The 72,089-nt window shown below is 40.6% G+C and overlaps 1 protein-coding gene and 1 long non-coding RNA gene across 10 annotated transcripts in view; one reads left to right on the top strand and one right to left on the bottom strand.

The window, feature by feature from the left end:
* The first annotated feature begins 31,631 nt into the window (after positions 1-31,631).
* On the top strand, positions 31,632-67,958 carry LOC18440126 (embryonic stem cell-specific 5-hydroxymethylcytosine-binding protein). Of its 9 annotated transcripts, none has more exons than XM_088870355.1 (8): positions 31,735-31,845; positions 33,236-33,389; positions 34,206-34,291; positions 43,041-43,153; positions 61,541-61,606; positions 66,870-66,979; positions 67,169-67,196; positions 67,313-67,958. In XM_088870355.1, exons 1-8 carry the CDS (start codon positions 31,751-31,753, stop codon positions 67,327-67,329), a joined length of 669 nt encoding a protein of 222 aa, XP_088726481.1. In that variant the 5' UTR covers positions 31,735-31,750; the 3' UTR covers positions 67,330-67,958. The 9 variants fall into 9 exon arrangements, 8 of the variants coding, with proteins under 8 accessions (XP_020526575.2, XP_088726481.1, XP_006850341.2 ...); XM_006850278.4 differs by having other exon boundaries at positions 67,169-67,234; XM_020670915.2 differs by having other exon boundaries at positions 31,735-32,061; positions 67,169-67,234.
* A 3,202-nt stretch (positions 67,959-71,160) lies between these two features.
* LOC110007770 (uncharacterized) overlaps positions 71,161-72,089 on the bottom strand; it is a 1,592-nt gene continuing 663 nt past the window's right edge. The window contains exon 2 of the long non-coding RNA XR_002281930.2: positions 71,161-72,089. This exon is cut by the window's right edge and continues 376 nt beyond it. This is a non-coding gene — a long non-coding RNA (uncharacterized LOC110007770).

The raw sequence follows: 72,089 nt of genomic DNA, 5'->3' as shown, positions 1-72,089 counted from the left end.
TCCAGGAGGAATAACCATAAATTCACCCCCACATAGGCGCACACGCCATTATGTGCACTTTCATGCACGCCTTTCCTACCTTCCTATTAGTGTGCGCACAGCATCTTCATTACCTCCCCATGTGTTCATCACCCTACATCATTCCTCAATGAGTCTCATCCATGCTCACAAAATGATGAACCATCCCGTCATCCATACTTGTTCTAAGTTAGTGAGTCACCATCGTCCACTCACCTTTCATACATCACCCATCTCTCATGGGTAGCCTCGAGTCATCTCCCCAAGTGAGCCAAACCATCACCATACTTACTCCATGGATTTCATAGACTCCCATCCATCACCATTACGGTCCAGCTATGTGACCTTAAACCATAGTGCACGTCCAGGCTACATGACATTAAACTATTTCGCACGGGTCCCTGAGGCATGACCTTAAACACGCCCTCACAAAAAAAAAGTAAAGAAATAATGGGCATGGTGTATACCTGAACAAGGGAACACAGTGAGTAAAAATGACGGACAGGCATGGTCACAAAACTATGAGTAAAAGAATTATCGTGAATAAAAACCGAGCACGGTGAAAACCCGAAAGGGCATCGTGAGTCAAAATGGATAAAAAGGGTGGACATGGCCAAATGGTCATGGGTAAAAGAGCCCCAAAATAAATAAAAAAATGAAGTTGGTGAAAACTGTCTCTACGACGCCACTTCCCAAGTTCAAGCGAAAATCTATAAAGGATGCTTGAACCAATAAACAGGTTGATGCAACATTCGCTTCCACATGTGACTTCATCCAGCACTCCCTTCATCATCAACGTCAAAATCATCCCTGGACATTCCTTCTTCAGTCCTGGGTGAGAGAGTAGTCCAGTCATCGTCCTTCTTCAGTTCTAGGTGAATAAGTAGCCTAGTCAAAGTCCCTCTTCAGTCCTGGGTGAACAACTAGCCCAGTCGACATCTTTCTTCAGTCCTATGTGAATAGGTAGCCCAGTCAACATCCTTCTTCAGTCCTAGGTGAATAGGTGGCCCAGTCGACGTCCCTCTTCAGTCCTGGGTGAATAGGTAGGCCAGTCGACATCTTTCTTCAGTCTTGGGTAAACGGGTAGCCCAGTCGACGTCTTTCTTCAGTCCTGGGTGAATAAGTAGCCCAGTCGACGTCCCTCTTCAGTCCTGGGTGAACAGGTAGCCTAACCAACATCCTCTTCAGTCTCGAGAAAACAGGTAGCCCAGTCCACGTCCTTCTTCAGCCTTGGGTGAGTAAGTATCCCAGTCGACATCCTTCTTCAGTATTGGGTGAATAGGTAGCCTAGTCGACATCCCTCTTCAGTCTTGGGTGTAGCCCAGCCGACATCCTTCTTCAGTCCTAGGTGAACAGGTAGCCCAGTCGACATCCTTCTTCAAGACTAGGTGACAACGTAGCCCAATCATTATCCCTTCTTCAAGGACCTTCTCCCCATGCATGGAGTGTGCATGCCTTCTCCATCTCTTATAGGCCTTCTCCCCATGCATGCAATGTGCATGCCTTCTCTTTCTCTTACGGACCTTCTCCCCATGCATGGAGTGTGCATGCCTTCTCCTTCTCTTATGGACCTTCTCCCCATGCATGAAATCTGCATGCCTTCTCCTTCTCTTATGGACCTTCTCCCTATGCACGGAGTGTGCATGCCTTCTTCTTCTCTTATGGACCTTCTCCCCAAACATGAAATGTGCATGCCCTCTCCTTCTTCTATAGACCCCTCTCTCCATGAGGCTAGGTGACAAAGTAGACCAGTCATCATCCTTCTAAGACAAAAACTAACAAAGCTAGGGTGGAACCTACTAGAGACTTCAGCTCACCTAGCCGGCATGACCAGACCTTTGGGATCGGCTATTAAAACCTGCCCCCAACTGGACTCGGTAGACGAGACCAATAGTGGTACTCTGATCTTCAAAAGCAAACCTGGTGTAGCAACAAAAAAAAAAAAACCACCAAAAAATCCTCTTCTCCCCCTAAAGTCTCCATGGACGGACTTGCGAACAATGCATCCCTACGTTTGAGCAGCCTAGTCACACCATTACGTGAATCTCCTCGACGTTCACGCAGTCCTGTGGCTAGGAAGGAAAAAGGTAAAATCCGAAGGAAACTTTCCAAATGATTGTCCTTGCTTCTCTTGAAGCACAACATTCAGTGGGGCAAGCTGTTTGAACGTATTTTTCATGCCTTGGTCCCTGGTATAAAGCAGGTCAATAGAGCCTATGAAATAGTGGAAAATCCTCGACAATCTCATAATGGCCCCAATTTTGCTCAAGATCATCATCAGCACTTCAAAAGACCACCTGCCAAGTTTCATCATGATCAGACATGTCCAAGGCAGCAAACACAAAGAAATAGTTTTCGAAAAATTTGCCTCTAGCACCCTGAAACGGACCCAACAACTGGAACTACATTTTCGGTGTTACAAATCACTGTGGAACCACGACCATTGGATCCGGCATAGTCAAAACATATGGGCCAAGTTTCGGCTTGATCAGACACTCAAGAACAAAGATATGAGCAAACCATTGAAACAAGAGAGGCCGCACACTATTCCCATATGGCCTCACTGTACCAAAACACCATTAAAGGTGGCTATTTTTACAATCACTGACAGTCACTTTCGGGACCCGTAACTCACTCGTTCCTAGTCGGATCGCTTCCAAATTTGGTGAGCGTATTCGTCTCATTAAGACGAACAATTCGATATGTGGTACGCCCTGAGACAATATCCGAGCAAGAAGAAATGCTAGAGAGAATTTTTCGATCTGTGAAGAAGTTAAAGAAAATTCAGCAGCGACACACCTCGCTCAATGAACCAAATCACGACGTTCGCACAACGGATCGACGCAAAACTAATTCCATTGTGTACGTAAGGTTCAGAGATATCATTGGACCGAACCATGTACATGATGGACGGTCAGATTTCATGCACGAAGCCGACGAAGTTACTAAAATTCCAGCCACCGAATTCTAAAATCTAGTCACCGGATTCTAGATTCCGATCAAAAACTCAAAAGTTGCGAAATCTTTGTTCGTGCTCCAAGTCGCGTTTCGATTGTTTCCACGCGATCATGATGACATGCTTAGTGTGCTATGATGAATAAATCATAGAAAAATATTAAGGAAAGTTCGCACTACCTATCCGAAGTTTCTAAGATTTAAATGAATTTCAATTCTCGTGATCATGACTCAAAAACATGATTCATGGCTCAAAGTTGGTATCAAAACAATCATCATGTCGAGCCCTACAAGAAAACAATAATCGTTTGATCAAACGGGCATCAGAACAACCCTGGGTCAGCCACGCTTGTTTCAATGTTTTGCTCATATCTTTGTTCTAGAATGTCTGATCAAGCCGAAACTTGGCCCATATGTTTTAACTGTGCTGAATCCAATGGTGGTGGTTCCACAAAGATTTGTGACAACGAAAATGTAGTTCCATAATTGCTCAAGATCGTCATCAGCACTTCAAAAGACCACCTGTCAAGTTTTATCATGATCAGACATGTCCAAGGCAGCAAACACAAAGAAATAGTTTTCAAAAAATTTGCCTCTAGCACCCTGAAACGGACCCAACAACCGGAACTACATTTTTGGTGTCACAAATCACTGTGGAACCATCACCATTGGATCAGGCACAGTCAAAACATATGGGCCAATTTTCGGCTTGATTAGACACTCCAGAACAAAGATATGAGCAAAATATTGAAACAAGAGAGGCCGCACACTATTCCCGTATGGCCTCATTGTACCAAAACACCATTAAAGGTGGCTATTTTTATAGTCACTTTCAGAACTTGTTCCAAGTCGAATCGCTTCCAAATTTGGTGAGCGTATTCGTCTCATCAAGAGAACAATTCGATATGTGGCACGCCCTAAGACAATATCCAAGCAAGGAGAAATGCTAGAGAGAATTTTTTGATCTGTGAAGAAGTAGCAGAAAATTCAGCAGCGACACGCCTCGCTCAGTGAACCAAATCACGACGCTCGCACAACGGATCGATGCAAAACTATTCCATTGTGTGCGTAAGGTTCAGAGCTATCATTGGACCGAACCACGTACATGATGGACGGTCAGATTTCATGCACAAAGCCGACGAAGTTACTGAAATTCCATCCTCCGGAATCTAGATTCTAGTCACCGAATTCTAGATTTCGGCCAAAAACTCAAAAGTTTGAAATCTTCGTACGAGCTACAAATCACGTTTTGATTTTTTCCACGCCATCGTGATGACATGCTTAGTGTGCTATGATGAATAAATCATAAAAAAACATTAAGGAAAGTTCGCACTACCGATCCGAAGTTTCCAAGATTTAAATGAATTTCAATTCTAGTGATCATGACTCAAAAACATGATTCATGGCTCAAAGTTGGTATCAAAACAATCACCATGTCGAGCCCTATAAGAAAACAATAATCGTTTGATCAAACAAGCATCAAAACAACCCCGGATCAGCCACGGAAGATCACGCAAGTTCTCGAGCAGCCATAGGGACTGATCTGGAATTCCACATATTGTTAGGCAGGGGAAAACAGTCCTTTTGCACCCAGTTTTAGAATTTATTTTAATTCAATTAAATCTTAATTTTTAGAAATTAGGTCGAATTTTGATCAATCCGCCTATGTTTGGGCACAACTATATATAAATAGGCACTGCCTCATTGTAAAATAGACTCCCCCCCCCCCCCCCCCCCCCACCACCTCTTGATCTTGAGTGGATTCTTGGAAGATTCAATAAAATTTTGATTCCTTGTTTAAGCTTGGGAGTACGTCTCGGGGAGAGAGAGAGGAGAGAGGAAAAGAGCTTGAGGTAACTTTCTCTCCTCCCCTCTCTCTCTTTTCTTTTCTCTCTCTTTCTCTCTCTTCTCTCTTCTTGTTTTCTCTCTCTTCTCTCTTCTCTCTCTTCTCTCTTCTCTCTCTTCTCTCTCTCTTCTCTCTCTTCTCTATCTTCTCTCTTTCTCTCTCTTTTCTCTCTTTCTCTCTCTTATCTTTCTCTTCTCACTCTTCTCTCTTTCTCTTCTCTCTCTCTTCTCTCTCTTTACCCTCTTCTCTCTTTCTCTCTCTTCTCTCTCTTTCTCTCTCTCTTCTCTTTATTTCTCTCTCTTCTCTCTCTTTCTCTCTCTGTCTTTATCTTTCTCTCTTCTTCTTCCCATCTCTATCTTTTTTCTCTCTCAACTTCTCTTCTCGCCTTTATCTTCTCTAACTTCTTCTGTCAACTGGTGAGAACTAACACCGATTGATCTTCTCTTCATTCTTCTATCAGTCGGCCAAACCTAGCGCCGATTGGTCTTTCCTTCTTCTATCAGTCGATGAGACCTAGTGTCGATTGGTCTTCTCTTCTTTTATCAGTCGGCGAGACCTAGCACCGGTTGGCTTTCTCTCTCTTCTTCTATCAACTGGCGAGACCTAGCACCTGCTAGCTTTCTCTCTCTTCTTTTATCAGTCGGTGAGATCTAGAATCGGTTGGTCTTCTCCCTTCTCTTCTTCTGTCAACTGGCAAGACTTAGCATCGTTGGCCTTCTCTATCTTCTTCTGGCAATTGGTGAGACCTAGCATCGGTTGGTCTTCTCCCTTCTCTTCGTCTTTCAACTAGCGAGACCTAGCGTTGGTTGGCCTTCTCTCTCTTATTTTGAACACTGACGAGACCTAATGCCGGTTGGCCTTCATTCTCTTCTTCTGTCAACTGAAGAGACCTACCGTTGGTTGGCTTTCTCTCTCTTCTTCTATTAGTTGGTAAGACCTAACGCCAGTTGGTTTTTTCCTCTCCCTCCCATCTTCTGATACAGTTGGTAATGTCTAGCACCGATTGCATCTTCTCTCCCTTCTTTTCCCTCCTTTCTTCCTTCTTCTCTCTCCTTTGGTCTGTTCCCTTCTTCTTTTTAAACCCCTACTCTGTTACTTTTTTGTTCGACTAAAACGGATTGAGGTTAGCCTCTCATGGTAGTCTTGTCATCTAACTGTAATGTTGTTGTATCAGGAACACTGGGCCCGCTTTACTACCATGATAGACCGACCATCGTGCCTAGCTAGTCGATATTGGTAATACCATATAGTAGTGATCCCGTGAGCAGATCTTTGTTATCGAGCTTGTTTCGCTACCACGTTAGGCCAAATATCCATTAGCTTAGTCATTGCTCTGATCCTCTCACTTGGTCAAATTCTTTTCTCCCCCCGTCTTTCTTTCTTCTTCTTGAATGTGCATGCTTGTGTACACTCATCAAAGAGGAAAAGGGTGAAGTCTGACCCACCTATCCTGTAACCTTTGCCATATATGTTTTTTATTGCAAAAAAGCATAAAATAAGAAGAATACGAGCCAAGGGAGGCGATTCTGAACCAGTTTACGAGCCAAGGGAGGCGATTTTGAACCAGTTTTATTACTAGGGGGCTTTCGTCGTGATCTAAGAGGGCTCTCACGCGAGCCAGCCTGAGTAAGTCTCGACCTTTTAAATTCCTCTCTCACCGATTGGTAATACCTGCCCCCGTTTTCGAATGAGTTCCCAAGAGAGCGATCTCATAAATGTCTCGGGTCTTCCCCGAAACCTGAGACGTGTGCCGCTTGATCCCCCCAGGGATCTGGAGGGTGAGATCGAAGCACCTAACCAGTGAGACAAGGACTATGGCGATGCAGGTGAAGGTCATGCAACGCGAACCATAAAGATGGAGGGAATAGAGCCATTACAAGAAACTGAGCTCGCTGAGGGTCAAGTTTGTGGTGTAGGGAATGAACTTCCTGAGGATATGCGATGATGGTCTGGAGGGGAGTGTTAGGGCCTGCGTATGATGCTAAGTGCAACATTAGACCCAAATGATGGCGTCAAGTCCCTTAGTGAAGCACTTGGCAGTAGCCCTTGGCCAGATGCAAGGTGGTAACTCCTTGATGAGGTGCACGGCAATACCCTCCTGACGAAGTGTTCGGTGATAGTCCCTAGACCAGACTCATGGCGACAACCTTCTGAACAAAGAGCACGACGCTAGTCCCCTAGATGAAGTCTTGACGAGGCACGCAGCGATGCTGCTTCGGGACTCGGGCTTAGCTGTCCCGACGCGGCCTTATTGCCACCAAGAGCTGGGGACTGAAGCATCATTCTGAGTTTGTGGGGGCAGTCCTTGGTACTGCAGGGTACAAAAGGGGGGAGAGACCCCACATTACTGAAGGGTAAAATAGTAAAAGGGAATTTTTTTTTTAAAGAGAGAGAGAGAGCCAAAGCTCCTAGTGAGGGTTTTCCAGCAAGCACTTCCTGGCCAGAACTTGAAGAGAAAGGTCCTTTGGGATTTTTCTAGCGAACTTCTGGAGGTGTGAAGCTTCGCAACGTACTTGCAAATAGTTTTCGGCCACCATCGAACCTCTCTGAGAAAGGAAGAGGATCTCTCGGGGCCTTGGCAGAATTTGCAGAGGTGCCTTGCTGGAGTTCGAGTGCTTCTCCGGTCATTCTGCTGCTGAGGGGGAGGCCGCAGAGAGCTCAGAGGGCTTTGCCAGCTCTGGTTGTCGGAGGAGAAGGAGAAGGGGTTGTATTGAGTTCAACGAAATTTTAGAGGAATTTCGGTGAGCTTTGGTGGACTATTGAAGTGGAAAACCAGGGAAAAGGGCAATCTGTAAGGTCGCAGGGAAGCTTTCAGGGATTTCAGATGGTTTTTGCCAACTCCAATAACAAGTAGAAGGCGGAGAGGGTTTTCCCGACGGACAGAAAAAAATGCTGGTGGGAAACTGAAGGGTTGGGAGACCGTAACGATCGAGGAGGTGAGGAGTCATGGGATAGTGATCGGTCACCCTCCGCACACACAGTGACAGGTCATGCCACAAGTGTTAGGCGGCGTGTCCGCATTTCAAGGGTTGCACGTGAGGCACTTGTTGATGGCTCGAGCGAGACATTAATGTGCCTTGGTTCGCGGGATGTCGATGATCCTTGATTGATCGCGAGACGATGATTCCCTCCTGGTCGCAGACATTGACAGTCTTGCCTTTGACTGCGAGACGGTGATAGCGTCTTAGTGGGCAAACGGCGATAGTCCTGCCCTGGTGAGTGCAGTTTCTTCGTGGCCGTCTAGCGCCCTTTGCTTTTGTTCTAATGGCCGAGTCATCGGAGGCCATTCCAAATGTGATGAACCTCCTGCAAGAAGGGGAGCTTGGTATTGATACCTTCACCAGCAAAAGCTTGGTGAGAGGTGAGCCGATCTGGCTTACCTAAGCCTTGTGTGGACCTAGGTGGCCTTTAAGCGTCACCTTTGTGAGCGCCCCCGTCCAGTTGGTGGCGAGGGAAGATAATGATGAAAATGTGAGCATAGAGGAAGGGGTAGGCCTTCTGCATTGCCTGCATTGAAATGTAGCCTCTAACGCGAACCTGCCAACTTTAGGCAAGCGAATGGTGGAAACCACGTGCATCAGATGGTCCTCCTCCGGTTTGCAGGCGCAAGGAGAGCACCAATACCTAAAGGGTTATTCCTCCTGAACCTTAAAAGTGTTGCGGGACTTTTGAGATATTTTGAGGCTGCTTCTTTGCCCGCCCTCCAGTGCTCGGTGGGCTATTACGACCACTGTTCAAACATGATCAAAGTGTTATTGGAGGCTTGGAGCCATGCTAGCAACACATGGTTACTTGGTCACGGAGAGGCAGGGATTTCGCTGATGGACCTACACTTCATCAGTGGGCTGCCACTCCTCGGCGCCATGTATGATGAGTTTATTCCCTTAAACTCAGTCATTTTTTTAGGGGAGAAAGTTGGTAACGAAGCCCTGTCGATTGGGTTTCAGGAATTGTTCAAAGTCTATTAGTGGCTCTATGACGAGCCCAAAAAGGGGCGAGTTACCTTCACGGTGGGTAAAATTCTTCTTCGGCACCTGTGTACCATCGCCGAAGAAGGGGGAGAAGGAAACCTTGCCAATTTGCGAGCTACGGAGGAAGAATGAGCACGTCTTCCTGGCAGCTTACTTGTCACTCTTTCTTTGTAAATTTGCCCTCCCTGGGGGGTCAGACGACATTTGTCCCTGCACCTTTTATGTGGCCTACGACATGGCGTGAGGGAGAGAACATGTGCTCACACAGCTAGTACTGTGCAGCATTTATCATGGCCTGGGGGCCATCTCCAGGGGAAGACCATATAAAGGGGAAGAAGGAGGAAACAACATAGAAGATGGTGAGGCCTTCCCCGGAGATTTCAAGATCGCTTTTCAGGTTCACTATGTGCATGGATTAGAGCTACTTTCGAGATACATACCGCAGAACCATAGACCTGGAGGACAACATGTGTTCATTTTTGCTGAAGATTGTCGGTCAGAAGGCAATTTTTCATCCCCCGAGCCATGCGCGCAGCTTGTTTTTCAACGATCACCTTCATATGACCCAGATGGCATTTCTAGTTGGAGGTCTCACCAACCACGCATAGGTCGATGAGCTGCGCCACCACCTAGATGTTGACTTCACCAGCCCGAAAGAATTGATGTATATGCTGAGTGTTAGAGGCAGCATTCCTGTCTATCGCACTATCCATGTTGCGAAGCTTGAGGGTTATTTTCCTCACCTGTTCAATCGGAAGCATGGGTGGGATCAGGGTTGTCCGTTCTCGGTCTTCTTTGAGAAACAACATAGCAAGGCTGCACGTTGGAAGACAGACGAGTTGGGAACCCGGAAGGAGATTTGGAATCCGCGGCACGTCCGTACGGCTTGGGCCACATGCTTGAAGGCCACCACGGTCAACAAGTATGTGCTACCCCATTTCAAAAAAATGGCACGAGCAACCAAGGCCCACGATAATTGGTGGAGAGTTACGAATAAAGGTACTGGGACTCGGACTACCCCTGGAAAGGGGAGGATAGCCGTTGGAGCCAAGATAGTAGGCAGCGGAAACTGGCTAGGACCCCTCCCTTATGACTGACGCATACTCTAGCAACCTCGCCAAATTACTGTGGACAAGTCTTTGCCGCAGTTTCTCAATATGGAGAAGGGGTTAGAGAGTATTTTTTTCCAACTCTCTACTATCGTCGAATGGAAAGAAGGTCGTAAAGTCCTAGGGTATGAAAATCCTCTGGTCCAAGTTTTAAATGAACAGATAGGGAACGGCTCTCATATTAAGCTAGCCGTTAGTTCCTCCAAGTCTGGGACCTCGAAGGGTGGTGCGCCTAAGCAGGAGAAAGGGAAGAAGAGAATGCTGGCTGTTGTACCCGAGCTGGCAAAGAAGAAGAGGCAAGTTGCTGCATCTAAGCCAGCAGAAGGAAGGAAGAAAGAGCAGGTCGCCGAGCCTGAACTGACGAAAAAAAAAGGCAGGCTACGGAGCCTTAGCCGGCACAAGGGAAGAAGAGAAAGCCGGTTGTGCCGTGCCTAGGCCGGCGAAGGGGAAGAGGGAAGGGCAGGCGACCGAGTCCAAGCCGACGAAGGGGGAGAAGGAAAAGCAGGCTGCCCGAGTGACTCCTCATGCCCCAACCAAGAAGGGAATCAAGTCTTTTTGGCACAAAGTGCGCAAGGTCCCGGTGACTCGTGAGTCAGAAGATCGCTCTTCACTCTCGGCTTCTTTAGAGGGTTGTGTGTCTCCTAACATCTCCCTGTCGCCTTTGGAGTCTTATCTTCTGTGCTATCGTGAGTTGGTAAACACTCAATCGCGGCAGCTGGATGCCGTAGACTCCTGGAGATCAGAACTTGCAATGGGGGCCATCGCTCGCCACCATAAGGTGGTGGCTCTGACTGTGAAGATATCCGAGCTGACGCAAAAGCTTGACAAGCTGGAGAAGGAGGTTGCAGATTGGGAAGCGATGGACAAGGCGCTTCTTGATGATGCTTTGGCCCTCCAATGTTCCTTGAAAGAAGTGACCCCCTTGATGGAGCATGAGGTGGGGCTGTTGGAAGGGCTAAAGAACGAGATTGAGAGGGTAAAGACATCGGTTGCATCTTACAGGGGAAAGATTGATGAAGCAATCGATCGATTTTGATGACGACCTCTTTTAGTTCTTCTTTTCGTTGTGAATAAAAGAGGCTTGTAACACTCTCTTGATTTGTCAATGAAACAATTCTTTTGACTTTTCTTTCTATTTCATTGCTTCTGCTCTTTCCTGGTTTGAGATGAAAACGAATAGCCCACTGCTTACTTCATCTTGTGGCAGCCTGTTGTGGCTTCAATGACCTCGAACGGGGGAGCAGTTGCTTCCTCACCCTTGAGTGTTTGATTGGAGAGGGGCTCATAATTCATGGTTCTCATGATTTGATGAGTCTGTTTCCTGTAAATGCACCAATCAAGGAGCTATGGCTTCGATTCAAAGTACATTGCTTTTGAGCTCATCGTAAGTCTTGGTCTTGGGGACAAACTCCCTTAAGTATTTTGAAGTGACACACATAGCCTTTAATTAATTCTAGAGGCTACACACATCGCTTCTCAATACTGTCATGGGGTCCTGTTCCTGAAAGCCAGAGGGCTGACTCTTGTCCACCTGTACTTCTTCGACAACCCCAGAGAAGTGTAAGTCCTTCTTTTGGCTGCCGGCTATCCCCTTGTTCAGGGAGGACAGAACCTGGAGCCCCTTCTGTGGTGGTTGGTGCGTCAGCTCTGTCTCTAGAAGGGCGATGGGGACATGCAGAACCTTTTGCTGGTCTGATATGTGGGTGACCCTAAGTATTGGCAGGTTCACCTCTGGGGCTTCCTCAAGCTCATGGGCTACTTCTGACTCATTATTTTGTTTAGCGAATTAGAAGTAGAGGGAGAAGCTTTGCCTTTCGGAGAGGATACCATGATCTCAGATAGGTGGCAAGGTATACTTGGGTGGATAGGGGTCAAAGGGAGGATCTTGCCTTGTCTTTCCTCTTCTTTGAACATGTTTGTAATCATTCACCCCAGATCCTCAACACCATCATGAGACGAAGGTCCCGTCTCTCTCACAGACTTCTGATTGTCATCCTTTGACTTTTCTAGTGCGAGAAGGTCTGTGAAATAATACTTGACGTCGATGTAATGAGTCTTAGCTATGGGGAACGGTCTTTTGTCAGCATAGACCTTGTGTTGTCTTCCATCTCAGTGGGGCAGTAATAGGAATTTGTACTAGGGATGTAAAGGTTTGAGGTTTAGGTTTAGGGGAAAGTGAAGGATCAGGAAATTTGAGGACCTTGAATTTTTGAGGTATGGGTTGTAGCTTCTGTTCTAATCTTAGACCCATTTGCCCCGTGCTGGCTGGTACTTCCAAGATTTGCACCATGTGGGAGGCTTCATGAGAGCAAGAGCTTAAAGATGGATCGATTTTAGCTTGGGTAGCCAGGGCGTCGGCGACTGTCAAGAATCCTGCTGCTTGAGCCATCATTTCTCTGAGGCGTTCTTGATGGGGCATGATGAGGCTGATGTCTCCGAACTCCCTGTTTAAAGAGTCGAAGTAGGGGCATCATCAAGCGGTACCTGTAGAACAAGTAGAGGAGAGGGAAGGAGAAGAAGGGTTAGAACGTTTCGGACAGCTTTGTATGTCGTCGCCGTTGTGGGGTGCTTTTAACATCATCACCCATTTTGGCCGACTCCTGAGATATTGATGGCTCAGGGCCGTCAGCCTGATTGGAAGATAAGATGAGGCGAGTTGTGCCTGGGATGAAGTCTCGCAAGGTCCGTAGCGGAGGAAGGGGTCTGAGGAATTCTTCCTCGGCTGGCGGCTTTGGAAGATGATTCCTTCGGCAGGCTAACCTAGGTGTTCGTCGTCTCCATCGGGATCCTCGAGGGGGTGTTTGGACTGCCCTATCAGGCTGACGAGAGATGGTAGCTTGGCAGGCTGCCTCGCGTCTCAAGGACTTGAGCCTGCATCGCCCATGGTAGACTTCCCAAGGCTGAGAGGTCGAAGGCCCTGAGGAGTCTAGTGCATACTAATGAGGGGCTTGCAGCGTGTCTTCTCCTTAAACGGGAGCGAGGGCTTGGACATGTTCTGGAAGAATGGCCCAGTCGATGCAGCCTTGCTGGACTTCCTCCACGACTATGGCCCCGAACATGGAGCAGTCATTGAGTTCATGACCCCACACTAAGTGATAAGGACACCCGAGTTTTTCCGTGCCCCTGGCGAGGTGTCTCGGCTGCCTGGCAGACTTGGGTGTGACGAGACCCTGGTGCAGCATTGCTTCAAAAAATGTCTGGAGGGGGTCTTGCTTAGCACTTCCCTCGGCTTGCGTCGGGAAGTCTTCTTGTGCAAGTGAGAGAGAGACTCGAGGGTGTCTTGCCGGGTCACCTTAAACTTCCTGGCACTGCTGCATCCTCTCAGCCAAGAGCTTATGAAAGCCAGTGCACTCGCTAATGTCAGGGCCTTATATCCGGTGATATGCACACTAGAGGTTCTCGGCCCCTGGAGGTAGGAACTTAGGCTGCCTTGTCGGCTTTGGGGTGGCGATTCCTTCTTCGAGCATTATGGAGAAGAATGCATGAAGGATGGCCAGTGCCCCATCATCTTCTTGGATTGTGATTATGTGAGATGCCTCAGCTGCCCCGAACACCTTTTTCAGTTCTTCGAGCTTTATCCGACCCTTGTTGATAAGGGGGCTTTGATAGTGTCGTTGAGCTTATAGTAGTCGTGAGTGGGGTGGCAGACCCTCCTGTGATAGGCAGAGTACTTCTCATTTGCCTCCTACCCAGCCAACTCTGCAGCATATTGTATCATGTTTTGTTCTAGTAACAGTCGAAGCAGTGTGGGTGTCCACTCCGTGTTGAAGGGGTAAACCTTATTCTGATGCTGGGCCACGTAGTGGCTTCGCCCAAAGTTTTTAGGCAACGGGACGATGTTGTAGGCCTGCTACTTGCCCCTGGCCGAGATGTCTGTGCCTTGGAGAGATCCAGGGTTTGAGAAGTCGGGCCTTTAGTGTCATCCACGGTGACAGCCGCGCTGATTACTACCTTTTGATTGCCCCAACCTCTAGGGCGTGAGTTTGAGCTAGCAGGTTGCTGACGGGTGTTGTTGTGCTTGAACAATCCCTCAATACAGACTGCCTTAGCGATGAGCTCTGACATGGAGGGTGGATTGGATGCCTCAACATGTAGGGTGATCTCAAGAAGCATGTTCTGTTTGCAGGTCTGGACTACTTCCTTCTCGGTCATGGGAGTGGCGTGAAAGGTCGCCAAGTCTCTCCATCTGGTGATGAATTTATCAACCGGCTCATCAGGTTCTTACATCAAGGTGAGGAGATGGTTTTTACGTTCCTTTGGACTTTGTAGAAGCATTGGTAGAACAACTGCTCCATTTCTTGCCAAGTGTTTACCGAGTTTGGTGGCAACCGAGCATACCACTGGAAGGCTGGTCCTTCGAGAGTTTTGACGAACTGGCAAAGGAGGAAGACGTCCTTCAGTTTCCACCTCTCGGCAGGCTTCTTAGAAGTGCGTTGTATACTAGTGAGGAGACGTGGTACCATTGAATAGGAGGAGTTTCCCTTTTGGTAGTTCGGGGGAAACGGCACCTGGTTAATGTACGAAGGATACGACTTTTGGTAGAGTGGCATCTCCTGCATGTCCGAGACCTTGTTCTTGAGGCTATGAGCCACCATAGCCTCTATGTCAGTTTGGGAGACCTCAGGAGAAGAGGAGCTGTCTTGAGACACCAGTGGGGGAGCCTGCCGGGGAGCTATGTCCTCACCTGTCAGGGAGTCAGCCGTAGAAGGGGCCCTGGAGGCCTCTAGGCACTCCATCTTTTCCATCTTTTTGAGAATGGCTTGAGGTCATTCAGGTCATTGATCACCATGACATTGACCGTTTCCTCCATGATGTCAGAGTCAGGTGATACAGCAGACTGCCAAGGCTGGCGAGTCATGCGCGGCAAGTCAGTCTAGAGGGGTTCAGCTTGCCCCGATTGGACTTGGGCTTTGTATGCCGATCTTGTGAGGACTGGTTCTTGACGGTCTTGGGACCGTGGCTTCTTGGTGGTGATCACCGAACAGTACTCCTGAACTTGCTCAGGCTCCGGAGTTTGAAGAGGGAAGAAGGATTACAAGGCAGGAGGTTGTCAGGGGTGGTGACTTCAACTGCCTTGGAGGCTTCTCTGATCAGGATCTGTAGGCCTCTCTTCTGCTTGATCCTAAGGCGGCTATGGACCTCATTCCATAACCAAGCCTGAGACCTGAACTGCCCTGTTTTATTTGAATAGGTGAGGCCATGTCTATGAGCTGGAGCAAGGATTGGGCCCCAAGGATGGAGCACAGCTTGGGTTCTTGTTTTGGAGGCTGGAGCCCTCTGTCCAATATCAAGCTGTTGCCTTGAGTTCCTTTGTGAGGCCAGGGTGTTCGGATGACCCGGGGCTGGCTCAAGATGGTACTCTTAGGAAAGACCTTTGAGTACAAAGGCTTGAGGTGTTTGCCTAACATCAAGAGAGCGGCAGAAGAAAGAGGGGCCGGCTCGTGACTCCGCCTGAGTCGGGACCTGCGAAGATGGTGCATGTGCACCTTTAGTGTTAGCCGTCCAGGTGACTTAGGGTCAGCTCAGGCCCGGTCAATGGGTTCGACCTGTGGAACTCGAGACCCACGAGCTTGTGTTTGTGAGGGACGAGGGGGGACCTTGTCTCTCACAAGGTGAAGCTGTGTGTGCCAGGAGGGAAGACGGAGCGGTCGACCCTGGTGGCATAAAGTTAGCACTGCCCTGAGCTGTGGAACGCAAATACATGACGTATGCAGGGTTTGGCCTGAGAAGTCCTAGTTCTGGATGCAAGCTCAAGGCAACATGAGGGTTGCCCTGAGGTGTGGCTCGAATGAATAGACCACAAGTCTTTAAGTGTGTGCGAGGGGTGAAGACCTCAAGGGCTCTGCCTCTGTGTACCGACCCTCCAGGTGTGGGGGCTCGAAGACGTGAAGCACAGGGGTTTACCTTGAGGCAAACCTCAAGAGCGACGGTAGTTTGTTTGCCTTTCGTAGGGACGGACGAGGCAGCCTTCCAGCGTACTGTAATAGTATGACTGGCAAGAGATTTACCAGTAGCAGGGTGCGCGACAGCAGAAGTGCTGCCCATGCAAGGGGCTTGGTGGAGAGTCCACCATGGCGAGAAAGCAGGGAGGCAAGGACCTTTAAATCCCCTCTCGCACCGACCCAAGTGAGAACCTGGGAGCCGGACCTTGAGTCCTGACTCAGAAGAAGAGCAGGGAAGGAGGCTTGAGTAGCTCGCTTCCTTGGGACGGCCACGAGTGTAGGGATAAGGAAATCCCCAGCCCGGATGAACGGATTGAACAACCCAAGTGCCATAGAAATGAGTATAGAAAGTAAAGAAGGAAACTGGTCAAATAAGAGCGAACCGACTGCGGGGTAGTAAGTCCCCAGTGGAGTCGCTAAGCTAGTTAGGTGCCTCGATCTCGCCCTCCGAATCTAGGTGATCGGGTGGCACGTGTCTCGAGTCTCTGGTAGATCCAGGACTTGAGATCGCTCTCTCAGAACCTTGCTTGAGGGCAAGGGCCGATATACTAACCACTGAGATTGGAATTTTAGGTGGGTTCGGGAATTAACTCAGGCTGGTTCACATGGGTGCCCTCTTAGATCATGAAGAAGGTCCCCCAGCTGCTTGAGCTAGTTTGGAATCACCTCCCTCGACTTGTAATCCTCCTGTTTTTTCTGCACAACACTTCTACAGTTAATTTGTTAGATAAGTGAGTCGAAAAGGACCCACCCTTGTCTTGGGGTAATGCAAGTTCATGGGAGAAGACGATGAAGTGCAAGGTTAGACAAAAGGTAGAAAGGAGAAGAGAACTTGAAGGAAGGGCAAGACTAGCATGATGGTCAGAAGTTGTCGACTCGGAGCGGTAGCAAGACGGGCATGGTTCAAGGCCCAGCACGGCGATAATACTACTCGAAATCGAGGTCGGCGCGTCAACACTAGGCTAAACCAACCCCCAATCAAGTGAGAAGAGAAAGAGGTGGAGAGGAAAGAATTAGACGGCGAAGAGAAGGGAAAAGCCGGACATCGATAAACGTCACGGTGGGCAATGCAAGGAGGCGGCGCATCCCTTGTGGACGGCGCTGGCTCCTGACAAGGCACACATCGATGGTTTCTCATAGGTTGCACGGCGATAGGCGTGGGACACAAGGGGAACGGCGATTGGCACCGGACGCATGGAGGAATCTCGCTGGCGATGATGGGTATTGCCAGGGCCTCTGGCGGACGGTTATAGGTATCACCGTCTACGCTAGATGCGCATCAGAGGAAGACTCCTGCGGGCAGCAAAACACTTCACGGTTCAGGCACTTCACCGAGACATCAAAGCTACGTCTATAGGTGGCAATGGGCAGCGCCGTCTACAGACTTCACTGAGAGAAAGAGATAAACGAGAAGGAGGGGAGGGAGACTCGCGCATGGTGCTGCCATCGCCATGCGTGACCTGTGAGACCAAGGGAGAGGCATGCACAGCACTGCCATTGCCGTGCAAGCCTCCGCGAGGGACTCAGACGAAGAAGAGGGACCAGAGAGGGGAGAAGGGAGAGAGAAGAAGAAAATAAAAAGAAGAGAGAGAAGATTTACCTCAACCCTAGGGGTACCGATCAAAAGTTTCTCTCATCTCACCCTCTCTCTCAAGCGTAACACCACATTGGTAAGAAATAGAAACTTGTATTGAGTGAAAACTCTCTCTTGTGTGTGTGTGTGTGTATGTGTATGCCTTCTTTTTTCTTTTTTTCTACGTACAATGGTGGTACGTATAGATAGAAGTGTGCCCCAAACATGGGTGGATGATCAAACATAACCCTAATTACTGGAAATTAAGATTAAATTGATTTAAAAGAAATTAGAAAATAGGGTGCAAAATGATAAATTTGCCCCTTCCTAACAAGTTGTGGAATTCCATAACAGTCCCTGTGTTGCCTTAAGACTTGCGTGTTCTTTCATTGCAGATCCAGGTTCATTCTGATGCCCGGTTGATCATATTGTTTTCTTGTAGGGCTCGGCATGACGATCGATTTGATACCAACTTCGAGCCATGGATCTTGTTTTTTGTGCACGATCATGTGACTTGAAGTTTGAGTAGAACTTGAAACTTCGAATCGATAGTGTGTTTGTTCCTTGACTTTTTCCTGTGTTTTCTTCACTGAATCACACTGAGCATGTCGCTACGATCACGGGGCACCAAACGCATCTCGAGTCTGTGGCCGAACAAAGATTTTGCAAGTTTGGAATTTTGGTCGGAATCAAAGATTCCAAAGAAGGAATTTAGATTATGTTTGTTGGCTTCGTGTGTAGAATCCGACTCTTCGTCATGTACGGAGTTCAGATCAAAGATGGCTCGAGACCTTACATTCGCAATGGAATTGGTATCGCGTCGATCAGGCTCGCGAGCGGTGTGATTTGGCCGCTCGAACGAAACATGATGTTGTTGAATTTCCTGCACTTTTTTCACAAATCAGCAACTTCTCTCTAGCTTTTCTTCGTGCTCGGGTATCGTCAAGAGGTGTGCCACATATCGAATCGCTCGTCTTGACTAGATGAACATGCTCACCAAATTTGAGTACGATCTGATGAGGGACGGCCGAGATATGAGTGTTGAAAGTCACTGGTCGTGACCGTCCATTTAATGGTGTAGTGTTACAGGGTGACCGCACGGGAATAGCATGCTCCTCTTGTTTCACTCTTTCACCTATAACTTCTTCTTGGAGTGTCCATTTGGGCTGAAACTTGACCCCAAGGGGTTTTCAACCGTACCAAATCCAATAGTGGTGGTCTCACAAAAATTTAAGATGCTGAAATGTAGCTCTAATTATAGGGGTCTGTTTCAGGGTGCGAGAGACCGGTTCTACCGGAACTGTTTCTCAGTCTGCACAGCCTTAGACATGTCGAAATGTGACAAAACTTGGTAGGAAACTTTTGAGAGACCTCATGAAGATCCTGCTAGTTCTGGGGTTATTCTAAGACTGTCACAATTTCTACTACTTGCTAGGCCCTTATTGAACGGGGGCCTCATGTTGATGAAAAATACCTTCCAAAAATCACAACTCTACAATGAAGACACGATCTTCACCCCATGAAGATGTTGAGGATGTGGGGACAACATTGGTAAACATGTTCAGAGAGGAAGAAAGTCAAGGCGGAATTCTCCCTCTAACTCTTATTCATTTTAGCATCCCTACAATCATCCCTGAAGAAACTCCGTCTTCACTTGAAGAGATGTCCACTCCCTCTGCCCCCGGTTCTGAGCCACCTTGGCCAGAAGATGAACTAGAAATAATTCTTGAGATTGAGCAAGTCATGAAAATAGAATTCCAGGCTCCAAATATCACCTATACGTCGGACCATCAAAAAGTCCTCCATATCCCTATTCCACTTTTGAAAGCAGAAGTGGCACGCCAACCGCCGCGAAATATTTTTCAAAATCCAGTTACTATAAGCATAAAGGATGCTCCTCATCCCACAATAGGGTCAGTACAGACCAGTGGCCAGCCACAAATTCTGCACTTCTCTGGTTGCGTAGGGAGAGAATAGTTTGAGAAGGGACAGTCTTCTTCCCCTCAAGAGCAAGATCCCCTAGCAGATTTAAGAAACGAAGTTCGCAATCTCCAGAGCCACCTGGAGGTTATGCATAGTGCTTCAAAACATCTCCAGGCGTTCATGCCTTAGACCAAAAGCTATGATGGGTTTGAAGTGAATGCACCACTAATGGAGGCCAAAGCCCCTCTTGATTGGACTATCTATAGTGAGCAGGCTCACCAAATGTTGAGGAAAATGAATTATGAGCTCTTGGCCAATGAAACGCTAAGAGGAGAAAAAGCAATGACTCCCCATTTCAAAGTTATTGAAGCCACGATAGCCCATCACGGGACTAAACAAGGCCTAGGATATTAACCCCTTGGGACAATCAATATGTCGTGAGGTGTTCAAGCCTAAAAATATCACATGAGGTGCAGTAAAGTAAGAGGAGAATGAAATCATGCAACAAAGTCAGTCAGAAGAGAAAAATAAGCATTTTATTCATGAGTTCAAACTTTTTACAAGTGGTGGAAAAAGAAAAGACATTTTCAAAAATGATCAATGATCTTATTGATCTCTACTCTGCAGGATGCAATAGAAGCCTCGGTGTCCTGGACACATTCTTTCAATTCAGTCACCATTTGAGTCTCCTCCTCCATCTCCATAGCTTCGGACCCAATGGTACGAGTGAGTTTGGATAAATCTGTAATCAAAGAGGCCTCCATGGCCCTTCTTTGAATCATCTCCTTCTCAAGCTCAGTGAATTCCTACCTTAATATTCACATCTCCTACCTTATTTCGACCATCCTCTTGAAGCAAGCTTGCGCCTCCCTCTTGAGATCCAGCTGATGGTCAATCATAGTGGCCTTCTTCTCAGTACAAGAATCTATCTCCTCACGACGACGCAAGATTGACTCCAAGGAGGCTAGCCTACTGGTTTCTGCCTCATGATGCAGTATTCCCCACCTCCACCTGATTAAGGGTTGCATCAAAATGGGAAAGGACTTCTGGCGCACTCCCAAAAATGAAAATATGTTGCAATATTACAGCAACACTACCCCAACCTATCCAAAGAAGAGCTTAGAAGGAAGCTCTAGAGTGCAATAGAAGATAATATTGAAAAAATGTCCACCTCCACTTAAAGCGACAAACAGGAAGACTATAGTTCGATGAACGATGATGATTGTGCAGGAATTGAATTTTCTTCAAACTACGAAAACTCATGGGGACCAGAACGACTCCATCCTATCAAGGACACGCGTCCCAGACTCACTATAGCCACCACCGACAATGTCACTGTAGCCACTACCGACAATTCACTATAGCCACTACCGACAAAGTCACTGTAACCACTACCGACAGCCACTATAGCCACTATCAAAGGAATCTGCTTTTCACTGTAGAAGATAAGCATATGTCGGTGCAGATTTCAAATACTTTCAAATCCGTTTCACTTTGAAGGCTATAAAAGAGGAAGGCTCCCCTCATTTAAGCATTCGGAGTTTTCAAAATTCGCAGTGTGGTCTCTCTCTTATACAGTTCTCTCTCTCTCTCTCTCTCTCTCTCTCTCTCTCTCTCTCTCTCTCTTTGCATATCTGGTGGTGTATCTAGCCATCTAGTTTCTTTTCTTCATCCAGTATTTTTTCTTCTGTAATAGTGTGAAATTAGTATGTGTGATTGTTTCTAGAAGGAAGTTCTTGATTACATCCCTAAGCAGCTAAAATTGTTTACCAGCTTCTGTACTTGCGAGATGGAAGTTTACTGCCTCATTTAAGTTTTCTGATTTCATATATCTCATTTCAAGCTATTGTTGTCTTGTTTTATATATATATATATATATATATATATATATATATATATATATATATATATATATATATATATATATATATATATATATATATATATATATATATATATATATATATATATATATATATATGGAAAACTCTTTCCAACGCTTATAAGAAAAAATGAACAGTGATTTCGCCTACCCTCACCATCCAAACTTCATCGCACGGACACAGTTGTCCGGTAGCGTTTCAATTTTCATTTTTTTTTTTACAAATCCAAATTACTTGAAATTTAGAGTGTGTGTACATCTTAGTGAGGCCTACCTAATAAAAATATGAAAAAAATAATTCACAAAATATAAATTGATCGAAATATTCCAAAAAATTTATGGGGGCATTTTAATCAATTTATTATTAGGTGTGCCTCACTAAGGTGTAAATACACTCCAAATTTTAGATCATTCTGATGAATAAAATAAAAATAGAAATTGAAATACTACAGACAACTATGATTGCGCAATGAAGTTTTGATGGTGATGAGAGTAAGCGAAATCATTATTCAATTTTCACCTATAGGCGTTTTGTAATATCTTCCATATTATAGGAAAATACTACAAAATTCTTATAGGTAAAAATGAACAGTTATTTCGCCTACCCTCATCACCATCCAAACTTCATCGCATGGTCACAGTTCTTTGGTAGTATTTCATTTTTTATTTTTTATTTACTAATCGGAATAAACTGAAAATTGAAGTGTATGTACAGCTTAGTGAGGCTCTCCTAATAAAAATATGAAAAAAAAAATGAAAGTATAAATTGATTAAAATACCCCAAAAAATTTACATAGGTATTTTGGTCTATTTATATTTGGAGAATTATTTTTTCATATTTTTATTAGGTGTACCTCACTAATATGTACACATACTCCAAATTTCAAATAATTTAGATTTTTAAAAAAAAATATGAAAATTGAAATACTACCGGACAACTATGACCATGCGATGAAGTCTGAACGGTGATGAGGTAAGCGAAATCACTGTTCATTTTCGCTTGTAGGCGATAGAAAGACTTTTCAATATATAGTGTTTCAATTTGCGCCTATGAGATAGTGTTTCAATTTGCTCCTATGAGATAGTGTTTCAATTTTCACCTATGAGACGTCCTACACCCGTGTGTGTAGGACCTCAAATGATCACCATTAAATTTGGCACCAATTTCTAGAAAAGTTATTACATGGGTGTAGGACTTGAATTTTCTAGAGATCTGTGCTAAATTTAATGGTGATCCTTTGGGGTCCTACACATTGGTGTGGGAGGGTCTCATATGACCATTACTCATATATATATTAGAGTTGTCTTAACTCTAACATTCAACTTGGTAATGATCTAGTGTCCTTTTCTTATTTTTGTGCATATGTCTACCTTTTTTTTTTCAGGATTGAAGAAGTTTTTGCTCGATATATGACACATCTTGAGCATAGACAAGGGGGGTATGAAAGAAAGACCTATGTGATCTTTCCCAAGGGAATACAATTCTTTTTCTTTTTAATGATAATAATCACCCCTTTTTATTTTGGCAAAAAGATCACTTACAGATGGTCTTTTACAATAAATAAATATTTCAAAATAAAACAGGACAATAATAAAAATAAAACTCAACCACTTGATGCCATTTTTATAACTTAATACTATGCTTGAGAATATAAAATAAAAGAGCAAAGTAAGTAACAAAGAACATGTCGGAGATTACCTCAACCAGGCTTATTACACCTCACACCGAGTCACCACATCCAATGGCGCGATATCAGCAGTCTAGCTTCAATTTCAAACCGAGAAAACTAATTTCAGTCAAACTAGGTAACCACCATTAAATCTCTACAAAACCCTAACTCAAAAATAATTAAGCTCAAACCCTAATTTTCCCAACCCTTAGTATTTTTAAGTAAAGAGAAAGAGAGAATGAGACCTAGGGTTGGGTCGTGCCCTTATGGGTCTTAGGAGAGAGAGAGAGAGAGGGTTAGAGAGAAAAAGCTTGAGAGGAGAGAGAGGTGTGTTGAGATGGGAGGAGAGTACCCCTATTTATAATGAAATTTAGGTCTAGGGTTTCTTTAAGGTTTCTCATAGTTTGTCTCTTTCTTGAGATTGAATATGGACCGTTGATCAAGGTGACTTATGGGGTGAGAGATCTGAGCCATCCATTTCATAGATGGGCCATCAACATTATGGAAGGTGCATAAACCATTATCCCCCTTTCCTTAAACCATTTTCCCATCAATATATTTAAATAAATTAAATCTATTAAATATATTATACATTCCATAAATATGTATTATCCATCTCATAAATTCCATAAGAATATATCAAAAAATATCAAGTCAAGATATTCTATTAATAATCAATATAAGATATGGTCAATATTTCCCAAACAATATTTGACCATATGCTTATAAGATGGACTTTCCAAAAATTACAAAACTTAATATCAAAGAAATAACAAAGGAAGAAATGGGTGGGGCATACCACCCATATGTGGCATATGTGGGCCCCCACCCATTTGTCACATGGTGGGCCCATGTGCACTATGGGCCCTCATGAAAATTTTATAAATATTTTAAAAGTTTATTTAAACATGATTTGAATTTTATATAATTTGTAAAATCAATAACTTCATTTTTATAATTCCAAAAATAATAAATAATATATTAAAATATTCATAAAAATTCAAATAATAAATCTAAAATAATTTCTATAATAAAATGAACACAAGTAAATTAATATGATGGGAAGTGGATCCATATGGTTCAGGAATTCTATCAACGATCACAGGGCTCTCCACCGTCAACTGTGGACTACATACCATACTTGCTTTATTAAATCGACCCAGTGTTTCGCATAACCCACAGCCCAAGCAGAGGCTCATTAGCGGGTTACCAAAGTCTGATCGATGAGCCAAGGGGTTGCAATCTCAGTCCGTGGATTATAGGTCCTCCCCTAGAGACGAGTCAATGTCAGCACGACCTAACGCTGCCACAGCTTTATGATACATAAGGATATCTCTCTCGCTCATGCATATGCTTCACCCAAAGGTGAATAACTGGCTTTTCCGAACGATCTATCGATATGCATGCTGTGTGATGGAACTTGGATGAGGATTTGGCCCCCGTCTCTATGGGCCTACCATCACATACAAGGGTCACACAAGCCATCGGCTCACTCATCCAGGTATAAGCTCCGACCTCATCAAGGGCTAATCCAAAACCCTTCTCGATTATTCTTTATGCCCAGGTACTTCCAACAGACTGCCCTAGATCGTCAAGCACAGTCCGGTATCAACAAACATCATTTGCTTAGTATGGTCCACGAGGAACCACACTCCCACTGAGTTTATGTTTCACTATAATAAATGTTTTTCATTACACACTCATTAGGCCTTTAAAGGCTACATAAACCCAACATCTCCCACTTGGCCTTACAATCTCTCTTCATCACTTTCTCTCATCCTCATTTCTCTCACATGTCTTACAGAAATATTAAGGACAACTCCCTTAGTCAAAGGGTCTGCAATCATCAAATCTGTAGATATGTAGCTGATCTCGATCTCTTTCAATCTCATCTTATTTCTCAGGTGATAGAAGTATGGCTTGATATGCTTGGAATCCTTATGAAACCGAGGCTCCTTAGAGACACAAGTAGCAGCAATGTTGTCACAGAAAATCCGTACTGTCTCACAACGTACATGATGAAAATTAAGTTGATTAAGATCCTTTTAATCCACACGGCCTCATTGACTGCTAGACAGCATGCCACATACTCGGATTCCATGGTGGACAAAGCCACAATATCTTGTTTCTTTGACTTCCAAGAAATCGCACCCCCTCCAAGCATAAACACATACCTAGATGTAGACTTCGCTTAATCTGGATCTGCGAGATAGCTTACATTTGAATATCCCCCTATTACTATTTCAGTTCCTCCTTTATATGTGAGTGCAAAATATCTGAGAATTCTTTTAACTGTTATCCAATGCTCATCTCCTAGATTGCTTTGGAAACGGCTCACCAAACTCATGACGAAGGACAAGTCAGGTCTTGTTCCCGTCATGATGTACATAAGGGACCCAACTGCGCTCCTGTATGATACTCTCTACATGGCTCTTATATCCATGTCTTCGGTAGGATATATTTTATTACTAAGCTTCGGCTTTTTGTCAATTGGGGTAGACATGGGCTTACACATATTCATATCAAAATTTTCCAGTATCCTCTTACAGTAGGTTGCTTGGGAAAGTTAGATAGTCTTCTCTCTCCTATTTCTTATTATCTTGATGCGCAACACATATGAAGCTTCTCCAAGATCCTTCATATTAAAGTGTTGTGCAAGGAAATTTTTTGTCTCTACTACTAGGGCAATTGAGCTGCTAACAATTAGCATATCATCCACATATAACGATATAAAGACCACATCAGTCCCATTGACCTTTTGATATATATAATAATCCTCATTATTTGTAGAGAACCCTGTAAGAGCAAGGGTCTCTTGGAATTTTATGTATCACTGTTGCAATGCTTGTTTCAGGCCATAAAGGGATTTATTAAGTTTGCACACTAGGTTCTCTTTCCATTTCTCCTCAAATCCCTCAAGTTGGGTCATGTAAATTTCTTCTTCTAAATCCCTATTAAGAAAGACTGTTTTGACACCTATTTGATGAACCTCAAACTCAAATGGGCTGCTATAGCTATAAGGATTCATATGGATAGAAATTTAACAATAGGGGAAAAAGTTTCATCATAATCTATCCCTTCTTTCTGGGTGTAGAAAAACATAGGGGAAAAACATGTGCAGTTTTTCTATTTTCCCTTCAGAGTTCAACTTTTTTCTTGAAAATCTACTTACAACCATTGGCCTTACACTTTTGAAATAGAGGTAATAATTCTCATACATGGTTTTGGTTAATGGAAGTATACTTATCTTTCATGGCTTCTACCTAGTATTTCCTTTCAGGACAGGTCAAGGCGTCACTGTAAGTTTTAGGTTCTAAATCTGAATCTTCCCCAACCCTATCAAAATGTTCCCTAAGATAGGCAAATTGTTCTAGGTAAAGAGGTGGTCTACTGACTTGGTTACTTCGTCTTGGTTCAGGTAAATGTTCACTTTCTGCAGAGAGTTCAGGTTTAGGTTGGGTTAGTTTAAAAGTTTCAGGTTCAGGGTCTCGAACTACATCCTTGTTTTTGGCCTCCTCATAAAAGTAGGTTTGTTTTCTACTCACCCTTGCTTCAAGGAACTCTTCATTGAAGAAGTGACTATCGTGGCTTTAAATAACTGCACATGTTTCAAGGTTGTAGAATCGATACCCCTTACCATGATCTAGGTAACCAATGAAATGGTTTTGACAGTTTTGGGTTGCAATTTGGTTCTATTTTGATGTGGGATAAGGACATCGGCTGAGCAATCCCAAACTCTCAAGTGTTCAAGGGAGGGAGTACGACCTGTGAAAATTTCGTGAGGAGTAAGTGGGGCAGCTTTTGTGGGAGTCCGGATAAGGATGTAACATATCATTAATACGGATTCTCCCCAAAACTCCAAAGAGAGATTTGCATGCCCCATCATACTCCTTACCATTTCCACTAAGGTCATATTCCTTCTCTCAGCTACACTATTTTGTTCAGGAGTATAAAGCATAGTGTACTGATGGATGATCCCAATTATTTGAAAATGTCAGATGAATATTCCCCCCTCTATCGGTTATAAGGACTTTAATTTTCAGGTTGGTTTGATTCTCTACTTGGGTTTTATATTCTTTGAATTTTTCTAGGGCTTCTGATTTTGCATGAATAAGGTACACATGACCATATCGCGAGTGATCATCTATAAAAGAGATAAAATATCTTTTTCCACTTTTAGTGGTCACATTCATAGGTCCACATAAGTCACTATGAATGATTTCCAATACACTAGTAGCTTTTTTTGTCCTGCAAGACTCGCATACTTTCGACAGATCTCCCTTATAATTTTGAAGAATCCCGTCCCTTTTAAATATTTCCATTCGTTTGATATTAATGTGTCTTAACCTCATATGTCATAGGATAGCATCTAATTCATTAGGGGACGAGACATAAGCAACGTTCTCTTTATTCAATAATAAATAACCCGTCTACAAGTCGTCCAATCATGATCACATATTTTCCCTCTTGACCACCACTTTCTCCCCAATGAAAGTTGTTATGAATCCAGCTATAGATATCTTAGGAACCGAAACCAAGCACTTTATCATATCATGAGCATAAAATGCTTGTTTTAGGATCAAGGTGCTCCCACTCTTCAGTTTCAGCTCGAAATCTCCAACTCCAAGTACATCAGTCTTTTAATTTCCTCCCATGTAAATATGCTATTGTCCCGACCCCATGGGAGTGAAAAAATGGAAACCATCATCGGTGTATGTGACATGGGCCGTTGCCCCCTAGTCAAGATACCAAGAATCTCCCTTAGGGTCAGCTAGCATAGACTCAAAAACCACATATATCAATTCCTTGTTGGTCCCTCCAGATTTGTTGAACCTACAATGATTGGCTATGTGGCCCACCTTCTTGCAAATAAAGCAAGTTCGAGTCTCTCTCCTTGCTCCCTTATTTCTAAAATCTCTCTTTTTGAAATATCTTTTCTTTCCAAAATTATTTCTTTCATTTCCTTTCTTAAATTTAAAAGAAGGTGAAGATTTTACCATATGCACGGCTTTCCTTGGAGTTGTTGTCAATAGTTGCCTTGAATTTTCCTCTCCTCTTTTACTTTGATTGCAGTGATGAGCTCCTCTAGTTTTGGTGCTTTCCTTTTGGTTGAGATGAAAGATATGAAGGTCTCCCATGAATTAGGAAGTGAATTCATAAGATGAATCACTTGCATAGATTCATTGGGTTTCATGCCTGTGTCTTCTAGCTTTCTGACTAGCACGCGAAAGACATGCACATGATCTACAAACTTGGTACTTTCTGTCATCTTTAACTCATTATATCTCCTCATAGCCATGATTTGCTTCATAAGAAAGGGTTCAGCATATTCTCTCTCAAGTTTATCATAAATCTCACTTGCAGTATAGATTGACTCATATTTAGAAACATATGAGTCAGTCATGACAAATAAAAGAATGTGTTTGCATATCAGATTCCTCCTCTTCCAATTGACGCACTCATCTTTGATTTATTGAGATGAGTCGTCAGTTGGACGACGAGGTCGATCCTCAAGAAGTACCTCATGCAAGTTTTCCTCATAGAGCACAAATTTGATTTTTCTTTTGCATGAAGCAAAGTTGGTCCCATCAAAATTTTCGGCTTTCAGAATCTCTAAGATGAAAGTATGAGCAACCATACCTTTCTATTCTCAAGTAAAGAAAAATAAGAAAGAGACTCCTAATGGTAATCAAGTAAAACCAACTTTGATTCCAATCAAAGAAAGACCTGCGTGATCTTTCCCAGAGGAATAAAATTTTTATTTTTTTTAATGATAGTAATCACTCCTTTTTATTTTAGCAAAAAGATCACTTATAGATGGTCTGTTACAATAAATAAATATTTCAAAATAAAATAGGACAAAAATAAAAATAAAACTCAACCACTTTATGCCATTTTTATAACTTAATATTATGCTTGAGAATAAAAAAATAAAAGAGAAGATGTCAGAGATTACCTCAACAAACCTTATTACGCCCCACATAGGTCACCACATCCAATGGCGCGAGATCAGCAGTCTAACTTCAATCTCGAATCGAAAAAGCTAATTTTAGTCAAACTATGTAACCACCCTTAAATATCTACAAACCCTAACTCCAAAACAATTAGGCTCAAACCCTAAGTTTCCCAACCTTTAGTATTTTTAGGTCAAGAGAAAGAGAGAATGAGACCTAGGGGTGGGGCGTGCCCCCTATGGATCTTAAGAGAGAGAGAAGGTTAGAGAGAGAAAGCTTGAGAGGAGAGAGAGGTGTGTTGAGATGGGGGGAGAGCACCCCTATTTATAGTGAAATTTAGGTCTAGGATTTCTTTAGGGGTTCCCATAGTTTGTCTCTTTCTTGAGATTGAATATGGACCATTGATCAAGGTGACTTTGGGTGAGAGATCTGAGCAATTTATTCCATAAATGGGCCATCAACATTATGAAATGTGCATGAACCATTATCCCCTTTTCTTTAAACCATTTTCCAATCAATATATTTAAATAAATTAAATATATTATACATTCCATAAAATTGTATTATCCATCTCATATATTCTATAATAATATGTTCAGAAATATCAAGTCAAGATATTCTATCAATAATGAATATAAGATATGGTCAATATTTCCCAAACAATATTTGATGATATGCTTATAAGATGGACTTTCCAAAAATTACAAAACTTGATATCAAAGAAATAACAAAGGAAGCAATGGGTGGGGCGTCCTACCCATATGTGGCCCCCCACCCATTTGTCACATGGTGGGCCTATATGTGCACTATTAAAATTTTATTTAAATATTATTTGAATTTTATATAATTTGTAAAATCAATAACTTCATTTTTATACTTCCAAAAATCATAAATAAAATATTAAAAGATTCATAAAAATTCAAATAATAAATCTAAAATAATTTCTATAATAAAATGAATACAATTAAATTAATATGATGGGAAGTGATCCATATGGTTTAGGAATTCTGTCAACGATCACAGGATACTCCACCTTCAACTGTGGACTACAGACCACACTTGCTTTATCAAACCGACCCAGTGTTTCGCATGACCCACAGTCTAAGTAGGGGCTCATTAGTGGGTCACCAAAGTCTGGCTGATGAGCCAAGGGGTCGCAATCCCAATTCTTGGATTACAGGTCCTCCCCTAGAGACGAGTCTTGGTCACCACGACATGCGACCACAACTCTATGGTACATAGGGATATCTCTCTCGCACATACATATGCTTCACCCAAAGGGTGGATAACTAGCTTTCCCGAACGATCTATCGATATACATGCCGTGTGATGGAACATGAATGAGGATTTAGCCCCCGTCTCTGTAGGCCTACCATCACACACAAGGGTCATACAGTCCTTCGACTCACTCATCCAAGCATAAGCTCCGACCTCATCAAGGACTAACTCAAAACCCTTCTCGATTTATTCTTTATGCCCAGGTACCTAGGGATTTCCAACAGATTGCCCAAGATCTTCAAGCACAGTCCGGTATCAACAAACATTATTTGCTTAGTATGATCCACGAGGGACCACACTTCTATTGAGTTTACGTTCCACTATAATAAATATTTTTTATTACACACTCATTAGGCCTTTAAAGGCCACATAAACCCAACAAGGTACGTGTTTAAGAATTGATGGTTGCTCTTTGTTTCTATTTTTTGTATTTTATTTGGTTCTCATGTTTCATATTCTCTTTGTTTTGAATTGGTTTTTGTTAGCTATGCCTTTATGTTTCATCTGCAACTTCAAGAGCCTTCAAGAGGAATAAGTTTTTTCTGACTCATGATATTTTTGTAGGTCAGACACATGATATTTCTGATCCATTGATGTACAACTTAAGGTTTTGATTATGGAAGAAAGCTTTTTTTCCTTTTTTTAAGTTTAGATCACATATACATACCAACATTATAAAATTGATCAATTATCACTAGGAGTTTTTGGAGAGTAAGAGGCCATGGCGAGAAAGCCAACCTATTACCTTTCTCATAAGCACAAAAGAAGAGAAATCATGTAGGTACTTAAGGGGAAGAGGAATGTTCACGATGCCATGTGTTGTCATACGAGGTATGATTTATTTTATTGCTTAAAAAATTAGAGTTTTGTAGTCGCCTTTGATTCTTCTATACGAATTTTAATTTCTAATAGGGATTTTTGAACTTATGATCTATGAGATTTACTTTGATGTATTATATTGTTGGGTTTGAATAATTCGTGATATTAACCTTTTATTTGGAAAAAGGGACTCATTTTTTTTTTTTCGAATGGTATGAATACTTGGGTAAATGTGGCTAATAATTGATAAAGAAGTCAATTTTTATTTGTTGCTTGTAGATTTTTTAGCAATTTTAGATCCCTATATACTAGGGTAATAGATTTAGAATAAAAATTTCAGGATTTTGCTTTAATTATTGTAGTGAAATTAACGGTTTTGGTTTGATTTATTATGATATTTTTATTATTTACTAATGTAATTTACAAGGAAAACATTAGGTAATAATTACATAGTATTATCAATTACTTATCAGTATTTGAATTAAATATTACTTATTTTATTTTAATCGCACAATGATAAATATATAAATTTAGTGATAAATAATAAAACTTTTATATTTTTTATCAATTAATAGTATTTGTCAAAAAAAAAAAGTTAACATAAATATAATTAGTCATTCTTATTCAATTAAAAACAACTTAATGACCAAATAATGCCTTTTTAAAAATGTTATTCAATTATAACCAAATCAGATGCGTTGTCCGTCAGGTTTATCATTAGCGGTGAGCAGTGAGAGAGGAGGTGCAGGTAAACGTGGTGTTCGGTATTTTAATTGCAAGGGAGGAAGGGAAAAGGGAGGGAGAAAGAAGATGTGCGGAAGGGCCCGGTGTACTTTGAATCCAGTAGAGGACGTTCCCAGGGCCTGCGGCTTCAATGCCAACCTCCCCACCCTACACACCCAGAGGTATGGTAATGAATACTCTTTCTATACCCTCCTCTTTTTGCTTGCTTATTCATGGAGGACTGAGTTGATGCCATGGAAATGTGTTATCAGCCACTTGAGCTCAGAAAATCTCAGCCTCGGCACTGGAACATGCGTCTGTTTATTGCTTTTTTACTTACCTCCAAAATCATGCCGCACAATACACATGTACATTAGCTTCCAACTCAAGATAGCAAGGTAATTGCTGCATGCCCACTTCCATGTGATAGTCTTACGGGGATTCAACCAGTTTAGAGTCATCTTCTTCTCCTCCTTCTGATCCTAGCAAGCGTTTTTATTGGGTCGTTTGTTCTATATTCATAGGATGGAGCATCACATGGTATATTCGGGTCTCTCGTGTACATCCTGTACTATATAATCTTCCTAGAAAATGTTCCTCTCTTTTGTTCAGATTCATTCCAACTAAGCCTCGGCTGTTATCCCTGGTCTGTGTTGGTAATTTTCATTCTCTTCGTGCTAAAAACCTTATTCCTATTGACAAGCTGCCATGTCAATGATAGCTCTTAACGGATTGGAGCCTCTGTTCCTTTCTTTGGGTTCTTTAGCTTGGTTTTCTTGAGGGACCAACTTCAAGGTTCAAAGCCTGACCTGCCTCATACAAATTCCACGTGTCCAGCACTGGACTCAAGGACTCCCCTTGTGTCTTTTTGCAAATAGAGAAGCTGGTTGCCTAGATGGTTATTTCATCACATGAGGGATGTACTTCAACATATATGTGTCCTATAACAAAGGGGATGTACACACATGGGATTTATCTTATACATAAGCTTTAATAATTTTTTGGATTCTACTGTAACTTTGCCTGCTATACCAAATGATATATCTTGCGTGAGAGCGATCTGATTATTTCTTTAAGGCTTTGGATGGTTTGATATTATGTTAGTTGAAGGCCCTTTGATGATTTACTCTTTCAACAATAGATTTAAACACGTTACATGGGAGTCGTAAGATATCTTAGACAAAATTGACAAGTTGCTACCATGACATTAGGAGGGGGTGTTGTTTAGTTTTTCATTGATATGCATTTTAATCTCCCACTAATTCAATAGTGGGCTTGCCGGAAATACTACCTTTCAATCGACTGGCTGGTTTATTGGTTCAGATTGTATATGTTTTTGTTGACTTTCTTGTGAGAAGTTTTTGCAACATTGGTATATTTGTGTACCACTGGAGAATTTCTCTATATTTTGTATTTTGGATGAGACAATATCATCTGCCTAAGATCTACTCCTTTTTTTGTTTGTTGTTTTTGGGTGAGAGTATTTTATTTTTGTTACATTCTTTCACTACTAGTGCTGAACATTTATTGAACGGATTTCATATTTTGAAATTGGGTGGGTTTGCCTTTTAGGTATCGTCTTTCATACAATATTGCACCAGGAGCATACCTACCGGTGCTTCGGAAGGAACAAGAATCGAAACACGGATATGTGGTACATTGCATGAAATGGGGACTTGTTCCTAGTTTCACAAAGAAAACTGAGAAGCCTGATCACTTCAAAATGGTAAACTTCCATCTTCTCTGTTGTTCATGTCGTAATAACACTAGATCCATTGTGATCACTGGAAAATGGTGGAAGTCTGTCTCCTTGGTTGTGTCCATGTGCTAGTAATATGTACACTATTTTCTCGATACTTTGTCTGAATAGTGGAGAAAAAAAAGATTTACTCTTCTTGTTTTCAGTATTATGGTGTTCACTGCATGCTTGATTGGCTTGTTACTAAACACTTCATGTATTATATACATAAGATGTACTTTCCCTATGCTTGTGTTAATTTTATTCTATATTTCACTTGGGATTCAGTTCTAGTTTCAGTGAATAAGGTGATGAGGGATGCCGCACAGTGTCAAGATTCAAATCTAAATTGATCAACCTCAACCCGGCCTCCACACCTCCCAGAAAAAAAAAGGAAAAGAAAACAAAAAGCACTCCCACAAACCCACCCCACCAAAAATATTTATCTCAGTTTATGTTTATAACACAATGTCTATCAAAACAAATGTTGTCTTCTAACCCATAGTTTGTGGCCTGAACTTTTCAAGAATGACTGTTTTCTGGATTTTAGTTTTTCAAAAAATATGAGCACTTTTCAGTTTTTGGCTTGCAAAATACTACTTGCGCCATTTTTATGGTTCTTGGCTTTTATCTTGGTTGGTAACCTGGTTTTCAAACTGGGGACTGTAATGCTGAGGCTGCTGTTCCGCAATGAATGGGTGAATCAAAGCAGGCTCTTTCCTAGATCAAATTCATTTTTCTTTGTTGCATTTCAATGCTCAAACTCTTTTGTTCTGCTTTTTAATTTATATTCCTTTCTTACAGTTCAATGCTCGTTCTGAGTCAATACAGGAGAAGGCATCTTTTCGCCGGCTTGTGCCTAATAAGCGCTGTCTTGTGGTTGTTGAAGGGTATATCAGAACTGAAATTCTGTAGCTTGAATTATTGGTTGGCCTTTCAGATTCTTTTTCCCCCTAGTTTGTATTCAGGGTAATATTAGAAATAATGGGTATACCAAATGTTGTCTGTTGTGCTATGCTCTGTTTTTTAAGATATTTGTGTTGCATGAGGAAGGTCAAGGGTGGCTATTATTATTAACAGAATTAGTTATCGATGTTTTAGTTTTGAGCATGTTTCTTTTTTATCGGTACAAAACTTTACTAAGAATAATTACAAAATAAATCCAATTGAGGGCATTGAAAGGAATGTTGAGATGGCATCTCAATGTTGTTTCGTAGTTGTCATATGTTATTTTGTTCGATATTATAAAGTTTTGTCCTGTGAAGAGTTAGAATTTTTGTCCCATTTTTGTAATTCGTATACATGTTAATGGAATAAGCAATCATTTATCCTTTTAAGCTCAAATGCTCTAAAGCAGTGAGAGGTCCCAGACGGATTTTTTTTTATTTTTATGTTTTTAAACATGTTGAGTTTCCAAGGGGTTTCGGTCCCTGTTTGTTGTATTTAATATTAGATTGTTGTACAATAAAGCTTAGGACATAGGTTACACTTGGAACGGGACAATGCATAAACTTCGAAAAACGCCCTTCTCCACCAATAAGAAAAGATATCAGAGGAAGGACACAATGTCGAACTCCTAATGTGATTATGTCATCCCAAACAAAATTGAACATTTCAGTAAAAAACCATTTCCACTCCCTCTATTCTAGATTTTTAGAGAATTAGTAATGCATGTGGTGTATATCTTCCCTGAATTGTTTTCTTGTGAATACTGCCTATGAGTTCCACATGGTAATACCTGTTATCTCATAGAGAGAGAGAGAGAGAGAGAGAGAGAGAGAGAGAGAGAGAGACCCCATGGTAATACCCGTTATCCCACTCGAGCTGCTGCCAGAAGATTCACCAGCTGCCTTTTTGTTAGACTTTCTTGAGAGAATCTGACATATTCTCTCAACATCTAAGCAGCCTTCCCTCCTCCTGTTCCCATGGATCTCTCACTTGTAGTTTCAACATTCCCACCCACCCCTCTCTTTCTCTCTCTCTCTCTCTCTCTCTCTCTCTCTCTCTCTCTCTCTTTTCCCTCTCTCTCTTGTTCTCCAACCCTTTAAAGAAAAAAGAAGAGAAAAATTAAAGGGAGAGGGACAAGTGATCCTAAATCAACTCAAATTTGATACAATAAGTGCCCATGTGTGAGGATCTTCTACAACAACCAGGCCACATTGAGTGGCTAAGGGAGCCATGGTTTTCTAAGAAATCCAGGCACATGAAGGCGGACTATTACCACGTGTGCAACGAGATTTGAACAAGAGAGGTTGAGGTCGCTTTTATCGCAATAGAGGGTATGTTAGCAGATCCTTGGACGAAAGGATTGGTGGCAAATGTGTTTGCCAAGCATGTAAGGGATGGGCTCGAGAGACAATGAGATAGAGTGAGTGTATGGCTTCAAACACCAAATGAGAGATGTTGGAGTTTGTGGCCTTTAAAAGCCTTGAGAGCATGTAAAATAAACAATTTATAGTGGGTGTTCACACTCCAGTGGGAATGTTGGATGACTGACCTTGGGTTGGGTGGCCTATGACCTAGGTCATGTCCAAAATCCTTACTCTTAAGCATAGGCACAACCATTGAGGGTTTTAGTGGGTCATGTCTTATTGAGGTCGGAGAGATGCTCAGGGATGATAATGAAAGCTAGGAAACAGTTGGGATACTTGTGTGCAGTTGCGGGCCTATAAGGCTAAGGGGCAAATCCTCAACAACCACTGCATGGCATATAAACACGAGAGTTGCATTCTAAGAAGCAGCCTTATGTAGAGGGAATCGGGCATATGTGTATAAGAGACTGACCCTTGTGCCCTATAGTAATATGTGCGTATGTGCATCCTTATGGATATGACTTGCTCTTAGGAGGAACCAATAATCTGCACACTAAGATCGCGGTTCTGCGATTTATTAGCCAGCTTTGATGGACCAATTATGAGCCCTTGCAATTGATTGTGGGTTTGGCTTCCATGGGGTTAGTTTGAGGAAATCGTGGATCATGGAGTCTAGCATAGGTGGAGTGCCTTTGAAATGTGACTTGTTCCTGACCCATTGGTACCAATCTACTTCTAGTTTTATATTATATTCGTTTCAAAATTTTTGGAATGTCAGGATTTATTTTCAAACTTTATTTATGATTATGTGATTTTTATATAATTTTAAGAATTTTTGTAAATACTTTTATGCACAAAAACTCCTAAAATGGTATCTTTTAAAGTGGACGATGTGAACTAGCACGGTCTATAAAGTTTAAAATTTTCTTTTTTGAACCAGCTAGAACACTTACATAAGTCCAAAGATTACAATAAGAACTCAAATAAATAAATAAAAACTCAAATTTGGATTCTCACTTGTTGTCACTTTAACAACATTTCATTACATAACCAAAATTATATCAACTTGAACTTGGGATTAAGAAACATGATAATGCATTAAAATAAATAAGATGCCAAAAGATTACTTCAATTGGACTTTGCACACTCCACACTGGGTCTCCTCCACCTATGGTCGACGGGATCAAGGTCTTTCTTAGATCTCACCAAGTTGGGAAGCTTTGGCTAGAAACCCTTCTATGGATATGAGAGCAAGTGGAACAAATAAGGGCTTTCTTCTTGTTTCTCTGTGTGGGACGTGCCCCCTCTATGGAGGTTTCAATGCGGCGTGTCCCCTCTATTTTTCTTAGAGAGTATGAGTATGAGAGAGAGGAATATAGAGAGAGGTGAGAGAGGGTGGTGTGCCACCTTGAGGAGAGAGAGAGAGCTCTAGGTTGTGATACTGAGAGATGACCCCCCCAATAAAGGATTTTATAAAGATGAGGCTAGGGTTAGGGTTTAGCCATCCTTATGAAGATTTCATCTAGACTATTGATCAAAGGTGACCCGTGGGGTGAGACATCTTAGCCATACAATCCATAGATCAGCCATCATGGTCTAATGAAAAATGCTACAACCTTACCCCTCAGCTTCCTTAACCTAATCCCATCAAATTTTTAGTGTAAAGAAGAAATAAATATACTTACCTCTTTTTTCAATCAATCTCTTATACATGCTTCTTTTGAAAATCAATTAGCCTCCTTTCAAAAACTTTCCTATCTCATTTCAATTAATTGAATGGTTTATGACATAAGCCAACACAAAAGGAAAGAGAAGGAGAAAAGTGGGGTGTGCCACTCCATGGGCACTAGTGGGCCCCACGGCCTCACCAAAATGGAATGGTGAGGCCCATAAAGTATAATGGGCCCCTATATATTTTAATAACAATTAATGATTTTTAAAAAGGATAGATATGTTATTTCTTCTCTGAATATTTAAATACCAGAAAATTCAGTTTAGCTTATTTAAAAATCATTTTTGATGAAATAAAATATCCAGAGACTTCTAAAAATATATTTTAATATTCTAAAAATTATTTATAACCAAATTAATTATTTGTAAATTAATTTGATAGGAATCGGATCTAACTTCGCTAAGGAAAAAGCGAAAATATTGAGGCACTCCATTTCTACTAGTGACTATGTTCCACACTCACTTCTCAAACTGACCCAATAGTGCTCATAACCCACAGTCCATCATAGGCATGCATGATTGGACTACCAAAGCCAACGAGTAGGTGATAAGAACACAATCCTAGTCTATGGACTGCAGGTTCCCCATAGGAATAAGCCTAGGTCACACAGATCGATCCACACACATCGCAATTGGTGCATGGGGGCTATCTCTCGCCCATGTATATGCAACATCCTCAATGGTGTGTACTTCCCAAAACAACTGTCATATGTATATGCAGTGTAGTGGTTATAATGAGGATTCGGCCCTCGTCCCTTCAGACCTACCAATCATACATAAGAGTCACAAAGTCCCTTGGCTAACTACCCTAAGCATCTTTCTGACTTCATCAAGGGGTAACCCTACTAACCCTTCTTGGTTGTGTTATATTCCTAGGTATCATTGGATTTTATAACTCAACTTGGCTTAGCTCGTCAAGCCTAGTTTGAGTTTCGACATCAGAATTGCCAACTTCGGCCCCTCTAGACCATACCCCCATTGGAGTTCGTTGTTCCATTATCATAAAATTCTTTACTTGCTCTCGTAAGGCCTTTAAATGGCCATTTGTGAGGGGCTTTGTGGGACCCATTTGGGGGGCAAAGGGCCTAGCTCCACACATTGGGTGCCCTACATTGTGGAGGGCGTGGACCCACTAGGACCACACGTCCATCCCATAGAGTGGGATGCCCATATTTTTACACTATTTGTTATGGACAATATTCTTAAAGAAAATCTTTAATATAATATTTAGTTGGTTATGAGAATATTTGACCCAGAAAATTAATTGGAATTAGACCTTCTACTTTGCCTTTGAATTTCTACTTTGCCTTTGAATTTCTAATGAAATTAGAAGTATTTCTATAAGAAAAGAGTCCTAATTATGTGGGACTATGGAATATCAAATTCTAGTTTGAATGGAAGTGGATATGGGCCAAGGATTTGAGGGATAATGGTTATAGGATTCTTCCTTGATCGTGATGGCTGATCTAAGGAATGGATGGCTGAAAACAATGCTCTCTTCAACTCACAGGTTACTTAGACTCCTTGGCTAAATTTGAGTCTCATTAGAATTTGGCTTACTCTAGGCCATGACGCCTATATAAAGGGGAGAACCACCTCATATGTTCTTGTAGAGACCCCTCTCTCTCTCTGTATCCCATCCACACCCTAGTTTTCTCTCTCCATCTTTCTCTCTCTAGCCTCTTCTCTCTTGAGATAGGTGATGCCCCACCTAGTAAGGCAGGGTGAAAAGAGTATGGCACACCACCCTAGCAAGCTTGAGAGTAGCCACACCCAACCTAATTTTCTGTGGTGGTTTCAGTCTTTTAAGGGATGAAACAATACCTTACTTTATTTATGCCCTCATCCCCAATTTTGCGAGAGGGCATTGCCATAGGTGCTTTCCAGATTTGGAAGACTCAAGTAGGGCCAAGGATCAGCGCGCCATCGGTTTGGTAATTGGGTGTGCGTTGTGCTAAGTCTTATAGTGGTGACCCTAGGCAAAGTTCAGATAAGTCTTCTTAGCTTTTCTTGTTTATTTTTTGTTTTAATTCTTAGTTATGGTTCTTGATTTCTATTTGTATTAGGATTCTTATTTGACTTAGAATTCTACTTGTAATTGGATCTAGTTTGTGAATAAAAGTTTTTTTCCTTTTAAGGTAGTAAGAGTTAAGATCCATAGGTTGTATTTAGGTTTTGCTTTCTACTTCCACCATAGTTTTGCATTGTAATTAGAATTACCTGGTTGTCAATAAAAGAAAAATAGAAAATTTTTGAATTTACACCCAGGGAATCCTACATAGCCACTACTTTCATTTTAGACCCATACCTGCTCTAGGTCTAGAGCCTAGCCTAAACCTGTACCTAGTTTGCGAGGTCCATGGGTTGGCCTGACCACATTACGAGTGCTAAGTAGAGAGTGCTAAGTAGAGAGGAAGCTCGAACCAATCTCCAAAAGAATGAAGGGAAAAAGGTTGCCCATGTGTTCCAAGAAGCTTTATTTTTATTTTTATTTTTACTTTTTTTGGAAGCTGCTAATGGTAGTGCTTTAACCAGTTATTAGGGATGAAGTTTGCTGCACTATCCCTGCACCTTACGCGAGGCTTTTCAATATGTTCTACGAGTGGAGGCCAAGTTATATTGGAGCACTAAAAAGAGATTCATTAACCCAAGAGGGGGTTTCCCACTATTCAAAATTTAACGAAGAAAACAAGAAACAAGTAGAAGTGGGTTCCTCCAGGGTCACTTCTTATTGGTGTTGTGAAAAAGGTTATCATGCTTGTAAATGCCCAAAGGGGAGATGGAATACACTTGGCTAAAAAAACCAATGAACTCCATGAAGAAGATGAGCACCTAGAGGTATACCTATATGGTGACAAAAGAGAGTCTTTGATTCAACTTTTGAGTCTACAAGCTTGAGCTCAAGCTCGAGCTTCTCCCAAACCCAAGAGAATGACAACTAGTTTTTTCCCCTAATTTTTTTATTTTGTTATTTTTTCTTAGGAGTGTGAATTTGTGTTTGGGGTTATTTGGTATTTTTTTATTTTTATTTGCCTTTGAGTATTTGTGTCTTTTTTTATGTAGATAATTTAGCGTTAAAGTTTGAATTTATTTTTAAAGATGAAGGGCTAGGATTTAATGATGACTAGGATTTCTTATGGAGCATGCACCCGGAACAAGTATTCCATACTTCGCACTATACTCTTGCACTTATTATGATTCCAAGTGCTAGGTGTTAGGCCCTTTTCATTACATATATGCTTGCAAGCATAATGGGTTTTTACTTCTGGGAAGTGTACCACATCCTGAATGCAAGTTCTCACATTGCCTTTAGCCACAAATCATTTCGCACAACTTCAATATTTGTGCAATGCCTGGGGGGCCTGCTGAGAGAATGAATAGAGTTGATAATAGAAGTGCCATTACATGATGGATCAAGGCCAAACTGAAATGAACAGATAATTGAGATGGACGATGATGTGCAATAAGGAATTTAGGACTTGGGTTGAAGATATATGGTGATAGAATAGAAATCATACAATCTGATGAAGCCACCCCACATGAGAGAGTCTGAAAACCATCAGGATTCATATAAACAACATTCGATTTCTAGCGCATTTCACCAATATCTAGTGGCTAGCTGGGAAATTCCGAACATGCGTACAAAATGCTTGGGGCTTCCTGATGTCCTATGCAAGGCTCAATTGGTTTTCATTGAACATACCCAAATTGTCCCTAAAATGTGGTCTGAGCTGTCCAAGTTTTAGAGATTCGAGAGTTGAGACATACATGTGTCGAGTTGACTTGGATGAGTCCCCAGTCCTCAAAAACACTGTCTTATTCCTTCCAACACGCATCTATGCTCTTGTTGTTTTTCACACATTGGGGAAGGCTACAGATCTAGTTTATGCTAAATTCTTAAGGTATGTCCAATTTATTAGTGATGAAAAATTCGGCTGCCTAACCACCTAGTTGCTCTAGGCAGCGGGCCGAACCAAAAAAGGGCCTAGTCAGGCCCCTATTCGTTTATGTATTTGTGCTGCCACCTAGGCACCCTGATGGAGCCCTTGACCAAAACAAAGGCTTTTGGCCATGAGCTCCAAGTGTTTAATGTGCAGCACCTCTCTCTCGACACACACATTCAGACTCACATGCTCTCTCTCTCTCTCTCTCTCTCTCTCTCTCTCTCTCTTTCTCTTCTCTCGCTCTCTCACTACATAGAGAAAAAGAAGATGACAACCTCCAAGTGTTTGATGGGAGGCCTCTCTCCCTCTCACACATATGGACTCATATGCTTTCTCTCTCTCTTTATACATATAAGATAAAGTAGATGACCTCCAATTGTTCGATATGGGGCCTCTCATTCTCATGAACCCATATGTTCTCTCTCTCTGGAGTCTAGATATAAAAAGAAGAAAGAAAAAGAAGGCGACCTCCAAGCATTCGATGTGAGGCCTCTCTACCTCTCTCACACATACAATCACCAACATGGACCTATATGCTCTCTCTCTCTACATAAAGAAGAAAAGACAAACGGCCTCAAAGTGTTCTGTGCGAGTTTCCTATCTCTTACGGATCGATATACTCTCTCTCTCTACCTATTAAAAGGTAAAGAAGACGACCTCCGAAAAGGTAAAGAAGACGGCCTCCAAGTAATTGATGGGAGCCCTCTCTCTACAGATATGAAGAAAAAAAAGAAGACGACCTCCAAGTGTTTGATGCGAGGCCTCACACAGACACATGGAACCTATACCCTCTCTCTCTCTCTCTCTCTCCCACCCCCCTTCCAAAAAACACACATCAACCCTACTGGCTCTGACTGTGACCTTTTTTGTCATTTCGATATATTGTGGGCAGGACTACCTTGTTGGTTCCATACTTTAAACACACTTAGAGACTACCTTAATAATGGGCTTCCTGTTAACACACCTCTGTTGTGATCTCATATGCCTCGTTATCCCTTTGATTCTTACAATACATTTCCTGTTAATCACCAGATCGCCTTTTTCCATATACTAATTTGTAGAGCATGGTCCTTTGGACATGCCTGGACACTTCCTCATTATTAGTGTGCTCTGAACACATAATTGGTGTGACTCTCCAGAAGTGTGCATGGACACTTGTTTATCCACACACATATATGAGCTTGTCGCTACAGATAAAATTGGACCCAAGATTAATCAGCTTGTTAAAGGCTCGCCTTGTTGCTGTCAGGTATGATTGGTCATGTTGTGTTGATTGACTAAAATGACACACCCATTTATTTCATGGTCAAAAGGTGTATTATTGGCACAAATTTTCCTGACTTGTGCATGTGTCCCAAGGTTCTGATTCAACTAAATGTCACAAATTCCTGGGTTATACTGCACGTGTTTGTGGCAGAACATGCTTTGTTGGACCTTGAGAGTCTCTCTCTCTCTCTCTCTCTCTCTCTATTTGTTTGTTAACTCTCCACATACAAATTAAAATTGGATCTTTATTTCTTGTAAAAATATGATTGTTGCTTCTGATTTGCAGTTTCTTTGAGCTTAATCTTGTCTAGTTTACTTTGTGCATTGCTCACTTTTGCTTTGCTTTTGTTCTTTGCACATTATTATGCGTGATGGCAATGTTGTAGGTTTTATGAGTGGAAGAAGGATGGGTCAAAGAAGCAGCCATACTATCTACATTTTAGGGATGGCCGGGCACTTGTATTTGCAGGTCTTTATGATACCTGGGAGAATTCTGAAGGTAAATTACTGCATTATTCTGTCATCACTTGGACATTATATTGTATGGAACTTCCATATATTGACCTTCAGAATCTTGAATGAATACCGTACAGCTAATATGGTTCAAAAAGATTCAAAATTTATTGTCTTAATAAAAGAAGTTGTAATGAGTCTGAATTAATTTTCTCAACTTTTTGGATCAGCATGCACACAAATTGAGTTTTAAATCACTTATAGCGTCGGTTAGAGCACAGGTGTAACACCAAAAATTTTGCTTCAATATCTACTGTGTCTAGCATTTGATAAATAAACTAGAGATTCCTTTCGACCATGCATATTAAAATTGATCAAATGATGGTTGACTTGACCTGTTCTTGTTTTGTAAGACTTATTCTATGCCATATTGTAGTATATAGGATGTCGATACTTATCTCTTAAACCACATCATCAGAAATATTCCAATTGATGCCTAGGTGGGATAAACACACAAACACAATATGGATGCTCAGTTTGCTAAGTTTGCGTGAGGTTTCAGTGGGTACCTCACCCGTTGTATTAATGTACAAAGAACATACAAAAAGGATTATACAAGGCTAAGTTTCCTCACTATATTGCTCAAAATACACATTCAATACTCTTGGTGTGAGGGGGACAAGTCCCATGTATTGTATACTATGTTTTGCAACTCGGCAACTCCAACTCAACTAGCCTGATCCTGCCGTGGGGGTTACAAATTATGTGCATAAAGTGTACTGTACTTAGACGACTACTGTACGAACCCACTGAGTTTCACAGTTTTCTGGTGAGTGCCTAGAGTACTTTGCCCAAAAACTGTACATTTTGCATTTAAAAAAAGGAACTAGGGGGGTCCTTAGTTTTTTGAAGTTTATTGGCCCTAGCAGTGTGTTTTGAGCCCCAATTTTGCCTTTTGCTTCATCTTCCTATTAGGGATATTAGATTTGAGGGATAAAACCTCAGATTTGATAAGTTCGAGAGAGAAAATTTCGTCCAAGGGTGTTTAATTTTTTTTTTTTTGGGTAAATGCCCAAGGGTGTTCTTTAAATTTCTTCATATGAATGGTCCAATTTCAATAAAATTTGACCGTGAAGCCTATTTGTGTGATCTTCATCCACTTTTAGACTTGTTTACCTCCAAAAAGACACAAAAAATTATGATTTAATTGATTGAAGATTTGGATTTACTACTGATTTCAAGAGCTTGTATCTCCCAAATCTGAAATAGAAACCCATAACTGGTTTAGAGGTGTAGTTTTAGTTGTCTAAGGAAGCTTTGAGGAGATTTGGAGGTGTTGATTTGCATCAAGCATGAAGATCTTGGACCTAGGAGATTTACTTGAAAAGGTAAATTTCTTTTATTTTTATCATTTTGAATTCATAGAATTGCCTTATTTTTGAATAATTTTTAGTTTATTTTTTTCCTTTGAGAATGGTGAACTTTGTAGTAGACACATAATTATGATACAAAAAGAACTTTAGGCAACCCCACAAGAGAGTGATCTATAACAAAAAATGGGGTATTAAAAAAAACATAAAAAGACTTTTCAGCCTACAATAGGTAGGTTGTTACAGAGTTCCTTGCAGAGAAATGGGAGGCAAGAGGGGGAGAAGAGACAAAACAAACTGGTAATGAAGAAAGAGAGACTGTATCAATGAAAAGAGGTTAAGAGGGGGACATAGTTTCCAGATATGTCGTTTTATGTCGCTGCTTCCACTTTTGGCAGTGCTGCGACCAAGGTTTCAAAAAACACCAGCGCCTAGGCACGTCTAGGCAGATGCCTAGAACATCGGGCATCCTGTAGTGAAAAGTCTTCATACATATGCATATATGTGCTGTCCAGATGCACATACATGCATATGTTTGTGTTAATTTTGTAATTTTTTGAATTTATATGTATTTTAACTTACTTTTTTCATACAAACATATTGCATGTTAAGAATAAACATGTTCAAAACTTCAAATCATGGTAAATTTAGTGAAACCATTTTCCATAATCACATGGACTCCAAGTCTTCAAGAAACTTACAAAAATATATAGCCAATAGTCCAAAAAGGCAAAAACTCCAAAATCTAAATTTCCAAACCAAAATGGTGCAATAAAGATTAAATACAAAAGAAGAGTGAGGACATCTTCATTTCTCCAATCATCATAAGTCAGAATTAAAACCAACAATTCCAATGAGAACATATAAGCTTTTGGATGCTTCTTCAAATCTCAAATTTTTTTTTGATTCATAGAAAAAGGTGTAATCAATTGATGGAGGGTTTACAAAGTTTTTTTTTTAATTTGAGGGTTTACAAAGTTTTTTTTTTTTTTTAACTTTGGGGTTTAAAATACCCCCAATACTTCGTTAACATACCAAAAGAAAAAATACCCCCAATATTCTTTTAAAACAAATTTTGGGGGCTTAAATTACATAATATGAACTTAAGGACTACTTTAAAGACGAAATGGGGTCCACGGCTTTAGGAGCCCTCCTAGAACTGGGTGCTGGGCGTGGCACCCGCCTGGGCAGGCGCCCAAGGAGGGACGCCCAACACCCTAGGGCCCCTTGGGCTCCTAGGCGCTAGGCAGACCGTTTGGTTAGACACTAGATGCGACTGCTCCTTTGGATATGGTTGAAAGTGACCCATGCTCCCCTGCAAAGTGAGAATATATGGTCATAATAGCAGGCTATCTCCGTGGGGCTTGGTGTTTCAATTTGTCCATGATAATGCATTCCTAGAGTTCCCTTCCACTGTGAGAGTTTCTGAAGAAACCAATGGTTCTCGTTGGCCCTCTAATAGCGCAATAGTTTCAGTAGTGGTGGAAGAAATGTCTCTTACGAAACTTGCGGAGGATAAATCTGGGCATTGCAATTTGCTAGGCTGTCCCTATATCCCAAAGGCCCTTGGTTTCCTGGAGAGCAGCCTGTGATATTGAATTTTAGAGAGCTCAGAGGAGGAGGTAGCCAATTGACCTTTCAATTTTTAATTGATCTGGGCATTATTTCATTTAGGTATTGTATATGAGACCATTTATCTTTGTCACAAGGAGGCCACAATGACTATTAGCCATGAGACATCAAATTTGATGGCTTGGGGTATGTCACAAAGTTTGAGAAATATTTCTTTTGAACTTTGAGTTTAGTTCATAACACACACATAACCACCTGATTTGAAATCTAACAGACAACAATGATTTTGATCTTGTATCAAAAGTAAATGGTCTTTTGTGTACTTTTCCTTTCATTTATTGTTTCATATTTTTATAATCTATATCAAAAATATAAAAAGATTACAAAACTATGAAACAATAAATGAAAGGAAAAGTTTAGGTGTGGCACCAATAGGCGATAAGATGTGAGATAGTAGACTTAGGTGGGTTGGCCATAGGTGGTGTCGACCCAGTGCAGCATCTGTTAGGTGGTGTGAGTTAGTTCAAGTGGAAGGATTGAAAAGTGCAAGGGGTAGGCCCAAAGTGACGTGGTTGGAAGTAGTCCGAAAAGATACGGGGACTTATAACCTCACTGAGGGTATGACTTTAAATAGAGCAGAATGGTGGACCAGGATTCGTGTAGCCGACCCCAATTAATTGGGAAAAGGCTATGATGATGATGATGATTGTGATTCTTGTAATCTATATAAAAAAGGACAATGTTGAATTTATTTTTCAATTTTTTCTTATTTAAAGAAAGTGATTACTTTTAGACAAAGTATGTATCTGAATTCTTTTTATCTAATAATATTGATTACATAGTTATATATATATATATATATATATATATATATATATATATGGGAAAAGTTTATATAGAGTCGAGGCTCAAAAATTTCACTAGAAGAGGTTGTTTTGATGCCTAAATATCCTCGAGTTGATCATCTTGACATCAAGATGCATGGACATGATGAAAAATGGATTTCAAATTTTGGAAATAGTCTATCTTGTAACGCATTTTTGGACTGTCAATTTTCAAGATTTTCAAGTTTTTATAGATCTACTCGTTTTACACTATTTTTGAAGTTTTAAATTTTATAATTAAGGATGAAAATATATTTTAGGGCTATCACAAAGGTTTCCAGTATTGAAACCACATTTTTTGACACTATTTGAAGGTGGGCTCTAATTTGATTGTTTAGAGCCTCGGCTCTATACAAACCGCACCCTATACACACACACACACACACACACGTCTATGTGCTTTTGACTATTTTTAAAATGGTATTTTCTTTTTAAAGTCTGCAAGTTAATTCCTTTTTTAATTAATTTATTTATTTTATATATATATATATATATACATACTGTTTTTTAAACCTTTTGATGCATAGAATGAAGTTTTTATAGATGTTCTGATTTGCTATTTTTATTTTTTAATTTGACGGCTGTGAATTGCTGTTTCTTGTGTTTTTTAATACATCTAATGTGCTTTGACAATTTTTAAAGGGGTATTGTCTCTAAGGGCCTGTTTGATAATTGGAACGTGGAAGTTCCTTGGAAATTGGAAGTTCTTCTTCCTAGGAATTGGAACATTAACATTTTGGATGTTAAAACTGGAAGGTATATGTCAAAATTTCGAGCTATTGTCATAAAATATTTTTGATAGATGTTTTGGCTTATCGTTTCAGTTTTTTTTTTAATATATATATTTTGACTAGCTAATTGCTATTTTGACGAGCTAATTGCTATTCATTTATGGTTTTTTATGCATCTAGCGTGCTTCGATTATTTTACAAATATTTTTAACTCTGTATTTTGGAATTTTTCCCCCCATATTTTCATGAATATGAAAATGCTGGTTGGGGTTTTATGCCTTTATCATGCTTTGTATTGTAGGAGATGAACATGGAGGATCAAGCATGATAGCATGAGGTGAAGTTGTCGATGGGTAAGGGTGGTCGAAATGTGGGCATTGTTGGAAGCCTGTGACATGCTGTATTCATCGCCTAAAACATCACTCACCTGTCTTCAAGGCGAGGTGTGGACTTGTCCAAATGTGCCTGCACAAGTGAGGGAGGAGATGGAGTGATCAATCCAGATTACAAAGGGAAAGAAGGTGCAGTGACAAATGGTAATTGGGGAGATGGGCTGTGGATATTATCCACCTTCTTAAGAGAGTGAGGATGTGGAGATAGAGTTTGAGGCCCAAATGGAGATCGTTGGAAGGACCAGTGTAGAACATATGCATAGATAACATGCCCATATATGGATGAGATGTATGCTAGACGGGCGGGAGCCTCAATTAGCCATCTAGAGCCTCCCGAACCCATAGTACATAGTGCAAGGGAGTGTTGGTTGGGCCACTTTAGGCTTTTTCAGTCAGAAGGGTGTTTGCCCATTCCAGACTTTCTACTGCTTTCTAGACTGCCCAAACCTTACCTACTGAGTCTATCTAGGGTCAAATTGACTCCTTTCTTCATAAGCCCCAATATGAGCGAAAGATCTCAAGTCCACGTGGGAGGGGTGTAGAATTGCACATAAGCTTAAGAAGGCGATGGCTAAGTGGTTCTATGTCAATGCCATCTCATACAATGTAGCCAATAATGAATATTATCAGCCAATGGTACTTGTTATAGCATAAGCAGGGCTGGGATTCAGGGGTTCAACTGCTAGAGTGCTTGTAGAGTCCTTGCTTGGATGAGGAGGTGGCTTGGGTAGGCTTATTTGTTGATGATTACAAGCAGATGTCTTGTAAGAGTAAGACTCTGTTTACAACCATGTCAGATGGTTGGAAGGATAGGACATGGAGGGATACTGTGAGTTTTTTAGTGTGTTGCCTGAGAGGTACTGATGTCCTCTCCTTTGTAGATCTCTTTCACAAAAAGAGGAAGGAGAAGCTTTTTTGGAAGGACTTGATAAAGTTGTGTGGAGATTGGGCAGGAAAATGTAGTGGTGCTCATCATTGATAAAACGTTAGGCTATTTTAAAACATCGAAGTTACTAATGAATAATAGGAAGAATTCGATTGAGCCCTTGTGCTGCTTATTGTATAGACCAAATGTTAAATGCCATAAGTGATTTATGGCTTTATTGCTCACCAATCTAGGTCTGTTGCCAGCTACATTGGCTTTGCCATAAACCATCTCGGCCCTCCTTATCCTCTTTTCCACTAGATGTTGGATTTATGGCCATTTAAAGGCCATTAGCTCTTGGTTGTTTTATGTACCCCGGTTATTTTTGAGTACTCATGTTCTTACAATATTCTCGGCAGTGGGAGTATCGGGCTCAATGTGTTTTATAGTGATTTATGACATGTCATAATGATTGGTCTCTTTTGAGCGGTCTCTGTTTTTGTGAATACCAAAGTTTATATTTATTTTTTCTTGTATTTATGTTTAAGGAGTTTTGTGTCTTATCTCCTTTAAGAAGGACATAGTATGTCTCTTCCCTTTCATAAGGGCAATATTGTACTTTAACATTTTGGCAATAATACAAAATGTTTAAAGTGGGCCATGTCGGTCAATTAGACACCATCACAACCCATATTTCTCTCATTCTGTCCTCTCCTCTCCTCAACATGACTCTATCTTTCCCTTTCCCCCACTTCTATCTCCTAAACTCTCTTGCTTTCTAGACCTTAATCTCTCGCACTTTGCTTTATCTCTTATCTACTTATTTGCTCTATTTTTAACTCTGGTTTGCAGCTCTGAGATTAGAGCAAGCTTGTAGAGCGTGTTAGTGCAGTCTGGGACTTCATCATGGATTTTTGCAATCTAGGGTTGAGGCTTGTAGAGTTGGATCCTCACCATAGGGGTGGCTCTAATTTTGATCCCAAGATGCATTTGCCGGAGTGGGTTCACGGATACCCGTCGAGGCTTGTTGTGTCTAGCGAATACCCATAGAGGCTGGTTGGGGTCACATACACCTCGTTGATAGCTTGAATTATTGGCTGGATATGGCTTGCATTGAAGGGCGCAACTAGTGATTCAAAATGCGGATCGTCCAGTGCCTAGGTGGTCTGAAAGGCTTGGGCGCATCGCCCAAGCCTAGATGGCCAATTTGGGCAGTCGACCCTGGGTGGCCGCCTAGGTGGGTGCCCAGGGCCTGCGCCCCGCCTAGGGGTGGAAATAAGTTACGGTGGGGGCAATTTTGTTTTTTTTTTTTTCTATTAAAGAGGCAACAATTAATGTTTTAGGTTCGTTTGAAACCTAAAACTTATTGGAGCCAATTTTAGAGAGACAAGCCCCCAAAAAACTAGTTTTTGGTGAATTTTTTAGGATTGAAGGGTTTAACAAAAATTGATCAAATCATCACCCATTGATCTGAGATTTACTTTTGATGTTTTGCAAAGTTATTAGGGGTTTTGTTTAGAAGGTTTTGAGTATTTAGAAGCATCTTTGAGGTGGAAGTTTGAAGATTGACCAATCAAACTCAAAGTAAGTGATTTTTTTTATTGCTTTAATAAATTGCATTATTTTTGATATATCTTCTTCATGATCTAATAGGAGTGGTGATCCCGGTTAGAAATATGGCTATAATTCAGATCCTAATGATAAAATTTGCATAAGATTCAAGTTTTATGATAATGATACAAAAGGGGGCATAAACCGGTTCAAGAAACACGTTGCTGGTATCGGGGGGGATGTTTCCATGTAAAACGACTCCTGATGTTGTTGAAGAGGAAATAAACAATTTTTTTGAACATGGTAAAAATGAAAAAAGATGAGAGATTTGCTTCTATAGTAGAGATTGGGTTTGGGGTTCGGGTCAATTATGATGATGATGATAGTGATGAGGAAGGATTGGGGAGGAGGTCAAGAGGTTGAACAATCCATTATTAAGGGGAAGGGGAAGGGAGTTGTAATTGCTTCTGGTTCTGGGACTAAGAATCGAGTTAGAGGCCCTATGGATAGTTTTTTATCTTGGCCTGACCCTGAGGTTGTAGGAGAGAAAACAAAGAAGCAAATCACCATTGAAAATAGAATCAAGAAGGAAGAGAGAGATAGAGCTGTGTATTATCTCGCTACATGGTTTTATGAGGTGGGCATTCCTTTCAATACCACTCGCTTAAGCAGCTTTTATGCTGCGGTAGAGGCAATTGGCCAATTTGGCCTTGGGATGAAAGCCCCAACCCAATATGAGTTTTTAGATCCTTTTTAAAAAAGGCAGTGAGTGTCACGAAGGAAGCTGTAGAACTTCAGAATGATGCATGGGCTCAGTATGGGGTTTCTATTATGACTAATTCTTGGAGTGATAGGAAGAGAAGAAGTCAGATGAATTTGCTTGTGAATTGTTCTGTAGGGACTGTTTTTCGAGGTCTATTGATACCTCTGATCATATCCATGATGTCCATTACAAATTTTAAGTGATAGAGAAGGGAATCAAGGAGGTTGGGGAGCATCTTGTTGTACAAGTTGTCACAGACAATGCTGCTCCTAATGTTGCTGCATCTAATTTGTTGCGCATAGCTTATCCTAGAATCTTTTGGACACCATGTGCAGCACATTGTATAGACCTCATGCTTGAGGCTCTTGGCGGTTTAACCGAGATATCAGGTGCAGTGAAGAAGGCCAAGTTAGTTACAAATTTCATTTATAGCCACCATCTCACACTCAGCATGATGCGTACCTTTACAAAGAAGAAAGAGATTGTGAGGCCTGGGGTCATGAGATTTGCGACCTGGTACTTATGCCTAGATAGCATACACTCGAGGAGAGTGCAAAAGAGGCAAATGTTTACCTCGGATGACTGGAGAGCATGCAAGTGGTCTAAGGATAAGGTTGGGAAGAAGGTTAGAGATATTATCCTTTCTAAGGCTTTTTGACGAGGGGTGAAGGGTGCTCTTAAGGTATTTTTTCCTCTTATCAAGTCCTTCGCATGGTTGATAGTGACAAGCCTTCTATGGGCTACATATATGATGCTATGGAGAAATGCAAAAGAGACATAGCCCAAAATTTAAATGATGACAAAACCCGCTACAAGCATGTTTGGAAGATTATTGATGAGAAGTGGGATAGGTAGCTACATCGGCCATTGCATACAACTGGTTATTATTTGAACCCAGTTTTTTTTTATATTGACAAGGATATGCAAACAAATGACACAATTATGAATGGATTTAATGAGTGTGTAAATGTGCTAGTCCTTGATTCTGATATGCAGGATATTATATGCGCTGATGAGCTTATAAATTACAAGTGCTCATTAAAGTCTTTTGGGAGTCCAATGGCGATGAGGCAAATGACCAAAATTAATCTAGGTATTAATAATATTCTTAAGTTCATCAAGTTCAAGTAATCAAGTAATTCTATTATTTATTTATGATTTTTTTTTATATCTTTGCAGCCTATTGGTGGAGCCAACATAGGTGTAGTTCTCCAAATTTACAAAAGTTAGCCATTTGGATCTTAAACCTAACCATTTCTTCATCCGGTTGTGAGCGCAATTGGAGTACTTTTGAAGGGTTAAGGCCGTAACTAAGGGTAATTTGTATAATTTTATAAATAATACATGAACCATAGATATTATATTTTAATTAGTTTCATTTGATTTTGTTAGATTCATACAAAGAAAAGGAACATGCTTGAATCAAAGAGGGTAAATGACCTAGTCTATGTCAAGTACAATCGATTCTTAAAGGACAGGTTTTCTAAGAGAGATAAGAGAGACCCCATCAGACAAAAAAATATGGACCATGCTATGGAGTGGTAAGTTGATGATGAGGTTGAGGGGCATGAAGGATTGACGTGGGACATGGCCATGGATGTTTCAAGACATTAGTTAACCCTCCTAGGGCCACTAGATCTTCTGCACAGAGAACAAGGGTGGAGGAAGAAGAGGCTGATTCAGAAGAGACGGAGGAGGATGAGGACGACCAATATGTTGAGGAGGGTGACGACTCCGTCGACTCCGATGAATATGATGCCAATGCAGCTGACCCAAGATTTTCTGATGATGAATGAATGATGAATGTTGGATAATTATTAGACTTCGAAGTTTGAACTTTGATTGAAGTTTTGAACTATTGAAGATTCTTTTGAGTCTTCAAGTATTACTTTCATAGTTTCATAATTCATTTTTGTTTTCTTCCTCATGGTGGTGTACTGCAGTACTGGTTTGATACTATTTGGTAACTTGGTTTGATAATGTGGTTGGTTGAAAAATTTTAAGTTTTAATTGGATATGGAGTATGCACCGACTTGTGGATTATGGTTATGCTTATGAAGTGTGTGCTAAATGCTAATATGTAGTATAATTTGAATTATGTACCGCAATGCATATAACTGAAACCGATATAACTGCAGAATCCTTTTTGGATTCAACTGGGTTGCCTAGGTTTTGGGCACCCGCCTAGGCACTGAGCGGCCTGGACCCCCCAAGCCACCTAGGACCCACCTAGCGCTTTTTGAAACACTGGGCGCAACTGCCATCATAGGTGAACTTGTAACCTTATATACCTCTTGGATGGTTTTGATGGGCCAATCATGAGCTCCTTGCATGAAAGTACTTGTGGCTCATGGTTTCCTTCAGTCTGTTTGAAGGTAGGTAGTGCTTGTGAGTGTATCTAGGAGTGCCTAGTGGGGAGGCAATTTTTTCTTCCCAAGGTATGCTCAATCCTCTAGGAAGGTCTTACTTAGTTTTTTCTTTCATGTTCTTGTGAGAGAATTGGTTTTAGTCATATCAATATTATATTATGGTTTGTTTGATTCGAAAAGGATTTTTCTGGAAAGTATATATTTCTCTTGAAGTAAGGACTGGAAATAAGGTTTTTTTTTTCCAGTCCCTATATGGAAATTAGAAAGATTATGCATCACGTGTGCCATGTCAGAGCGCACTTGTGGGGGCGACATGAGCCAAATGGGAACACATGGGGCCCACTTCAATTGGTGTCAAGTGAAGCTCACATCCATGGGTGCCATGTGTCACTCCTTTGATTTCCTATTTTATTGTGAATTTTGTGATCCTAAAAGATTGAGGTGGATATTTGATCTTGAATCTTAAAGATGCTAGAGATTATTGAACATTTTCTGAAAGCAATTTGATTAGTTAGGATAAGATCTAATTTGGTTAGGACTTCAAGGTTACATGGCTTTCTTGAAAGGTGCAATCGCAAATCCTAATCGAATTGGAAGATTGTTGGGAAGGTTCCTACTAGGTATAAAGGTGTAATTCCAGCCCTCTATCAATTCTTAAGTTTCCCACTTCTTGTAGGAGTCATTGAACCTTATTCTCCTAAATGCCCTTAAACCATACCTATATAAAGACGCCCATTCTCCCTTTGTCACATAACTTATTTTTTTAATAAGAAAGAGAAAGGGATGTGCGTGAAGTGCTGGAGAATCCCTAGGAAAGGTTGGTAGAGAGAGAGAGAGAGAGAGAGGTACTTGGAAAGGTTAGGGTTTTCTGTATTGCAGTTTTTCGAGAGAGATGTGAGTGAACTTTTATTTCTTTTTCCCCCTCAATTCGTGTCGTTGCAACTCTACCTCAAAAAACTTGTAGATCTTTGCCTTCTAACTCAGCCTTAAATAAAAACCCAATGATGCAGCGATCAAGTAACTAACACTTGGCTAGTAGCGTCAAATTGGTTTCCTTGATTCTTATGATAGGTAGCCCACCTTCATTCTTGGGTTTACAAACTGTGCTCTAATAGACAAGCTGGTATGTTTTTGTCCATGCTTAAAATGAAGAGATAAGGAGAGAGGGTTCCCTATCTTAGCCCATTTTGTCCAATAAAGTAGCCAAAGGATGTCCAATTTAGGATGCACATTTGATCCAATTGATGAAGGTGTCCCAGAAACCCTATCTTTTTAGTTTGTTCAAAAGAAATTCCCAATTAACGTGGTAAAAGTGTTTTGAAGGTCAATCTTATGGCAAAAGGACCTGTTTCTATTGTTTAACTGCAGTTTGTTGGGAGTTACAACTTTCTTAAAGATGCTCAGCCCTTGAAGGAAAGCTTACTGATTAGGGCTAATGATACGATTGAGGACTAACTTTAGCCTGTTAGCAATAATTTGCCAATCACCTTGTAGATGGCATAGCAAAGGCTAATTGGTCTGAAATCAATCATGGGGAGGAGACATGGTTTCTTGATAATCAGAGTGATGAAAATTAAGGATTCGCATGATATTGTCTTTTGAAGGTGTCTTTGATAACATGAAATATTTCAAGGCCAATGTTGCGCCATAGTTTTTGTAAAAATTGTAGAGGGAGGTCATCAGGCCTAGGCAACTTGTTTGGCTTAAGGCTCATGACATTTTTGGTGGTCTCTTCTGAAGATGCATCCCTTAGTAGAAGAGAGTTTTCTTGGTTGGAAATTTGTGAATTATAGGGATTTTGGCGTAGATTATGAATTGGTTGGCCAGTCCTAAGAAGATTGCTGAAGAAAGTACCTCCTTCATGATTTCCTCTTTATTGTTGGTGGTTGAGCCATCTTGTTTTTTGAGTTTTAGAAATAATCGATGTACACCTTCTAGACATGGCATTTGAGGAGAATTTGATATCAGAGTCACCTTGAATGAGCCAGGTTTCTTGACTGTGGCTGCCATAAGAAAGTTTGTTTGCGAATTCTGATATCAGAGTCACCTTGAATGAGCCAGGTTTCTTGACTGTGGCTGCCATAAGAAAGTTTGTTTGCGAATGCTATACTCTCCCTGGATCTTCATTTTCTCATCTTGAAGTGCATGGTTAAATGGATTCAAGTTGGTCTTGTATTAATTCTAATTTGCCTTCAAAGTGCCTCACTTATTGTTGCACCGAACCAAAATTTCTGAGATTCTACTTTTTTGGGGCTCTTTTTTATGTTTTTAGGTTCTATTTGAACCCTAAACTTTATGTAACCATTTATTTGTTCACCCTAACAATTTTTATGATTTCCTTGCATTCTTTGTGCTCAATCCACAAGTTGAAGAATTTGAAATGTTTTGGGGCCTAGTCTAATGGCTATTAAATTTGAAGTTGGATAAGATTATGATCTTGATCGGGGTTATTAGCCAAATTGGGTCTAGGAAGGCGCAATATTTTCTAGTTCAGGAGAAAAATTGGCCATGGGTTGGACACCAAAATTCTATCTATTCTTCTTAGATAAAGGTAATCTCTACTTGGTTATTTCTCCCCAAGTATTTATGGGACTGTTTCTTTAGGTCTAAAAGGCTGCTACTTTGGATCATGTCTTGGAGGTTTATTTAATATTTCCTAAGTATGGGCTGCCCACCTCTTTTTCCATCTTCATAAGCTGGGACATTGAAGTCCCCAATTACTGGCCATGGTTTTGTCCAATATTAGGGCCTAGATTGGAGAGTTCACTCTACAAATCTTGACAGGTTATTGGTATTTTGAAAGCATAGATGGCAGATAAAATGGAATTGATGGATGTGGATGGTTCGATAAAGTTTATGTTTACGGCTTGGGGAGAGGTGGGAAAGACATTCAAGATTCGATCCTTGAGAGGGACCTAAATTTAATCACGCTCAGTTTTGTCATAGTTTAGCACTGGTTCATATTTTGCTTTTAGTTTGTTGAAGTTTGTTATGAATTTCTAGAGCTAACTCTGGTTTCATTTGGAATTAGGAGATGGCATTGTATTTGAGGATTGATTTTGGGATGATGAGGAACGCGAATGTTCTGAGTTATGGTTCTTATTGTTTATGGAGTGAGGAATTGAGTTCAGGGGTGGGAGGAGCCTTGAAGGGCTCAGTCTCATTAGAATCAATGGACATAAGCTTTGAAGCTGAAGGGGAAGGAGAAGAGCGTGAAGGATTGTATCTTTCATGCTGATCGTGCTTGCACTTTTTGGATTCCTTGGAGTTTGGTGTATCCTCCACTTTGTGTGAGCACTTTTCTTTTTGTGTATTTTCTTAGGGCTCGTACGACAGTTTCCTTTTTTTGGCCTTAATTGGACTTTCTGTATTTATAAGGGATGTTGATGGTATTTCAGAGTTTGTTGAGGATGGCACTTGTATCTCTTTGTTTGACAGGTATCACTCTAAAATTTGTTCGTTTGTGGAGGTTGATTTTGCCATTTCCTTCCTTGTGTAGGGCCTTGTGGAATTTCTTTGTTGATGGAGGGCGACACTGGTATTTGGTTATTAGCTTGGGGTTTCTCTTGTCATTTTTCAGCTGATTCAAAAATTTTGAATTTGGGAGGATGGTGCATCCATTTCTTCCTTTGTTGCGGCTCCCTTGAGTTGAAAATTGAATCATTTGGTGGCGCAATAATAAAGCTTTGTATTGGGAACCCCGATTATTCCTTAGTGACCATTGCGACTGTCTATGTGGACCAATGTTTTTCTTCACCCAAAAATCTCCCCTTTTCACCGGAAAAATCTCCCCTTGTCGGAAAACTTATCCTTAGGAAAAGGTGGGTTCTTTTGCATTCTTCCACCAATTTTTTTATCTTATTTTATTGAATTTCTTGGTTTACTTTTCAAGTTCCTCTTCTTTCTCTAATGCTTCGGATCTCTTCGTTATATAGTGCCATTCTATTTCAATCTTTTATGCTTGTTATTCATTTCAATGTGCGATTTCTCTCCGTCTTCCTTGTGCTTTTGATTCCTTGTCTTGCTCTTGTTTTTCTTGCACTGCGCTTCAATGTGCCCTGGAATAAGGCAACTGTTGCAAATTATTGGCTCATTCAATCTCTTGTAGGGATGTTCCAGTATTTCCAGCATTAATTTCAATAGATCTTGGCAACATTGCACAAAGTTCTAATTCAGTGAGAACTCTAGTGAATTTCCTGTAACTAAGACTTCTTATGGCATGGCCCACGGCAATTGGATGTCCGATATTAGCTACATTAGGGCCAAGAATGCGAGGACGTCAACAAAAGCAGGGAGATTAGGCATTCTAGTCAAAACCATTATGAAATTTGATATTTCGGGTAGGGATCCTCCATTATGATGCTGTAGTTTTGAAACCTGACCAATAAAGTTTCGATGCCCCCTATTTGAGTGTTACCTATTTGAGTAGCTTTGAACAATGATTTAAAAAGTTAACCGCCCAGCGCCTAGGTGGTCGCCTAGGCGGTCTGGAAGGCCTGAGTGCATCACCCAAGCCTAGGAGGCCAAACTTGGCAGCCGCCTAGGTGGTACGGAACCCGGCAAGGCGGGCTCCCAAGGCCCAGCCTTGGGTGGCCGCCTAGGGCCTGCGTCCCCCCTAGAGGCGAAAATGGGTTTCAGTGGGGGCATTTGTTTTTCATTTTTTTTGTACTAAAGAGCCAAAAATTGGGCTTTTAGGTTCATTTGAAACCTAAAACTTATTGGAGCTCATTTTAGAGAGAGAAAGCCCCCAAAAAACTAGTTTTTGGTGAATTCTTTAGGATCGAAGGGTTTCTCAAAGTTAACAAAAATTGATCAAAACATCACCCATTGATATTAGATTTAATTTTTGATGTTTACAAATCTATTGGGGGGTTTTTTAGAAGATTTTGAGTCTTTAGAAGCATATTTGAGGTGGAAGTTGAATATTGAGCAATCAAACTCAAAGTAAGTGATTTTTTTTTTATTGCTTTAGTAAATTGCATTATTTTTGAGATGTTTTCTTCGGGATCTAATAGGAGTGGTGCTCCGGGTTTGAAATATGGCTATAACCCATATCCTAATGATAAAAGTTGCATAAGATGCAAGTTTTGTGATAAGGATACAAAAAGGGGCATAAACCGGTTCAAGAAACATCTTGCCGGTATCAGGGGGATGTTGCCCCATGTAAAAAGACTTCTGATGTTGTTAAAGAGGAAATAAGCAATTTTTTGAGTATGGTAAAAATGAAAAAAGATGACAGATTTGTCTCTATAGTAGAGGTTAGGTATGGGGTTAGGGTCAATTATGATGATGATGATAGTGATGAGGATAGGAGTACTTTTGAAGGGGTAAGACCGTAAGGGTATTGTATAATTTTATAAATAATACATGAGCCATAGATATTAGATTTTAATTAGTTTCATTTGATTTTGTTAGACTCATACAAAGAAAAAGAACATGTTTGAATCAAAGAGGCTCAATGACCTAGTCTATGTCAAGTACAATCGATTCTTGAAGGACAGGTTTGCTAAGAGAGATCCCATCAGATCAAAAACTATGGACAATGCTATGGAGTGGTTAGTTGATGATGAGGTTGAGGGGCATGAAGGATTGACATGGGATATGGTCATGGATGCTTCAGGGACATCAGTTGACCCTCTTAGGGCCACTAGATCTTTTGCACAGAGAACAAGGGTGGAGGAAGAGGAGGAAGAAGAGGCAGATTCAGAAGAGACGGAGGAGGAGGAGGATGAGGACGACCAATATGTCGAGGAGGATGACGACTCCGATGAATATGATGCCAATGCAGCTGACTCTAAATTTTCTGATGATGAATGTTGAATAATTATTAAATTTTGAACTTTGATTGAAGTAGTATTGAATTATTGAAGATTCTTTTGAGTCTTCAAGTATTACTTTCATAGTTTCATAATTCAATTTTTTTTCTTTCTTCATGGTGGTGTACTGCAGTACTAGTTTGATACTATTTGGTAACTTGGTTTGGTAATTTGGTTGGTTGCTAAATTTTAAGTTTTAATTGGATATGGAGTATGAACCAACTTATGGATTATGGTTATACGTATGGAGTGTGTGCTAAATGCTACCATGTAATATAATTTGAATTATGATGTGCCCTAAATACCTAATTTTTAGTTTTTATATAATATATATAACTGACATAACTGCAGAATCCTTTTTGGATTCAACCGGGCCGCCCAGGTTCTGGACGCCGGCCTAGGCGCTGGGCGGCCTAGACCCCTCAGGCCGCCTAGGACCCGCCTAGCGCTTTTTGAAACACTGACTTTGAATCCCTCTCTCAGTTTCCAGATAGTGTTTAATCCTTTGAGACGAAATTTAAGGTGGTCTTGGATGGAGAAAAAACCAACTAGACAATTATTGAATAGCCTTATTGATGATGTCTTGGGGAATGTTTATTGTTAGCCAGCCATTGTTCTTGTGCATTGGTTCAATAAATTCTCATGCAATCTGCAGAACTTCATAAGTTAGGGCTTTTGCATATGGGATTGGTTTGCTTGCCATTTCTGAGTATAAGGTGTTCCACACCAAACTACTAGCAGCTTACCTTCGAACCAATATCCAGGGCACCTTGAACAAGCAAACCCCCTGAACCACCAAACAGAGAACATGAACTAGCGAACACAGCAACCACATCAACCAGCCACCATGTGAACACAAACCAGTAGGCACATCTCACAAACCAGTAGCCACTCCAAACCACTAGGTGCAGCACAGGATGAGAATTCACAGTTCCAAAGCAGTGGGCACCACGAACAAGCCAGCAAGGAGTAGGCACCACGAACAAGCCAGCAAGCAGTAGCACCACAAACCATTAGTTACCAAACAGGTCGTACAATGCGGGCATGTGCTTTACAAAGTGGATGCACATGCCTGGTCTGTTTAATCTGTGGAATTGCGTGTCCACATTGCAGATCCATCATGCATCCGATGCCAGAAAAATGAAAATTTCAAGGCACATTCTGACATGGTTTTTCTTTGTCTGTATGTATGTCGGTGTGGAGTGCATTAATGTGTCCAATTCTCCTACATATACATGATTCGTTGTTAAACGTGTGGGTGGGCATGTGCACGAGTGTGTTGCACATTGAGGTACGTGTGTATTTCACAACTTTTAGGATTAAATTATGCTGCCGGGGAGGGGAATTAAGCAATGGGATTTAGGGAGTTTGGCAAACCCCCGTAGAGGCCTTATATGGATTTAAAATTTTAGAACCATTATTTGCTTCCATATTCCAACATTAGAAAAATAAATCTGAAACTAGCTTTAGCTGATTTTGAGTTAAAGACTCTTGCTTAATTGGTTACACCAAAGTTCAAAACCCCAGACACCATTGGGACTCCTCGAGCTTCTAAATTGTTGGTTACACTATAGTCTCATATGAGACTTGACTTATATAGTGAGTAGAGTCGTTTTTGTCTGTTTTAGGAGCCTATAGAATATGATTATCGTCTCAACCAAAACATACCGACTTCATGTCTTTGACTGTTTTGTAAATTCCATAGTGTTACACATTATAATTCATTCTGAAGCCTGAATAATTTGACTAGGGTGAGGCTGAGAAAATGTTGAGTAATATATATATATATATATATATATATATTGCAATAAAAATACTAACTGATCTTCAAAACAACGGAAGTTTTAGCTAAAGATCTCTGCTTGCATCCTCAGTTTTTTAATGACAGAACTATTTCATAAATGAAATCCTTTTTGATGATTTTTTTGATGTGGTTCTTCTCACATTCTGAATAGTCCAATTCCAAGTAATTTATATGTATTGCATATGTTAGATGTAAAGCTTTAAACCAGTTCCTCTATCCACATTTGTTATTCCCGTTGCAGTTATATGAGCATCAATTAGCTAGATTAGAAGTGTACTAAAGTCATGTTCCCTAACAATAGGATGTGTTTTAATAGGTGAGGGACTTTATACTTTTACCATATTGACAACTCGTTGCTCATCTGCATTGGACTGGCTTCATGGTCAGTTCTCCCTGTTTTTATTGATTTAATTTGTTTATGATTTACTGTAATGTTTTGATTAAGAGAAAAAGAATTCCTGATTTTCTTTGAGGATCACCATGGGAGCTATAACCAATGCCTTTATTAGTCATTTGTTAGGATGGAATCTGAATGCAGCGCAATTGGTTATTTGAGTAATTTGAGAGATGTTCTTGTGCAAAACAATTTAGTTATTGATTTTAGCAGTGATCATAATGCTGTCATTTCATGGCTTTGTTTGTATTATTTGGTTGAGATATTGACTTTGTCTCTATTAAGGAGAGTGAGACTCACCATTTAACTTCTCATTTTCTTAAAAATTTAAGCTAAGAATGGTAAAGCATGTATGTTGGATTTGACTTTGATTTGTTTGATAATGGGTGACCATCATTAGCAATGAGTTGCATAGGGCCGTAACTTAGAGATAGATGGGAAAGGAAAACAATGTAATAATCTTGAGAAGCCTTTCTAGAAACAGATCATAGTTGTGGGAACCTTGGGGTTAAGGCCACGGTCCCACCTTAGGAACTCGTTCCCATGGTTCCTCAAAGGGATCTTAGAGGGAGCTGGGTTTAGAGAAATAGGGATCTTGCTCCCATAAAATGGATCTCGGTCTACATGCTTGTAGGATCTCCTCAAGGAAAGGAGCTATGCTATTACTTGAACTATTGGTACTCCCCTTGGTGTTATATATTTATTTCTTTAGAATATGTTAAACTGTGATGTATACAAGAACTATGGTATTAATAAACTACAATTTATTATCATAGCAAGCCAATTTATGATATTATTAAACTATGTTACTGTAGTAAATTGGAGTACTATAGCTATGGCAATGGTAATAGGCTAAGGTGTATGATAATGGATTGAGCGGGCATTGATTGGATCCTAATTTTATCATATACTATTAATTTATCTCATTTTATGTGTAGTGGAGCTTTGATCCCTCTAAGTCAAAATCTTGATCCTAGTGACATGGGATCTCACTGCCAGGCATGCTAGGATCTAGCTCCTTAACTTGTTGAATGTACAAGTGCTGATCCTAATCCAGGGAGCTTCCACCCTATGGCAGTTCGGCGTTCCCGGAACCGATCCCGCTTGCGAACCTTCTCCCACCTCCAATAACTATGAAACAAGGTCCTCGCATACATCTTTAAAAATCTACTTCTACTCACTGGAGAGTGTATGTGCAATCTGGGTCCTACACCATGAGGAAAGTGTGATATTTTCTGATTTTTACGAATGGCAGAATGTTGTGTTAAATCAATTGTGCTCCATGAACTAACTGTAGTTTATCATACAAGGATCTTTGTCAGAGCGTGCCATAATGGGAGAATTTTCAACCACATTAGTCCTGGATATCTAGCAGTACTCAAGTGCCATGATTATTGTCTCTACGAAACATGAAGGAGCTAGAGCATGAGGAGGTACACATGTAACTGGAGCAAGCTATAGATGAATGAAGGGGCCCAAAACTGTATTTGGAAAGGATTAGGGTGGAAATGGATTAGGGAATAACATTTTGGAGGAAGGTTAATAGAGAATTCCCAAAATAAAACAAAGAACATAAAAAGATTCTTGAAAAATAATGGTAGTAGTGTAGAAGCCAAGCTTTATAGCTCTCTGGTTAAAACAAGACCCTCAAAAAAAATATTATTCAGGTCGGGATCAACCCTTTAGTAACCCCTATTTATAGGCTAACCTAACTTAAAAATCTAATTCGAATAAAGCTTGAACTCATTATTAAGTAATTCGCAATAAGTTGGACTCCAATCAAGTTGCATACAAAGTGACACTTTCACAGTGAGAGAAAAATGAAAATTTTCCCCTTAACTACTTTTCCAACCGTACCATTATTAGAAAGTTTAAGAACCCTAAATAAATCCTGAAAAATCTAAAAATACATCTATGAAACACAATAGAAAATATTTGAAAAATATGAAGCATTCTGTCTTGCGTCAAGGTCCCCTTGGACTGGTGATTCCTAGTCTAGATGGCTGGGATTTTGAAACACTGCTCTTAAAGCAGCACCTGGGAATTGAATTTTTTTTAAATGGGTCATATTTGTGGTGAGTAACTGATCATAAGAAAAATCTACCAGAAATGTTGACCTCAATCCTGCCAGTTGATTGATGAAGAGGGTGTTTCATGCTCCTGGAGGATATCCATTTATTTTCCATTGGGAATCTTATGATTGCGATACTGCAAGTTGGTCTCCAGGCAATAAGCTTGCAAGGAGAAACATAAAAGGGTGCTTGTTTCTGACAAGGTTCAGCCTAATGGAATGTATTGTTCTTGTTCTGCCAAGTGTTTTGACTGGATTGGACCATAATGTTGGCACTAGGAGTCAGCATACCTGCTTGAATCTATAAAAGGGCTTTGGACTATATCCTTAAGGGAAGTGTCTCCAAGGCATCTTGTAGTTATTGGAGCTGCATCTTAGAAATTTTTTTTTTTTTTTAATTGGGTAAATCAGTGAGGATTAGGGTCCCTATCCGTTTTACATTAATAAAATAGAAAAACTACAAATCAAATTCATTTTACAACCCTATTGCGGGGAACACTTTCTATATCATGTGAAAGCAAAAGAAGTAAAAAATTCTGAGGGTCGAGCTCTCTAACCTATAGCCTTAGCTTCTGATAATGTGATCGACCTTTTGACTAAGCAGTTTGCTACCATATTGGCTTCACAAAAAATATGTGAGATCCTCCACTACTGATCACCATAAGTCTTAAATAGAAAGTTCATGGCAAGAGTATGTAACCTCCACAGGGGCTTGAAATGACCTTGCAGTGTCTCGATTAAAACTTGGGGAATCACTCTCAATTTGCAAGGGAAAGCATTTCATTTCAATTGCTTGGTTGATACCCATTTTCAGTGCCTTTAATTCTTCTACATTATTTAAAACTGAGTGGAGATGCAAATGCAGCTATAATCTTCCCTCCCTATCTCGTAGGATACCTTTGTAGTGTGCAACACTGGGGTTGTGGAAACATGACCCATCAATGTTGGGTTTAAAGAAGCCGTATGTGGGGGCTGCCATGGCACCTGTAAGGCATTCTTAGAACTTTCTACTTGCCATTGGATCCTTAGGATAACAACGATACTATATTTAGAAAGGTGGAGGGACCACTTTTAAACGTAGTAAGGGATCCAACTAAATGAATAATGTGCTGGAGAAGTTGCTCATGCTATAACTTTTACCCTCAAAGATATGCGTTTTTCATTCCGACCATATAAACCACACCGTGGTAGAGAAGAGGACATTCCATATATCCCCGTACCCTTGAACATTTGATGCAGAATTTGATCCATTTTGTGAACATTTGAGGAACGGATTATTCCAAGGGAATTCTTTTCCGACATCTCCAAGTAATTGATCGCCAGAGAATTTGCGAGAAAGAACACTCCAAAATAATATAGGTATCATTATCCATTGTTACAAGTGGGAGCAAAAAAAGCTTTAGAGTGGGAGCAGGAGCAAAAATGTGGAGCGAGGAAGTTGTAAAGTTCCATGGTCGCGGGAACAAGTTCCATACATGGGCAAATGTAGGGATCAAGATTCCTGACTTTAGTGGTCGAGTTCCATATTTGCAAAGGAGCATATCCCTTACGAGATGGGATCGTGTTCCACTGTGTTAGGATCCAGGCTCCTGAAGTTCAATTATCCATTGTTCTGTAATCTGGGAGCGAGTTCTATTTGACAATATTTTTTATTTTTTCTAAATTCACAAACCCAATATCAATGTAAACAAGAATCATTTTACTTTTGGACTTTTTGTTATCAATGGAGTAGTGATAATGAAAAACCGATATGGTGATGTACTGTCCAATAAGTCTTTGGGCACGATGGAGTATTGTCCTTAGTCTGTCTCCGTCTCCCTCTTTGACTCTTTTGCCAACTGGTGAAGAGATACATTCATTAGTGAATTTTATGGACTCTTATTCTCATCAAATTCCTTAGAGAACATTGTATGTGCACTGAAACCGGTACAAAAACGTAGGAACACGAGAGAGACCTCATTTCCATGCATACGTGTTATGCCATCACCCATAAGGCAATCTTGTGTGATGCGATTTAGTTAACCAGCAATCAAGCTATGGAAGCCCTTTGGGAGGTGGACAAGACCCAATGAACTACACCTAGGGAAGTTTCGCATATTTTTTGTGACCTCATTCCTTAATAGAACCGCAAGCAACCATCCTTTGTATCTTATCCCAACTTCATCTCTCCTTACCCGTACTTGTTGCTTTTCCTTGAAACTAGACTCATGTCACAATTGACACAAGGTGTGTAAAGTTGTAAACTGTAAAATATATAGGAAATCATGGGATTTAGAAAGTTTGTATGTCATAATAAAATGGAGATCCACACTTTTTTGTATATGAACCAGAAAAATGCCATGGAAACTTGCACCCAAATAGGATACCCGATTCCATTTTGGCATAATCGCGATTCTGCTTACTCATGAAACAATTGTTTTTAGTATAAGGCTGTGGGTCCTATTAACATAGGATCGAGATCTCTAATTTCTCGAATCGATATCCTTAATATCAAGGAATTGCCTAGAATTGAGATCCGGTGTTTCGGAGTGCCTGAATGAGATCTCAGAGCCAAAGCGACCCTCCCCCTCCCTAGAGGATCTTGGTAACTATGGGATTATCTTTTTCCTAACAGCAGAGGGGACATCTGGAGGCTAGCACGCCACCCACGGACCGAAGAACGTTGACAGTTGGGAGCTAGAGGTGTAGTGATAACCAAATGACCTATCTGGTTTTTGGGTGTGAGGGGGAGGACCATAAGGCTTTAAAAGTAGGCTTGATTGGACCACTTTGCCTATGCGATCCCAAGCGCTCTTTATTGAGAACTGACCACTAGGCGAATGTATCCATACCAGGAATTCGTGACCCATCTTTGAGTCTTGCCTGATTATCTTGCAGCTATATATCCAACTTGTTTTGGTAGATATGACCCAAGCATTGGTCCTCTCTGATTATCTGGCGGGTCGCCTCATTAATTCTGATGATCGCAGTGTGGTATCGTGGAATTTGTTGGACTTTGTGGGAGAGAATTTTTTTGATATTTACGGGGATCTTATTATGATTGATTGCTGTTCCAGTTATTGTGTAAAAACTTTTCTTTAACACAGTCGCCTTTAAGAAAACTGAGCGTGCTAAAGCCTATTTAAGCATCCATGTGGATTCTTGGATGTGCTATTCACATTTTTCATGTATTGTTTGCAGATAGAATGCCTGTTATATTGGGGAATAAGGAAGCTATTGATGCATGGCTAAATATTACACCTTCCCCCAAAGTTGATTCCCTTCTTCAACCATATGAAGGTTCTGATCTTGTAAGCAGATATTTCAACCTTATGGCTGGGATAATTTTCCTAGTCTTCTATTTTGCAGCTTCGTATTTTCGAAGACGCAAATATTTCAATTTACACCTACCGTTTCCACTATAGAAAACAATATTTTCTGCATGTACGTTATGATATATTTATCTTCTTTTTTTGTTTCGATTCTTTTTGTATTGCAAGGTGTGGTATCCTGTGACACCTGCAATGGGTAAGATATTTTTTGCTGGACCTGAGTGTATTAAAGAGGTAATTTTAGTTTACTAGATTTGGCATCCTGTTATAGCCTTTGATAGCCCAGATAAATCATTGTTCTTTGTTTGACAGATTCAATTAAAAAGTGAGAACAAGAACACAATCTCAAAGCTTTTCATGCAGAGCCATAATAAGAAGCAACCCATCTCTGAGCCGTCCATCAGAAAAGCGGCTGAGGATTCCACTCATGGTCATACTTTTGAAAACTCACAAGAGCCATCCAATACAAATGAAGACTGGGAACCCATCGATGATTTCAAAGTTTGCATTGGCATCAAAAGGGAGGCCTCTCCTGGAAATGCTGAGGAGACTGAGAAACGTCGAACTAAAAGAGACATTGAACAACTACTCGTTGATCCTAAAAAAGAAACAATAGTCGGCAAGGAAAACCCCATTTCCGGTGAGGAGCGTCAGGGTTATATGGATAGAGGTTCACACAAGAATGGAATGCCGAGGATCACTGGGGGCAAACAAGCAAACTTGTTTTCTTACTTTGGTAAGAGTTAATTGCTTTGTATATGACGGAATGGTAACTGGTTTGGGTGCTTCAATTTTGAGTTTTGGTCTTTTGGGTCATGCCTTGACCTGGCATTTTGAATGGCAAGGGAGAGAGACCTGGAACCATGTATTTTTATTGCTGCCTGGCGTTTCTTTGGAGTTTCCATGCCATGTTACATACACATGCAGTTATGTAAATATTAGTGCCTTCTTAGATTTATTTTGTAAAGCTTAATGTGGGGAGGTACTATCCTCTTGTGTGTCCTCTAGGCAGCTTTAACTGAACTCCCATAAGCTTGAAAGCCCATTCCTAAATAACTCTCGTAAAAGGGCATTGTAGAAACAAATGATCTCCACTCTCCTCATCATCCTTACCCGAAGTAAAATATTTACTAAAATTTTGCCCCTCGTCATTAAATTGTCAAGTGTAAGTGTCTTACCTTGCAGAAGTACCTAAATAAAAGCCTTAATCTTATGTGGAATGAACATTTTACATACAATGTTTTGCGAGAATGTTGTTTGTGTATCGATCATAGTAAAGAAGCTTACAAATATATCTTATTGAGAAAATGCCAACTTGTTCTCTCTCCCAAACCACTTCATCCTCAATATTACGAGCTTGAGATCTGATGACATCGACATCAATTGCTCAATGACCACATTTTATACCCTGTTTATATAGGCACAATCTTCCGATGACGACTAGAGTTATGAATAATCCAATTGTCTCCAACCTTAGCAAATGGATTTGAAGTTCTTGCAAACAGCTGTGGGAAGCAAGCTTTCGAAGCAATATTCCCCATCTATTTATTATGCCAAAAATTGATCTTGTCCCCTTTCCAACAGCGCATCTAACACTCCTAACAACAATGTTTCCAACTCGTTAGATACATTCCAGAAATTAGAAGCATTTGCTCTCCTCATACCTTTGTCACTCATAAAGAGTCGATGCTAGCCCCATTTTTTGCAACTACCTATTTCCGCAGCTGATCCTCACAATGAAACAACCCCCACCACCATTTTGCCACAAGAGATTTATTAACAAGCTTCAACCTCCTCCCCAAACCACCCTCCATTTTAGGAGCACAAATTTCCTCCAACTTGCAAGATGGTATTTATTTATGTAATTCATAGTCTCCAAATGAAGTCCCTCATCAATTTCTCTATCTTTTTGCAAAAAACTATCGGCATCGTAAACAAAGACATTTGATAAATTAGACAGATTAGTCAAAAGAAGATTTAACCAATGTAATTATTCCTCCCATCGAGAGAACTTTGGTCTTTTATAAATCAAGTTTCATATGAAATTTCTTCAATAGTATATTCCAAACTTTTCCACCCATCGAGAGAACTTTGGTCTTCTATAAATCAAGTTTCATATGAAATCTCTTCAATAGTATATTCCAAACTTATCTAGGCAATCCAGAATTAGAAACAAGCAACCTAAGATATGTAATGGGAAATCAATTCACCTTGCACCCAGCCACCAATGCAAGTGAATCCACTAGAGCAGCCACGCAATTGACTCCAATTAGAGAGGTTTTCTTTAGATTCACCTTAACGCCCAAAACAAATTCACAACATCTTACGAACTTAGTGAGGCAAGAAATTTGTTGAAAATTGGCATCACAGAAAACCAAAGAAGCCTTTTGGAGGGCCATAAATTCTACCCAAATATTCTACCTTGAGACCATTAAGCTAAAGGCCTTTGCAATCAAAGTAAACAAAAGAAGGCGACAAAGGATCTCCTTGTCTAATTCCTCCACTAGCTCCAAAAAAGCCTTTTGGAGGGCCATTAACCAGAACTAGAAAATGTGCACTAGAGAGACAGCCCCATATCCAACTTTTCCATTTGTCTCCCAAAATCCATATAATTCATTACCTCCATTAGATTCTACCATTCCACTATATCATATGCATTTTTCATGTCAAGCTTTAGCAACACTCCCCATTCACGATCTTTAACTCTCTAGTGCATACATTCTTGTGTAACAAACACACTATTAGTAATAATCATTTCTTTCACAAAAGTTGATCGTGGTCCCTTTAGTAGCAAAGGAAAAACCATGTTGAATTTCTGTGCTACCACCTGAGCAATAGTTTTATATAGATTGCTAAGCAAGCTGATCGATAGGACATCACCTATACCTGAGATCACATCCTTCTTAGGAATCAAGGATATTGTGGAGTTAATTCCTCTACCCACAACACCCCTATCCATTAATTTCTCTATTATGGCCTCCAACTCAAATGTAATCATATCTCAAAATTTACGAAAGAATGCTAGAGGGAGGCCTTAAGGAACAAGTGATTAACACCCCAACAATGGAAAAAACAACTGTCCTAAGTTCTTCCATAGCTACCTAGGCTTCGTAAGCTTCTTAAAAGGCACACCTCCATATAAACTGTGAACTTTTGATAGGTTGTAAAAATATTTTGAAAGTGCTTCACAAATTCATTCTTCCAGCCATAAAAAACTCTATGTTGAGATCAATCTCTTTCAGCAATTCCACTCAATCTCTGCTTCCAATATCTCTCCTCCATCTGTAACAGCTTGTGCAAAAAAGAATTTAACTCCCTTCTTACTCCTTCCTGCTCCAAACTAACAAAACCAAACTGCTGAACTTCTTGGTCAATTTAGTGTATCCTTTGTAAAGTATTATCAAGTTTCTTGGTCAATTTAGTGTATCCTTTGTAAAGTATTGTCAATTTAACTCCCAAGAGCGTTTTGCTAGCTCAACAACATCATTGTCTTCTAGCCACACCATATCCTTTCTAAAAGGCCTAGGCCCCCTAATATCATTTTATGCTAGTAAGATATGATTATGGTCAGAAGATAAGTTAATAAATGCAGCCACATTCACCAAAGGGAAGGCATTTACCCACTCTCCTGAGATAAGAAACCCATCCAATTGACTCATAATAAAATTCGCCACACTATTATTACTCTAAGCGTATCGGGTATCATTGATTAGGATGTCCATTGATCCATTATTCATAATAAAATTATTAAACAATCACATATTTGATTGATAGCGTTATGCATTCAACATTTCATATTCAAATTCACCACACTATTATTTCTCTAAGTACCCATTAAAACTTCTAAATGGATCCCATAAAAATTAAACCCACAAAAAGATCTTTCAAGATCACATCAATACAGCCCAAAGCAAAAGGATTCCAGCAACACCAAAGACCACATGAAGCCCCCAAAGAATCAAGCCTACAAAAACTAAATGAACACAAACACCAAACTTCCCTAACATCTAACAAAGATGGACCAAGCAACTTTGTTTCTTGAAGTGGACAAACATCTGATCTATACTATGCATTGAACATTCTTCTAGCCATCGAATGAGACTGAAGTCCACACCAAAGCAATAAGGTAAATTGTACCACCACTAGTAGAAACGAAACCATTCAAGAACTGTTCCTTTAAATTGGATGTATTTTGGTCCGTACACATTACAAAACACCCATTAAAACTTGTAAATGGACCCCAAAAAAATTAAACCCACAAAAAGATCTTTCAAGATCGTATCAATACAACCCAAAAACAAAGGATCCCAACAACATCAAAGACCACTCGAAGCCCCCACAAAAACAAGCCTACAAAAACCTAATGAACCCAAACCCCAAACCTACCGAACATCTAACAAAGATGGACCAGGTAACTTTGTTTCTTGAACTAGACAAACATCAGGTCTATACTTCTTAACCATCATTAACACTTCTTTTTTGCGGTGGACAACACCCAGTCCCCATACATTCCAACTTAGAGTCTTCATGACAAAAGGAAGTTGAGCCAGGTCTGGCAGGACATTCATCCCTGGTGGACATGGAGGTGCAACTACTTTATTAATTAAGCTCGAACTCCTTTTCACTGTCATCTTTAAGTAATAACAATTCCTCCACCCCACTTCTGTTACCCAATCTTGTAGCAGCAAACCTTGATGAGGATCTAGTGGGCTTTAGAGTCGCCTTTGTCTTCCCTTTGCCCTTATTCTTGGCCTTTAAATTTTCAGCCTCTTCCTCCACACCTCCCTCCTCCTTTTCCTCCTTGGATTTCTCAATTCTCTCCCTAAGAGCCTTAACAACGACTTCAGTACATTGAACGGACTCCAATGTCCTCAAAGTGTTCCCCATAATCCATCCGAACATCATTAACAAAACTACCTGGAGTGTCCTTTTGGATTGGATTACCCAGGAGAGAGCCTATGCGACCACTATCCAACAATAGCAATGGTAAAGACTCCCGATAATGAAGTTCCTTGGCCGGCAACATCGATAAAGGTGAAATAACCAGTGCATTCTGCAACAAATCTACCTCCTGCGAAATGGCCACCTT

Source organism: Amborella trichopoda, chromosome 6 (assembly GCF_054954075.1).
Source record: "Amborella trichopoda isolate Santa Cruz 75 chromosome 6, AtrichopodaSantaCruz75HAP2 v2.0, whole genome shotgun sequence".
Classification (NCBI taxonomy): Eukaryota; Viridiplantae; Streptophyta; class Magnoliopsida; order Amborellales; family Amborellaceae; genus Amborella; species Amborella trichopoda.
Note: the sequence above shows the minus strand (reverse complement) of the source record. Positions and strands in the feature narration are given on the sequence as shown.

What these genes read in the sequence shown, in the direction of transcription:
- LOC18440126 (XM_020670916.2), top strand. Translation starts at nt 31,634, where the DNA reads ATGCGTTGTCCGTCAGGTTTATCATTAGCGGTGAGCAGTGAGAGAGGA. An exon ending in AGCCTGATCACTTCAAAATG is followed by an intron (nt 33,390 to 34,205) that starts GTAAACTTCCAT and finishes CCTTTCTTACAG; the next exon opens with TTCAATGCTCGTTCTGAGTC. An exon ending in TGTCTTGTGGTTGTTGAAGG is followed by an intron (nt 34,292 to 43,040) that starts GTATATCAGAAC and finishes GCAATGTTGTAG; the next exon opens with GTTTTATGAGTGGAAGAAGG.